Here is a 72,089-nt window from a genome sequence, read left to right as displayed (position 1 = left end):
TGAATGCAAGAACTTAGCAAAAGGAAAGCAAATAAACAAACAAGGACGATTAAAGAATTTTCTACGGCTTTCTAACCAATTTCGTTTTCAATTTTAGAAATTGTAGGTTTAGACTTAATTCCTAATTGCAATCAACTAGTTAAAAAATAACCGGGGATTAGTGGATGCATCCCCAGCAGAGTCGCCAATCTGTTTTCGCACCGCCCCCGCGCGATCCGAAAAACGTTCAACTTCGTTTTGATTGTGGAAAAGTGAGTTTATTTAGAATAATGGTGACAAAACACTTTATTGGATACGGTGCCGATAGATCGGCCTTATAAAACATTTTTGAGTCGCCACCCATTTTTTTGGCAATGGGACCGTTTCCAATTTTATTTTAAAAAGTGACTCCATTTTAAACCCAATTTTATTCAAGGCTAAATTATTTAGAAAACTGGTCAGGCGCACCAAGGCGATTCTGGGCAAGGGAATTGGGTACGTCGGCCCGTTGGAAGCCGACGCCCAAAAAAACCGGCCTCTTTTAACCTACGATTTCTAATTTATTTTAGTTAGAAAAGCCAATTTATTTATTTAAACCCAACCCGAATGAATCGAACCGAGTTCTTATATGGAAAATTATTTAATCGTCCCAATCAAATCTAATTATCACATTCATACTCATCCAAATCATCCAAATCATCCAAACCAAAATAATTAAACCAAATAAATAAAAGACCCGCTCTTGCCTTATGGTTAAAGGCGGGCCACAAACCGAACCTAAAAATACATTCTACCCGAATAAAAATTTTAACCCTAAAACCCAAAATCATGCATAATTACATTTTAATATTCTAAACTTAATTAAATTATAATCTGTTCACAACTGGTCGTCTTTGGACTTATTAGAAAAATTAAATTTTATTTTGTACAAAATTCGTTAATTTTTTGAAAGAACAAAAAATGTTTTCTGGAACCCTAGAACAGTCGCGTCCCACCGCTGTTCTTTAGAAGAATAGTTGAGTGATGGATCTAATAGTCGCGTGACCTAACTGTTCTTAAAACTCCAGATTCATCAACTGTATATTTTAGATCCACAATTAAAAATAGAATATTAAAAATAAAATAAAATCGTGAATATGAACAGTTCCGTGACGCAACCATCAGATCCGTTACGGATCTAATAGCTGTGTGACGCAACTGGTCTGGGTACAGAAACAATATTTTGGACATGAACAGCTCCGTCACGCATTTGCCAGGTCTGTTACGGATCTACTGGCTGCGTGACACAACTGCTCTGGTCCGTGCTTACTTTTCAAACAGCTTATTTAAATCATTCTTTTAATTAAACACACTTCAATAAAATCTAAAAACGACCAATAATGAACAGAATATCGTTTAACTAAGATTGAGCTATTAAAACAATAACAAAATAAATAACAATAAATAAAAATACAAACAAGGGTTTAAGGGAATTACCTAACCCTCAAACTGAGGATTGTAAACTGTAATGCCACATTTTTCTGTGTCTGAAATAGTAAGTTTACCGGTGTGTAAATAGTACCACCAGTCCGGAAGTCCGTATTATTTTGGTCCAGAAAAATTACTATCTATGTGTCATATTTTATTTAATCTTTTTGGAGTATGCATACATGATTTTTTTGGGTAGAAAATAAGTAATGAATATTTTTTGGAGGAATTAGATATTAGTGAATAGTGAATTATGGTGTTATAGTAAGTAAGGAAATTTGAGGAATTATTTTTAAGGATTAAATTTGAGAATTTTATGGAGACAAATAATATTTTGAAGGAATTTAATTGGAGATTATTTGTGGCCATTAGATGAGATTCCTTTTGACTTAATCTTAGCCATCCAATTGGGGAAAAGACTAAACTACCCTTTAGTTGCTTTATAAGTCAACTCCAATTATTCAGCAGCCACTTTCTCTTCTTCTTCTCCTCTATTTCCAACGCCAACTTCCTCTCTTCTTCTCTTCTTTGTTTTTTCTTCACTTCTACTCCCTAAATCCACCAAATTTAATTGGGAGTTTAATTGGGAGTATTTTGTATTCACATGTTTGGCGAGCTCAGTTTTTAAAGGGATATTTTTATAGTATTTCTGTAGGATTTTTCCCAATCATTATAAAAAAAATTATTACTTGCTAAACTTCTGAATACTCAATTACTTCTAATTTATAATCTACTTTTATGATTTATATGATAAGTCAAGACGGTGTCTCTGGCACCGAATGTGGCATCTGCTGTTGGGTCTCTCGGGACTGGGCGGTGGGTGTTACAACACGACTGAAATCTAGCATATATACAAACACTAAAGTGTATGTCATGTCTACTTGCCGTTAGATATAGGAAAGAACCAATCATACTTCTAAACAATTTGATGTCCACATCCTTACCTTTTTCATCTTTTTCTAATTTTGAGGATGGACTCATTGGTGAAATACATACCATGGCATTTTTCATTTTGAATCGTTTCAACAATTCTCTCGTATATTTTCCTTGGTTTATGAAAATTCCACTTTCACATTATTTGATTTGAAGTCCTAGGAAGAAATTTAATTCTCCCATCATGCTCATTTCAAACTCACCCTGTATAATCTTAGAAAATTCCTTACAAAGAAGATCATTAGTAGAACCAAAGATTATGTCATCAACGTAGATTTGTACAACTAGAATATCATGCACTTTATTTCTAATAAATAGTGTTGTATCAACCTTTCCTCTAGAAAAACCATTTTCTAATAAAAACTTACTTAATCTTTCATACCAAGCTCTAGGAGCTTGTTTCAAACCATAAAGAGCTTTAGTAAGTTTGTAAACATGATTTGGTTTATCATATACCTCAAAACCAGGAGATTGTTCTACATACACTTCTTCATTTAGAAAACCATTTAGAAAAGCACTTTTCACATCCATTTGATATAACATGAAGTTTTTAAAACATGCAAATGCACAAAGCATTCTAATGGCCTCAAGTCTAGCAACCGGGGCAAAGGTTTCATCAAAATCAATGCCTTCCTCTTGGTTGTACCCTTGAGCCACTAACCTTGTTTTGTTTCTCACAACATTGCCTTGTTCATCAAGCTTATTTCTAAACACCCATTTTATTCCAATAACAGAATGGTTTTTAGGTCTAGAAACAAGTTTTCAAACTTGGTTTATCTCAAATTGATTTAGCTCTTCTTACATAGTAAGGATCCGATTTTCATCATTTTGAGCATCTTCTAAATTTTTACGTTCTATTTGAGAAACGAAAGCAACATTACCAAAATATCTTTTATATTGAGCTCTAATCATCATCCTTTTTGAAGGATTATCCATGATGTCCTCTTATGGTTGATACCTGTGAAATCGCCATTCTTTTGGTAATTGAGAATTTTCATTTTCTGTCTATGGCTTTTGACTTTCAATTGCATTCTGATCTTCATGTTCATCTTCTAGTTCAGCCTGATTATCAACGTTTTGCTCATTTTCTAGCTGTTCTAGTTGTTCTAATTATTCATTCTGCTTTTCTTGATTAGAATCTACAACATCATCATTTTCTAAACTTCTAGAAGTAGAGTTAGATTCATCAAACACAACATGAATAGATTCTTCTACAACTAGAGTTTTCTTATTAAACACCTTATATGCTTTACAATTACTAGAATATCCTAGAAAAATTCCTTCATAAGATTTAGCATCAAATTTAGCAAGATGATTTTTCTTGTTATCTAGAATAAAGCATTTACACCCAAAAATATGAAAGTAACCAATATTTGGTTTTCTACCTTTGTATAGCTCATATGGAGTCTTTTTAAGTTTAGATCTTACCAAAGCCCTGTTTAGAATATAACATGTAGTGTTAACGGCTTCTGCTTAGAAATACTTTGGTAATTTAGAATCACTTAGCATGGTTCTGGCCATTTCTTGAAGTGTTCTATTCTTGCATTCCACTACTCCATTTTGTTGATGTGTTCTAGGTACTGAGAAGTTATGGAAGATTCCTGATTCGTTGCAAAAAGCATTGAATTTCTGATTTTCAAATTCTCCTCCATGATCACTTCTAATTGCAAAGATGTTGTGTCCTTTCTCATTTTGTATTCTCTTGCATAGATGAACAAACATGTCATATGACTCCTCCTTATTTCTAAGGAAAAGTGTCAAGGTGAATCTAGAATAATCATCTATAATAACAAATGCATAGAATTTTCCTCCAAGACTAGAAGGAGTAATAGTCCGAATAGATCAAGGTGTAGTAATTCTAAAGGTCTAGAAGTAGAAACCATGCCCTTAGATTTGAAAGATGTTCTGGTTGGTTTGCCCAATTGACAAGCATCACAAATGTGATCTTTTTCAAATTTTAGTTTTGGCAAACCTCGAACTAGGTCTTTCTTAGATAGTTTAGAAATAAGGTGCATGCTTGCATGTCCAAGTCTTCTATGCCATAACCAACTAGAATTATCAACAGAAACTAAGCATATGTCTAAGTTATGCATATCAGAGAGATCTACTAGGTATATATTCTCAAACCTTTTTCCAACAAATAAAGTTTTGTTATCATGCATGTTCTGAACCTCACAATAAGAGGGTTCAAAGATCACTCTTCTATTTTTATCACAAATCTAACTTACACTTAACAAGTTATAATGTAATCCTTCTACTAAGCAAACATCTTCTATTGAAGGATTAGAACCTACCACACCAATACTAATAATTTTTCCTTTTGCTTTGTCCCCAAAGCTTACTGGACCTCCCTTTTTCTTTTCTAATCTGGTGAATTTCTTTCTATCACCAGTCATATGCCTAGAGCAAGTGCTGTCCATGTACCACATTTCTATTTCAGCTCACTCCTTAAGCACACCTGAAAAAGATCAAGTAGATTTAGGTACCCAACTCATATTGGGTCCTGAAGGGTTAGTGGTAACAGGTGTATTTAGCTTACTATGATTTTTCTTTCTATTGAGACTGTCAGATTTCTGATGTTCAAAAGTCACAACATTAGAAACAACATTTTTCTTATTAGAAACATGATTCTGTTTAGAAATGCCAGCATAGCTAGAACTTGTCTTTTCTTTAGAAAATGATTCTGTAATTGATTTAGAACTCGAATCTCAGTTTTTAAATATTCATTTTCAGAATTCAGGTTCTTACATTTTTCTTCAAAGTGTTTCAGATTTTCAGAAAATGTATTATTACAATCTTTAAGATCTTTGATCTCTATGATAAGATATGTAACTTTTTGATAAAAAGCATCTTTCAAATGATTACATTCAGTTTTTAATTTTCTGAAATCCTTCTTTAGAACTTTATGCTTTCTAACAAGTTTTTCAAATTTATTGCAAAGGTTATTATAAGTATCTAAAAGATCATTTTCAGATTCAAGTTCAGAAATACTTACATTGCTCTCTTCACACTTTTGGACCGTTGCATCTGTTTCATTTTTTTCAACTTTCTTTGTTGAAGTTAGAGTGATGATTTTCTTGGAGTTAGAATTGATAGTGGCCATTAGACAAATATTTGCAATTTCTTCTGGTCACTTTGGCTTTCAAAATTAGAATCATCTGAATCACTTCAAGCGGCCACGAATGCCTGCTTCAACTTTTCCTTCTTTGACTTCTTTTTCAATTTAGGATAGTTGGACTTGATATGGCCGGGTTTGTTGCATTCATAACAAACCACTTCAGAAGGTTCTTTCTTAGGTAAGTTGCTATTTTTATGTGGAAAGTTCATTTTGATAAACTTTTTCTGTGGCCTTCCACTCTTTCTATAGAACTTTTTGAATCTTTTAGTAACAAGTACTAAATCATCACTATCAAGATCAGAAGAATTTTCTTCATTAGAAACTACTTTCAAAGTCAGTCCTTTCTTTTTCTTATCTTCCACAGTCAAAGAAGATTTCATTTCTTTTGAAACAAGAGCTCCTATAAGATAATCATAAGTAACGGGAGTCTCTTTGTAATTTATAACAGTTCCTATAGAATCCCATTTTTTAGGTAGAATCCTAAGGATTTTCTTAACAAGCTCATCTTCTGAAATTTCCTTTCCGAGAGTTCTCAAAGGATTAACTATATTAGTAAATCTAGAATTTAGTTCAGCAATAGTTTCTCCTTCTCTCATACTAAACATTTCATATTCTCTCCAAAGGATATTTATTCTAGATTCTTTCACTCTATCTGTACCCTTATAGGTAACTCTAAGTTTTTCCCAGACTTCCGTTGCAGACTTGCATCCAGACACTTTGTTGTATTCTGCTGGATCTAATGCACAGTGAAGAATATTAATAGCTTTTGCATTTATAGAAATATCATTTCAGTCAGCATCATTATATTCTTCTTCTGATTTTCTAACTCTCTCATTTTCTACAATTTTCATAGGAATGCGAGGACCAGTAATGACATTCCTCCATCACTTTATATCAACTGATTTTATGAAATTTTCCATTCTGGTTTTCCAATAAGAGTAATTAGAACCATTGAACAAAGGAGGTGTAGAAACAGATTGACCTTTTAAAGATGTAAGAGGAAGTGAAGCTGCCATTGGATCTTATCTCTTAAGCTGTTAAGCTTTGGTAAGTCAAGAACCAAAGCTCTGATATCAGATTGTGGGTCTCGAATATGTATGGCACAACCCAAGAGTGGGGTGAATTGAGTTGTCTAAAAATAAAATTTTAACTTTAAAAAACAAACTCAGAATTCTATAGCAGCGGAAAAGTAATGCACTTGTGAGAATAAGTTATTGATTAGAACTTCCTCACAATGCTTTATGCAGAAAATAGAAAGACTTTGCAAAGTACAATTATTGATTAAATCTGCTTCACAATAACTTATATAATATCAAAAACTGCTTTATGAAGGAAAGCTATTGAGTTTAAAACTTCCTCATAAAGTTTAGATAAATAAAAAAAATGTGAGAGACAGTTAATGAAATATGAACTGTTTCACAGAACTTTAACCAAGATTAGAAAACGGATTAGAGACCCAAATAGTGAAATATACTAAATATAGAAGAACAGTTTAGAATTTGGTACATTCACTGAGCAGAAGTCTAGAGTTCTAATGTTCAGAAAAATAAAGCTTATTTCAGTTTTAGAACATCAAAACTTAACAACTTTAACATTTCTAAAATATAAACAGAAGTGTGAGTAAAAGAGTATCAAGCAGAACTTCAGAAAATAAAAAGATCAACACAGTGATTTATAGTGGGTCGGCACTAACTCGCCTACATCCTCTCCCCAAGACTCATCTTGAGATCCTAAACTATGTTATCTCTTTTCAAGGGTAAGAGACAAACCAACAGTACAAGGCAATAGAATAGCTCCTAGATCTACCCTTTATCCCACTAGATTTTTCAAAAGTTCTAGTTAACTTCAACCCTTTCTGTTTTTGGCAGAGTATAGAAACTCAGTTCAAGACATTAGAATCTCTCTCACGGAGAAGGTTGCTTGATAACCTATTTCACAATAGCTTTTCACCTAAGCTATGACACAAATGTTTATCAAATAAAAACCTGTCTGCTAAAGATTATAGAATCTAAATAGATAGACAGAAATGCACGTATAAGCACAGGAAAAATAGTATTTAAGGTTAGAAATTGTGGGTCCCGTTTATATATGGCACAATCCAAGAGGGGGGGTGAATTGGGTTTTCTAAAAATTTAACTTTCAAAAACAAAAATCAGAATTCTATTGCAGCGGAATTAGAAAACATTTGTGAGAGTTAGTTATCAAGTTTAGAACTTCCTCACAAAGCTTATTGCACGATTAGAAAGACTCTGTGAAGAACAATTATTGCATTTAGAACTGTTTCACAAAGCTTAAGCAATTTTAGAATAACTCTGTGAAGGACAGCTATTGCGATTAGAACAGCTTCACAAAGTTTATTGCTATTTTAGAAAGACTCTGTGAAGAACAACTATTGCGATTAGAACAGCTTCACAAAGCTTAAGCAATTTTAGAAAGACTCTGTAAACAACAGTTATTGCATTTTAGAACTGGTTCACAAAGCTTTAAGCAAGATTAGAAAACTGATTATAATTCATATTGTGAATTACACTGAATATAGAAGGACAGATTAGAACTTGGTAAAATCACAATACAAAAATCCAGAGTTCTAATGTTCCACAGAGACAAAGCTTATTCACGATTAGAATCAGAAACTCATTAACAACATCGCATTTCTAAACAGATTAACAGTTGCGTAAATAGAATATAATCAAGCAGAACTTCAGAAAGTAAAAGAAGATAAACACAGAGATTTATAGTGGTTCGGCACTAACTCGCCTACATCCACTATCTCTTTTCAAGGGTAAGAGACAAACCAACAATACAAGGAAATAGATCAACACCTAGATCTAACCTTTATCCCACTAGATTTTCCAAAGGTTCTAGTTAACCTCAACCCTTTCTGATTTTGCAGAGATCAGAAACTCAAATCAAGATATTAGAATCTCACACAAGGAGAAGGTCGCTTGATAACCTATAACACCATAGCTTTTCACCTAAGCTATTACACAAAAGTTTTCAAATAAAGAGCCTATCTACAACAAATTACAGAATCTATATAGACAGAGAGAAATGCAAATATAAGCACAGGAAGAACAGAAAACGAATTTAGAAAACAGATTTAAAGATTAGAACTGTTCTTCAGAAAAAGTTGTTAATAAATTTTCTTTTCTCTTAAAAATTTTTCTTGAAGCAAAGAGACGAAAAGAAATAGGGGGATTAAAGAGAGAACTTTGAGAGATTTAAGCTTTAAACAATAGACTCATACTCTTTTGCAAAACCCCATTCTTTTTAAGAGAGGAAAGAGTTTTTATATGAAAAGATGATTTTCTCTTAAAAGTTAACGTTGAGATTTTTAATGAGCAATAAAGTTTCTGATGTTTTTTTTTTTTTAAAACTAACGAGGCAATGCATGGGTTGCAATTAAAAGGGCTGTTTGACCACATTTAATATTCACACATGCAAGGTTTGAAGGTGAAAGGTTCAGTTTAGAAAACAGTGTAACATTTATATCAGAAACAGCCAGCTGTATTAGAAACAGACAGCTGTATTAAATCAGAAACTGCTTTTTAGATCAAAAAATGCTTTTTGCAGAATTTCATTTAATAGCTACCAAGAATATTTACTCCAAAGATATTTTAAATGGAAAAACGTGAAGAGTAAAGATTTTGGCTATATCCTCTTAATAATTTTATTCAAAAACATTTCAAAACAATTTTGAGAGAGATAAAATAGATTTGTGATTATAATATCATTTACTCTTTATCCTACAATAATTTCCTAAGACTTATTATAATACTAACCAATAGAAAATATCTTCATTAATCTTCATGGTCTTCAAATAAAAATCTTGGGATGTAGGAACTTCATTTCTTCAATAATTTTCAACAATAATTTTTGCATAAAATAATATTAGCACATACAAGAATATTAAATTTATTTGTTTTGTATAATCATCAAAATCTCAAGATAAAATTGACCCTTGAGCCAACAATCTCCCCCTTTTTGATGATGACAAAACCAATAAATTTATCAAACATAAAATCATGTGCTCCCCCTAAATTTATGCATGTCAACAAAATACAAGTTCTAAACATAACAGATTTATCATGAAGCAAGATTAGAACTTATATAAAATTCCCCCTGAATAAGTACAATATAATATCTGTGGGGATTAGAACAGAATACAGATTTAGAAACTGACATTAGAATTAAAACTGAGTTCTAAGCCTTTTAATCAGAGCATACTTAGAATTGAAACTAAGTTTTAAGATCTAACAATCAGAGCATGTAAAGCATATTCTGTTCACATAGAAACAAAACATTAGAACAAAAATATCACAGATTAGAACATTATAAGCAAAGTGATTAAGTACTTAAATAAATATACTATGTGCTCCTCCAAGTACTCAAACATCAAGTGTACTGTGTTCTCCCACATTATAATAAAAATATCACAGATTAGAACATGATAAGCAAAGAGATTAAGTACTTAAATAAATATATTATGTTCTCCTCCAAGTACTCAAGCATCCAGTGTACTGTGTTCTCCCCCTTTTTGTCATCAGAGAAAAGGGTTAGTAAATCAGAGCAAAATAGAAATAAAAAATAAACAAAGTGAGATAATTCTAACTAACACAAATAAAAATCAGAGCAAATAACAGAAAATTGTTCACAAAACAAAATAGAAACACAATCAGAGAGTAGATTAGAATGAAATCAAATAGGTTTAGAATCAGTTTTGAGTCTTTTAGAAGTCCTGAGATTTTGAACAGGTGAAGTTTCAGTTGGATTCTCAAATTGTTTAGAAAAGGGATGCAGAGGAGGTTTTCTTCTGTGAACGCTATTTTCCCCTTTCTTCTTCTTACTATCAGCTTCTTCTTCTTCTAAACTTAATGTTTTCTTTTCTGTTTTGTCTTTCTCAGCTTTTTCTTTTTCTGAAGAATCTTCTTTTTCTTTTTCTAAACTTGATTCCATTACCAATTTAAAGAGAAAACTAAGAAAAAGAATAAAATAAAAGAAATAACACAAAAAAAATAAAGACATCGCCAAAAGTAAATAAAATAAAACAAAATAAGAAAAAAAATAACATAAAAAAATGAATTTTTTTTTTAAAAAAAAAAAATTAGAATCTGATGTAGATGAAGACATTAGAAATTGATGACATTAGAAATCCACATCAGAACCTTATATAGCTCTTCTAAACATGAAAACATTTTTCAAAGTCACACATGATAGAATTTTAGAACATAACACAGAACAGGTTTTTCAATATCAAATATAGAAAGGATTTTTAGAACATACTCACAGAGTTCTAAAATTAAGAGTTTAGAACTAACATACCCAGTTCTCTTCTAATCAAGCAGAATTGGCTTTCATTTAAAAGTTTTGTAAAAATATCTGCCAATTGCTTTTCTGTAGGAATGAACTCGATCGCTATATCACCTTTTTGAACATGATCACGTATGAAGTGATGTCTGAGTTCTATATGCTTGGTTCTAGAGTGCTGGACTGGATTCTTAGATAAGTTGATAGCGCTTATGTTGTCACATTTGATTGGAACAGTTTCTAATTTCAGACCATAGTCTGCCAATTGTTGTTTGATCCACAGAACTTGTGCAACACAGCTTCCAGCAGCAATATATTCTGCTTCTGCAGTAGAAAGAGCAACAGAAGTCTGTTTCTTGCTAAACCACGATACAAGGGCGCTACCTAGAAACTGGCAAGTTCCAGACGTGCTTTTTCTATCTATTCTACTTCCTGCAAAATCAGAATCACTATACCCAACAAGATCAAATGTATCATCTTTAGAATACCACAGACCTAAATTAGAAGATCCATAAAGATATCTTAGAATTCTTTTTACAGCAATTAAATGAGATTCTTTAGGACATGATTGAAATCTAGCACATAAACACTAAAGTGAATCTCAGGTCTGCTTGCAGTTAGATATAGTGAAGAACCAATCATACTTCTAAACATCTTAATATCCACATCCTTTCCATTTTCATCTTTTTCTAATTTTGAGGATGGACTCATTGGTGTACTACATACCTTGGCATTCTCTATTTTGAACCTTTTTAACAATTCTCGAGTGTACTTGCCTTGGTTTATGAAGATTCCATCGTCGCATTGTTTGATTTGAAGCCCAAGGAAGAAGTTTAATTCTCCCATCATACTCATTTCAAACTCACCCTGCATAATCTTAGAAAATTCCTTACAAAGAAGGTCGTTAGTAGAACCAAAGATTATGTCATCAACATAGATTTGCACAACTAGAATATCAGGTGCTTTATTCTTAATAAATAGTGTAGTATCAACCTTACCTCTAGAAAAACCATTTTCTAACAAGAACTTACTTAATCTATCATACCAAGCTCTAGGAACTTGTTTTAAACCATAAAGTGCTTTAGTAAGTTTATAAACATGATTTGGTTTATCATAAACTTCAAAACCGGGTGGTTGTTCTACATACACTTCTTCATTTAGAACACCATTTAGAAAAGCACTTTTCACATCCATTTGATATAACATGAAGTTTTTAAAACATGCAAATGCACAAAGCATTCTAATGAAGTCTAGCAACCGGAGCAAAAGTCTCATCAAAATCGATGCCCTCTTCTTGGTTGTAACCTTGAGCCACTAACCTTGCTTTGTTTCTCACAACATTACCTTGTTCATTAAGCTTATTTCTAAACACACATTTAGTACCAATAACAGAATGATTTTTAGGTCTAGAAACAAGTTTCCAAACTTGGTTTATTTCAAACTGATTTAGTTCTTCTTGCATGGCGATAACCCAATTTTCATCATTTTGAGCATCTTCTAAATTTTTAGGTTCTAATTGAGAAACGAAAGCAACATTACCAAAATATCTTCTAAGTTGAGCTCTAATCATCATCCTTTCTGAAGGGTTGTCAATGATATTCACTTGAGGATGATACTTGTGGAATCGCCACTCTTTTGGTAAATCAAAATTCTCATTTTCTGTTTCTGGCATTTGACTTTCTGTTGCGTTCTGACCTTCATGTTCTGTTTCTGGTTCAGCCTGATTTTCAGCATTCTACTCACTTTCTGGATGTTCTAGTTGTTCTGATTGTTCATTCTGCTTTTCTTGATTGAAATCTACAACATCATCATCATTTTCTAATATTCTAGAAGTAGAATCAGATTCATCAAACACAACATGGATCGATTCTTCTACAACTAGAGTTTTCTTATTAAACACCCTATATGCTTTACTATTACTAGAATATCCTAGAAAAATTCCTTCATAAGATTTAGCATCAAATTTAGCAAGATGATTTTTCTTATTATCTAGAATAAAACATTTACACCCAAAGATGTGAAAATAACCAATGTTTGGTTTTCTACCTTTGTATAGCTCATATGGAGTCTTTTTCAGTTTAGATCTTACCAATGCCCTGTTTAGAATATAACAGGCACTGTTAACTGCTTCTGCCCAGAAATACTTTGGTAAATTAGAATCACTCAGCATTGTTCTGGCCATTTCCTGGAGTGTTCTATTCTTGCGCTCTACAACTCCATTCTACTGGGGTGTTCTAGGTGCAGAGAAGTTATGGAAGATTCCTGATTCTTTGCAAAAAGCATCGAATTTCTGATTTTCAAATTCTCTTCCATGGTCACTTCTAATCGCAGAGATGTTGTATCCTTTCTCATTCTGTATTCTCTTGCAAAGATGAACAAACATGTCATACGACTCATCCTTATTTCTAAGGAAGAGTGTCCAAGTGAATCTAGAGTAATCATCAATAATAACAAATGCATAAGATTTACCTCCAAGACTAGAAGGAGTAACAGGTCCAAATAAATCAAGGTGTAGCAATTCTAAAGGTCTAGAAGTAGAAACCATGCCCTTAGATTTGAAAGATGTTCTAATTTGTTTGCCCAATTGACAAGCATCACAAATGTGATCTTTTTCAAACTTTAGCTTTGGTAAACCACGAACCAAGTCTTTCTTAGACAGTTTAGAAATAAGGTGCATGCTTGCATGTCCAAGTCTTCTATGCCATAACCAACTAGAATTCTCAACAGAAACTAAGCAAATGTCTAGGTTATGCATATCAGAAAGATCAACTAGGTATATGTTCCCAAACCTTTTTCCAACAAATAAAGTTTTGTTATCATGCATGTTTTGAACTTCACAATAAGAGGGTTCAAAGATCACTCTTCTATTTTTATCACAAATCTGACTAACACTTAGCAAGTTATAATGTAATCCTTCTACTAAGCATACATCTTCTATTGAAGGATTAGAACCTACCACACCAATACCAACGATTTTACCTTTAGCTTTATCTTCAAAGCTCACTGTACCTCCCTTTTTCTTTTCTAATCTGGTGAATTTCTTTCTATCACCAGTCATATGCCTAGAGCAAGCGCTGTCCATGTACCACATTTCTGTTTTCAGCTCACTCCTTAGGCACACCTGAAAAAATCACGCAGATTTAGGTACCCAACTCGTATTGGGTCTTGGAGGGTTAGTGGTAACAAGTGTATTCAACTTACTATGATTTTTCTTTTTGTTGAGACTAACAGATTTTTCAAATTGCTTCACTACTTTCAGCTTTCTGTGTTGAAGTCGAAGTTCTGATTTCCTTGGAGTCAGAATCGATAGTGGCCATTAGACAAATATTCGCAGTTTCCTCCTGGTCACTTTGACTTTCAGAATTAGAATCGCCTGAGTCACTCCAAGTAGCTACAAATGCTTGCTTCAGCTTTTCTTTCTTTGATTTCTTTTTCAGCTTAGGACAATTAGGCTTGATATGGCCGGGCTTATTGCACTCATAACAAACCACTTTAGAAGGTTCTTTCTTAGGCAAGTTGCTATTTTTAGGTGAAAAGTTCTTTTTGATAAACTTTTTCTGTGGCCTTCCACCTTTTTTATAGAACTTCTTGAATCTCTTAGCAACAAGTGCTAAATCATCAGTATCAAGATCAAAAGAACTTTCTTCACTAGAAACTACTTTCAAAGCCAGTCCTTTCTTTTTCTTATCTTCTACAGACAAAGAAGATTTCATCTCTTCTGAAACAAGAGCTCCTATCAAATAATCATACGTTACAGGAGTTTCTTTATAGTTCATTACAGTTCCTATAGAATCCCATTTTTTAGGTAGAATTCTAAGGATTTTCTTAACAAGCTCATCTTCTAAAATTTCCTTTCCAAGAGTTCTCAAAGGATTAACTATATTTGTAAATCTGGAATTTAGTTCATCTATAGTCTCTCCCTCTTTCATACTAAACATTTCATATTCTCTCCAAAGGATATTGATTTTGGATTCCTTCACTCGGTCAGTACCCTCATAGGTAACTCTAAGTTTTTCCCAAACTTTCGTTGCAGACTTACATCCAAAAACTTTGTTATATTCTGTTGGATCTAATGCACAATGAAGAATATTAATGGCTTTTGCATTTATAGATATGTAATTCCAATCGGCATCATTATATTCTTCTTCTGTTTTTGGAACTCTTTCATTGTCAACAGTTTTCATAGGAATACGAGGACCAGTTATAACATTCCTCCAGCAATTTATATCAACTGATTTTATAAAGTTTTCCATTCTGGTTTTCCAATAAGAGTAATTAGAGCCATTGAACAGAGGTGGTCTAGAAACAGATTGACCTTCTAAAGATGTAAGAGGAAGTGGGGCTGCCATGGGATCTTTTCTCTCAAGCGGTTAAGCTTTGGTAAGTCAAGAGCCAAGAGCTCTGATACCAGATTGTGGGTCCCGTTTATATATGGCACAACCCAAGAGGGGGGGTGAATTGGGTTTTCTAAAAATTTAACTTTCAAAAACAAAAATCAGAATTCTATTACAGCGGAATTAGAAAACATTTGTGAGAGTTAGTTATCAAGTTTAGAACTTCCTCACAAAGCTTATTGCACGATTAGAAAGACTCTGTGAAGAATAATTATTGCATTTAGAACTGTTTCACAAAGCTTAAGCAATTTTAGAATAACTCTGTGAAGGACAGCTATTGCGATTAGAACAGCTTCACAAAGTTTATTGCTATTTTAGAAAGACTCTGTGAAGAACAGCTATTGCGATTAGAGCAGCTTCACAGAGCTTAAGCAATTTTAGAAAGACTCTGTAAACAACAGTTATTGCATTTTAGAACTGGTTCACAAAGCTTTAAGCAAGATTAGAAAACTGATTATAATTCATATTGTGAATTACACTGAATATAGAAGGACAGATTAGAACTTGGTAAAATCACAATACAGAAATCCAGAGTTCTAATGTTCCATAGAGACAAAGCTTATTCACGATTAGAATTAGAAACTCATTAACAACATTGCATTTCTAAACAGATTAACAGTTGCGTAAATAGAATATAATCAAGCAGAACTTCAGAAAGTAAAAGAAGATAAACACAGAGATTTATAGTGGTTCGGCACTAACTCGCCTACATCCACTCCCCAAGACGCATCTTGAGATCCTCCACTATGTTATCTCTTTTCAAGGGTAAGAGACAAACCAACAATAGAAGGAAATAGATCAACACCTAGATCTAACCTTTATCCCACTAGATTTTCTAAAGGTTCTAGTTAACCTCAACCCTTTCTGATTTTGCAGAGATCAGAAACTCAAATCAAGACATTAGAATCTCACACAAGGAGAAGGTCGCTTGATAACCTATAACACCATAGCTTTTCACCTAAGTTATTACACAAAAGTTTTCAAATAAAGAGCCTGTCTACAACAGATTACAGAATCTATATAGACAGAGAGAAACGCAAATATAAGCATAGGAAGAACAGAAAACGAATTTAGAAAATAGATTTAAAGATTAGAACTGTTCTTCAGAAAATGTTATTAATAAATTTTCTTTTCTCTTAAAAATTTTTCTTGAAGCAAAGAGACGAAAAGAAAAGGGGGATTAAAGAGAGAGCTTTGAGAGATTTAAGCTTTAAACAATAGACTCATACTCTTTTGCAAAACCCCATTCTTTTTAAGAGAGGAAAGAGTTTTTATATGAAAAGATGATTTTCTCTTAAAAGTTAACGTTGAGATTTTTAATGAGCAATAAAGTTTCTGATGTTTTTTTTTTTTTTAAACTAACGAGGCAATGCATGGGTTACAATTAGAAGGGCTATTTGACCACATTTAATATTCACACATGCAAGGTTTGAAGGTGAAAGGTTCAGTTTAGAAAACAGTGTAACATTTATATCAGAAACAGCCAGCTGTATTAGAAATAGACAGCTGTATTAAATCAGAAACTGCTTTTTAGATCAGAAAATGCTTTTTGCAGAATTTCATTTAATAGCTACCAAGAATATTTACTCCAAAGATATTTTAAATGGAAAAACGTGAAGAGTAAAGATTTTGGCTATATCCTCTTAATAAATTTATTCAAAAACATTTCAAAACAATTTTGAGAGAGATAAAATAGATTTGTGCTTATAATATCATTTACTCTCTATCCTACAATAATTTCCTAAGACTTATTATAATACTAACCAATAGAAAATATCTTCATTAATCTTCATGGTCTTCAAATAAAAATCTTGGGATGTAGGACCTTCATTTCTTCAATAATTTTCAACAATAATTTCTGCATAAAATAATATTAGCACATACAAGAATATTAAATTTATTTGTTTTGTATAATCATCAAAATCTCAAGATAAAATTGACCCTTGAGCCAACAGAAATCATTTTAGCATACAGAACAATTTTTCAAAAGAAATTATTATAAAATTTCTTTTCTCTTTTAAAGATAAAACGTAAAGTATTAAGATGAAAAGAAATAAAGGGGGTTGAGAATAAGTTTTGAGAGATTAAAAATATGATCAATGGACGAACACTCTTAAAAAAACTTTTCTTCCTACGTCTTTTAAAGAAAAGACGCCTTTTATAGAGAGGCATAATAATCCCATTTTTAGAAAGTAAAATCTCTTTTTCAAATCAGAATATTGACTTTCCATTTTTAGAAGATACGGAAATCTTTGTTACCAAATCTTTTGAATCAATATTCTTTCTTTTTAGTAAGCGAATAAAAGAAAATCTAACTTTCCGTTAAAAACAAGATTTTTGAAAATAAGAAAAAAAAATCTTTTTCGAAATAAATATTTACCAAAAACGATTTGAGATAGAATCTCTTTTGTTTAGATAAGAAGACATTTTGGATCTCTTTAAAAAATTTGTTTCCGAAAATGAAGAGCATAAAAATCTTATTCGATTTATTATTATTACCAAAATCGTTTGAGACAAAGTCTCTTTAATTTAGGTAAGCGAATAAATTTTGAACCTTTACGAAAATGATTTTCAAAAAAAAATAAAACAGGCTTTTTCTAAGATATTTATTACCAAAAATGATTGAGACAAAATCTCCTCCATTTTAGGTAAGATAATCAAGGAACGAAAAAAGCTTTTGATTTTTAAAGAGTTATTTTCGAAAAATCCTTTTGATAAAGAGAGAAGAAATTAATGTTGTGCTTATAAATGGATGTTCTCTCTATCCTACAATGAATCATAAAAATCTAACCACTAAGGTCTTCAATAGTCTTCATGATCCTTGAAATTGTAGGACTTCTGCCTTGTTTATTTATTACCTTCCATATATAATCTGCATAAAACTATTATTAGCACAAATAATATAATTTAAATTTATTTGTTTTGTTTCAATCATCAAAATCTTGATATAAATAATTGACATTTGAGCCAACACTTTTTAAGGACTACGACTTCACCATTTATGACCATCCGAGTAAAGCTAATGTGGTTGCAAATAGATGCATTTAGTAGAAAGTCCTTGGTTGCTTTACGTGTTATGAATACTCGATTATCTGTGGCTAGTAATGGTGCACTTGTTGCAGAGCTTATGGTTAGACCTAGCCTACTTCAGTAGATTCAAGATGCACAGAGAAATGATAAGATGATTGCTTTGTGGAAAGGCCTAGTTAGAGATGGTAAGAAAAAGAGGTTTGTGATTAGAGAATGACTGCTTGTACTTTGAGGATCGGATTTGTGTGCCTAAGATTTCAGAGTTGAGTAAGAGTATCTTAGAGGAAGCTCATAGTAGTCCTTATTTTATGCATCCTGGTAGTAATAAGATGTATCAGGATTTGAAGTCATAGTATTGGTGGCCAGCTATGATGAGGGATATCACAGATTATGTGTCGAGATGTTTGACATGTCAGCAAGTTAAAGTAGAGCATCAGTTTCCTTCTAGTTTGCTACACCCTACTTATATTCCAGAGTGGAAATGGGATGAGGTTACTATGGATTTTATGACTGGATTGCCTTTGACTCCTAAAAAGAAAGATGCTATATGGGTGCTAGTTGATGGATTAACTAAATCAGTGCACGTTCTTCCTGTTAGGACTGACTTCACCATGGAGCAGTATGTAGAGCTTTATATAGATGAGATAGTGAGATGCATGGGGTTCCCTCTTCCATCATTTCAGATAGAGATCCGAGATTTACTTCTAGATTTTGGAAGAAGCTACATGAGGCCCTGGGTATTAAGTTGAATTTCAGCACAGCTTTTCATCCTCAAACAGATAGTCAGTCAGAGCGAGTTATCCAAATTCTGGAGGATATGTTGTGAGCTTATGTCAATGAGTTTGATGGTAGTTGGGAGAAGTACATTCGACTTGTGGAATTCGCATACAATAATAGTTATCAATCGAGCATTCAAATGGCTCCTTTTGAAGCACTGTATGGTAGGAGATATAGGACTCCACTATGTTGGACAGAGTTGAGTGAGGGCAAGATTGTATGTTTAGATTTGATTCGGGATATAGAGGATAAAGTCAGAATTATTAGAGATAGATTGAAAGCTGCTTCAGATCATCAGAAGTCTTATGCAGACTTGAAGAGGAGAGATATAGAGTATGCAGTGGGAGATAAGATTTTTTATCCTCGTGGAAGAAGGTATTGATATTTGGAAGAAAGGGTAAGCTTAGTCTTAGGTTCATTGGTCCATACGAGATCATTGAGCATGTGGGTCTGTTGGCCTATAGACTAGCTTTACCACCAGACCTGGATAGGATACATAATGTCTTCCACGTGTTTATGTTGAGGAAGTATCGATCCGACCCATCGCATGTGATATCAGTTGAGTCTGTGACTACAGAGCTAGATTTGACTTATGAGGAGGAACCAGTGAAGATACTTGTTAGAGAGATTAAGGAACTAAGGAATAAGAGAATTCCTCTAGTAAAAGTTCTTTGGAGAAATCATAAGACCGAGGAAGCTACTTGGGAAAGTGAAGACATCATGAGACAGTAGCATCCTCAGTTGTTTACTTCAGGTGAAATTCAAGGAAAAAATTCTTTAGGGTGGAAAACTGTAACGCCCTATTTTTTGTGTCTGAAATAGAAGTTTTACTTGTCTGTGAATAGTAATATTAGTCCGAAAATCGATACTATTTTGGTTCGAAAAAATTACTATTTATTTTTTATATTTTATTTAATATTTTTGGAGCATGCATACATGATTTTCATGGGTAGAAAATAAGTAATGAATTTATTTGGAGAATTTAGATAATTACTGAATAGTGAATTATGGTGTTTTATTAATTAAGGAAATTTGGAAAATCATTTTTATGGAGAAAATTTAAGAATTTTGTAGAGATAAATAATATTTTGAAGGGATTTAATTGAAGAATACTTTTAGACATTAGATTAGAGTACCATTGACTTAATCTTAGCCTTCCATTTACAACTTCTTAAGGATGTAGTTGTAAAAGACTAAAATTCCCTTATTGACTTATAAAAGTCAATTCTTATCGTTGAGCAACCTTTCTTTTTCTTTTTCTTCTTCTTCTTTTTCTCCTCTTAGGCGTCACCTTCTTCCTCTCCTTCTCTTTGTTTTTCTTCAATTCCTACTTACTAAACACTCCATTTTCACTCCATTAAACCTTAAATAAGTAATTAATCTTGGAGATTTAAGCTTGGGTAGTGATTTTTGGTGATTATTTTCAAGAAAATTTGGAGATTCTCTACTTAAGCCAAGTAAGTGTTTTGATGATTTTCATTCTTATCTTTGGGTTTAGATTCTTCTTTTATTTGTCTTCTTGGTTTTGATTTTTGATTTTCATTTATGTAGAGGTTGGGGAACCTTCTACCAAGGAGAAAGGCAAAGCTAAAGCTTAGAGAGCTTTAATCTAAGCTTGCCAAAGCTTGTTTTAAGGTTAGTGTTCATAGATACACTTCCTCTCTTCTAATTTTTGATTTTTAAGATTTATGCTATTATGTGAAAAATTGGAGATTTTGTATAAATTGCTTGAATTGTTGAACCTTGATTGAATAATTATGCTCTTGGGTGTATTTGAACATTGTTAGTATGATTAGTTGGTTGAGAGAAACTTAACCCCTTGTTCTCCCATTTTGGTCGAACCATGTATAAAGTAGGAGTTTGAGTTTTCTCTTCAGTTAATGTATTAATTAGCCTCTAAATGTGTTGTTATGGACATAACTTATGGATAGTAAAGTTAGATTGTACATCTGTTATGTTTTAGTAATTTTTCCTATGATTAAAATTATTAGAAATTTAGGGGAAAATGTGGAATTGTTTTAATTGGTGCCTGCTAAGGATTTAAATGGTTACTTGGGTGCATAAGAATAATGCTAGCATGCTTGATTGAAGGAGGAAACCTCCTCCCCTTGATCATCATAAAGAGGTCGAACCACCCTAGGGTGGTAAGCCTTACTTTATTTCTTTTTATTTGATGCTTGGACCTTCTAAGTTATACTAAATATATGTTTGAGTAATGGTAACTTGATTTACATAGGTATGATAATTTGATAATTTTTGTATGTTTAAAGTTTATGAGAAATGGGTATTTAAAGTATGTGTGTCTTGAATTGCACAAGGAAAGTATGACTTGTATGATAAGATTTTATTTACGATAAATCTTGTTATTACTTTAAGAAAGTTTAAAAAACATGAGTTTAATGAGAAATTTCCAATGTTAAGTAATTGTGCTTAAGTATGAAATTTTCATGAATTATTTAAATTTTAAATTAAGCTTCCATTATAATTTCAAGAAGACTAAAAAAAAATAAGTATTATGAGAAATGTTATGAATTAAGAAATCAAGTTATGTTTTTGGGCTCTAATATACTTTGTATGAATTTGATGTGTGATTTGATTTATTATGTAAGATGAGCATGCTCAGCATTGATGCCATTATGATATGATCATATGCTAGGCACGTGTGTGCCTTTTGTTAGAGCGGACACGCCCCATATGTTATGATAGGCTCTTGAAGCCCCTATGATTATGTTGGCATGTAAGGCCATTATGAATAAGATTATAAAATCTTATCTACTTCATTTTCTCCTAAGTGTATGCGAGCCCCTTTAGAAAATATTTTTAAGGAAATTAAATTAATGAGATTATATTATTTTAGTAAATCTTAGTTTAGGAATAAATGATTATGTTATCAAATGAATTTCCAAAGCATGATAATTCGGTACATGGTTTTAAAATAAATAGTATGTTTATTGGTAAAATAAATATCTAAAGTAATGAACTTATGATATGAAAGGATTAAGTTATTTACGTTATCAAATTGTAAGTTTACTTTGATATTTCTTTTGCTATAAATGTATATGCATGTGACATCCTACTGAATCGAGTCGTTGTGTTTAGCGAGTCGAGTCGAGTCGGAATGAACCAGAACCCAGTTCGAGCCATAAAAATTAAATAAATCAAAGACTTAGACTTAATTGAATGAAACATAAAGATGTAGACTCAATTGAAATAAAAGTATAAGGATTAGGACCTAATTGAAATAAAGTATAAGGTTTAGGTATTAAATGGTAAAATATTGAAAATTTAGGTACTATTTGGTAATTTTTTTAACAAACTAGAAGATATATTTGGAGGTTACCCGAAAATTCCATTCATTTTATCTTCTCCATCTTCTCCTTTTTCTTCTTCCTTCACTTTACCTTCTCCATCTTCTCCTAAATCTTCCTCCATTTTCTACCTTAATATTCAACCTTTCAAGCATTAAATTCAACCTATAACTTTATCCAAGTAAGTTGAATTTCTTGAATTTCATAATTTAGTGAGATTTTAGATTATTAATAAGATATTATTATGTATAGGAGAGGTGAGCTCAAAGTAAGAAGAAAAAGGAAGCCAAGAAGAAGGTTTAAAGCTTTTTGGTTGAAGATTTGATATCTCTTGTAGTTTAACAAATTTTCTTGCATGAGAATATGTGTAGTGTGATGATAGTGATAAGATATGTTGCTGAATGTTGAGTAATAGGCTTGAGAATGTTGATTAAGCATGGGATGCATTGAATAAATGAATTGGATATTGATTTCATGCTGAAACAGGTTTGTTGGAAAACTGACCAGTAACTTCAACTTGAATTTGAACCTATTTACCGATGGAATTAGGAAGTGGTATAGAAGAGTTATTGGTTCCTTTATGTTTTAGCTGTCTATAAGCTTTGGAATCACCTAAATTGGACTTATAAATTGAAAGATATGCCCAAAATAGTACAAACTGTGCAGGCTGGAAATCAAAATCCGGGCGGACTGGAAGGTGCTAGTTTAGCTCAATATTTGACTACTTTACCAATATATTTCAGAGATGTCATAGAAGAAAGAGTTATGCTAGAATTTGTGAAACATGTATAGGCTACCCTGGCAGATTTTAAGGCTACATTAGAAATGCTGGTGGAATGCATATGTCGATTCATTTAGCCTAAGATTAGTACTTAAATTAAAATCAAAAATTTCCTTAATCTGAATGTTCTAAATTAAGATACATAAAGATTAGTAAGAGTTGCGTCACGGATGCAACAGTTAGAGTAATTTCATGCAAGGTCCTTTATAAGTTATCAATTGTTTGCATTGTTACTCATTTGATATTACTTGTAGTTGTCTATGAAATCCTTTTAAAGCATGAAACAAGTTAGTGACGTATAGAATGAGACAGCATATAGGTAAACAATATGGTTTATGTATTTTATGAATAATACAGATAATATGCTCCACTGAGGTTAGGTAGAAACCACGTAGATAAGGCTATGTCGCGACATAAGATAGCAGATTTGCGTCCCATACAATTTGGTACTCAGGCTACAGGTCGTTGAGTGGATATGAGTTATATACAGGTCAGATCACGATGGGTTTTGTTACCGGATTACCTCAGATGCAGCGGAAGCATGATGTAGTATGGGTAATTATAAATAGATTAACCAAGTCCACGCACTTTCTACCAGTCATGATGGACTATTCTCTGGACAAGTTAGCAGAAATTTATGTTAGAGAAATAGTTCAACTACATGGAGTTCCATCATCCATTATATCTGATCGTGATCCAAGGTTTACATCGAAGTTCTAGGGTAAACTGTAGGAAGCATTAGGAACAAAATTGCATTTCAGCACTACATTTCATCCTCAGACAGATGGCCAGCCAGAGAGAGTAATTCAAATCCTGGAAGACATGATGAGATCATGTGTTACAGAATTTGAAGGCAGATAGGATAGATATGTACATCTCATGGAATTTGCCTACAACAACAACTATCAATCGAGCATTAAGATGGCACCATATGAAGCATTGTATGGCAGACAATGCAGGACACTTGTGTGTTGGACAGAACTTAGTGAGAAGAAGATTCTAGGTCCAGAATTGGTTAGGGAAATAGAAGAGAAAGTGGAAATCATCAGAAAATGGCTGAAAGAAGCAAGTGATCAACAAAAGTCCTATGTTGATTTAAAGAGAAAGGACATTGAGAATACGGTCGGTGATAAAGTATTTCTAAAAGTTTCACCATGGAAAAAGATCCTAAGGTTTGGAAGAAAGGGTAAGCTTAGTCAAAGAGATATGGCCTTAGAAATATTTCTTCTATAACATCTCTGAAATATGTTGGTAAACTAGTCAAATATTGAGCTAAAGTAGCACCTTCCAGTCCGCCCGGATTTTGATTTCCAGGCTGCACAGTTTATACTATTTTGGGCATATCTTTCAATTTATAAGTCCAATTTAGGTGATTCCAAAGCTCATAGACAGCTAAAACATAAAGGAACAAATAACTCTTCTATACCACTTAAATTAAAATCAAAAATTTCCTTAATCCGAATGTTCTAAATTAAGATACATAAAGATTAGTAAGAGTTGCGTCGCGGGTGCAACAGTTAGAGTAATTTCATGCAAGGTCCTTTATAAGTTATCATTTGTTTGCATTGTTACTCATTTGATATTACTTGTAATTGTCTATGAAATCCTTTTAAAGCAGGAAACAGGTTAGCGACGTATAGAATGAGACAGCATACAGGTAAACAGTATGGTTTATGCATTTTATGAATAATACAGATAATATGCTCCACTGAGGTTAGGTAGAAACCACGTAGATAAGCCTATGTCGCGACATAGGATAGTAGATTTGCGTCCCATATAGTTTGGTACTCAGGCTACAGGCCGTTGAGTGGATATGAGTTATATACGGGTCATAGCGGCCCAGCCATACAGTATTCATCCAGTTTCATACAGTCGTTCTTATCACTTCGGTTTCACTGTAACCTTATGGAGCCATACAGTTATGAAATTGTGTTATTTATAAATTATACGATGTTTAATAAAAATTGCATAATTCATACAGCATAATGAACAGCAGGTAAGACCATGAAAGTATAATGATATGTGTGCTTACATGCTTATTTATTTAATTCTTACTAAGTTGAGATATCCACTGAGCTTTATTTGCTCAGCGAGTTACCTGTTTTAACTCGCAGGTTTTGGGTCTGGACCGTAGAGAGTCTCATCTTTATAACTGCTACCGTTCATCTTTTGAAGCCCCAGTCTTCAGGGTAACTACTCATTTTGATATTTTGGTTTTGTGGCATGTACAGGGCACATAGTTGGGCCCATTTCATTTTGGAAAATAGTGTAATGTCTTGTATATATTAAATAAATATCTGTATATAAATGATGTATAAAGCAACAGCATGACATAATATTTAGCATACTGGATGATATCAGCATGACAGGACATAGGTTCAACCAGATTGTAGCGTCTCGGCTCGGTTCATTCGAGTTCACGGGTGGACCGGGAAGGGATGTTACAAATTTTGGTATCAGAGCCTAGTTTAGTTCCCCTGGCTTGAATGCATATGTCATTATAGTGTACATGCCATGACTACCCTGATGAACTAAGCAGTTGTTATTCTTCTAGGAGGATGTCACAGGAAGGTGAGAGCGAGTCACACGCCTCCAGGGCAGTGCAGGGTGAGGCTCTAGTAGCACCAGAGCAGGAGGTGTTGTTAAAACAACTTGTGAATACCTTTAGACAGATTGCAGGGGTGGTACCTCAAGCACCAGTGGTAGTAGACAGAGAAAGAAAGCCGCCACTAGAAAAGATTAGAAAATACAGTGCGAAAGAATTCAGAGCTAGTAAGGATGATAGTCCAGAGACAGCTGAGTATTGGTTAGATGGTACTTTGAGAGTCCTGGAGCAGTTACAGTGTACACCAGAGGACCGTTTGATTTGTGCCACGTTATTGTTGATAGACGAGGCATACACATGGTTGAATACTGTTCAGCAGAGAGTACCAGCAGAGCAGCGTACCTGGCAATTCTTTTTGGATGAATTCAAGAAAAAGTTCATCACAGAGGCTTACCTTGATGCTAGAAGGAAGGATTCTTATACCTTAGGCAGAACAAAATGTCAGTTGCAGAATATGAAAGAGAATTCACCAGACTCAGCAGGTATGGTGATCAGATAGTGGCTACAGAGGCAGAGAGGGGTAAAAAGTTCCAGGAAGGCCTAAACGATGAGATTGCAGTCGTCGGGAAACGGCGCGATTTTTTGGGTAATGTGATATCAGCCATGGCAGCAAAGAGATTAATTCAAAAGGGTTGTGAAGCATACTTTGTATGTGCACTGAAAGTAGAGAAAGAAAAGTCAAAAGTGCAAGACAGACTAACAATGTGTGATTATCCAGATGTGTTTCCAGATGATTTACTAGGGTTACCACTAAGGAGAGAAGTGGAGTTTACAATAGATGTCTATCCCAGAGCAGCACCAGTATCAATTGCACCTTACAGAATGGCACCAGCAGAGTTAAAAGAGTTGAAGATTCAGCTGCAGCAGTTATTGGATAAAGGCTTCATTCGACCCAGTGTATCACCTTGGGGAGCACCGGTGTTATTCGTAAAGAAGAAAGATGGATCACTCAGACCATGCATTGACTACAGACAGCTGAACAAGCTGACAATCAAGAATAAGTATCCGTTGCCTCGAATCGACGATTTGTTTGATCAGCTAAAGGGTGCAGGCGTGTTTTCTAAGATCGATCTCAGGTCAGGATACCATCAGCTGCGGATAAAGGAAGAAGATATCGCCAAGACTGCTTTCAGGACTCGATATGGTCACTATGAATTTTTAGTAGTGCCATTCGGTCTCACAAATGCACCGGCGGTTTTCATGGATCTCATGAACCGCGTGTTTCATCCCTATCTGGATCAGTTCGTGGTGGTGTTTATAGACGACATTTTGGTCTACTCCAGAGATAGGGTTGAACATGATAAACATTTACGGATTGTACTTCACACACTGAGGGATAAACAGCTATATGCCAAGCTCAGTAAGTGTGAGTTTTGGCTGGAAGAAGTTTCTTTCTTAGGACATGTGGTATCATCGGAGGGTATCAGAGTGGATCCTAAGAAGATTGAAGCTATTGTTGATTGGAGACCACCCAGGAATGTCATAGAAGTCTAAGTTTTCTGGGTTTAGTCGGCTATTACATAAGGTTCGTAAAGGGATTCTCCATCATTGCATCACCATTAACAAGATTGTTGAAGAAAGAGGTTGTATTTCAATGGGATGATAGGTATCAGCAGAGTTTTGACAATTTGAAGAAAAAGTTGACTGAAGCACCAGTGTTGACCCAGCCAGTGTCAAGTAAAGAATTTGAGATTTATAGTGATGCCTCTCATACTGGGTTAGGATGTGTACTCATGCAAGACAGGAAAGTGGTGGCCTATGCATCTAGATAGTTGAAGCCACATGAATTGAATTATCCAACCTATGATTTAGAACTGACAGCCATTGTTCTAGCATTCAAAGTATGGCGGCATTATCTGTACGGTGAAAAGTGTTACGTTTACACAGATCATCAGAGTTTAAAGTATTTATCGACACAAAAAGACTTGAATTCAAGACAACAGAAGTGGATGCAAATTCTTGCTAATTATGATTATGTCATTAATTACCATCCGGGCAAAGCTAATGTGGTAGCTGATGCCCTTAGCCGGAAATCATTGTATGCTTTGAGATCAATGAGAATCAGCATGAAGTTGCAACAGCAGGGAGCTATTCTAGAACAGATGCAAGTACAGCCATCTTGGGTTCAGGAAGTTGCAGAAGCACAAAAGAAAGATAAGCAAATAGCAATATGGGTTAAACAATTACAAGAAGACCATGGTGGGAAATTTAGATTGGATAGCAGTGGAGTATTGTTTTATGAAGACAGAGTTGTTGTACCATAGACAGGGGAGATCAGACAGAAGATTCTACATGAAGCTCACAACAGTCCATATACAATGCATCCAGGCAGTACTAAGATGTATTAGGATTTGAAGAAAGATTATTGGTGGTCGGGCATGAAGAAAGACATCAGAAATTTTGTAATAAGATGTCTGACATGTCAACAAGTAAAAGCAGAACATCAATTGCCAACTGGGTTGCTTCATCCAATAACAGTGCCAACATGGAAATGGGATCAGATCGCGATGGATTTTGTTACCGGATTACCTCAGACGCAGCGGAAGCATGATGCAGTATGGGTAATTATAGATAGATTAACCAAGTCCACGCACTTTCTACCAGTCATGATGGACTATTCTCTGGACAAGTTAGCAGAAATTTATGTTAGAGAAATAGTTCAACTACATGGAGTTCCATCATCCATTATATCTGATCGTGATCCAAGGTTTACATCGAAGTTCTAGGGTAAACTGTAGGAAGCATTAGGAACAAAACTGCATTTCAGCACTGCATTTCATCCTCAGACAGATGGCCAGCCAGAGAGAGTAATTCAAATCCTAGAAGACATGATGAGATCATGTGTTATAGAATTTGAAGGCAGCTAGGACAGATATGTACATCTCATGGAATTTGCCTACAACAACAGCTATCAATCGAGCATTAAGATGGCACCATATGAAGCGTTGTATGGCAGACAATGCAGGACACTTGTGTGTTGGACAGAACTTAGTGAGAAGAAGATTCTGGGTCCAGAATTGGTTAGGGAAACAGAAGAGAAAGTGGAAATCATCAGAAAATGGCTGAAAGAAGCAAGTGATCGACAGAAGTCCTATGCTGATTTAAAGAGAAAGGACATTGAGTATACGGTAGGTGATAAAGTATTTCTAAAAGTTTCACCATGGAAAAAGATCCTAAGGTTTGGAAGAAAGGGTAAGCTTAGTCAAAGAGATATGGCCTTAGAAATATTTCTTCTATAACATCTCTGAAATATGTTGGTAAACTAGTCAAATATTGAGCTAAAGTAGCACCTTCCAGTCCGCCCAGATTTTGATTTCCAAGCTGCACAGTTTGTACTATTTTGGGCATATCTTTCAATTTATAAGTCCAATTTAGGTGATTCCAAAGCTCATAGACAGCTAAAACATAAAGGAACAAATAACTCTTCTATACCACTTATATTAAAATCAAAAATTTCCTTAATCCAAATGTTCTAAATTAAGATACATAAAGATTAGTAAGAGTTGCGTCGCGGGTGCAACAATTAGAGTAATTTCATGCAAGGTCCTTTATAAGTTATCAATTGTTTGCATTGTTACTCATTTGATATTACTTGTAGTTGTCTATGAAATCCTTTTAAAGCAGGAAACAGGTTAGCGACGTATAGAATGAGACAGCATACAGGTAAACAGTATGGTTTATGCATTTAATGAATAATACAGATAATATGCTCCACTGAGGTTAGGTAGAAACCACGTAGATAAGCCTATGTCGCGACATAGGATAGCAGATTTGCGTCCCATACAGTTTGGTACTCAGGCTACTGGCCATTGAGTGGATATGAGTTATATACGGGTCATAGCAGCCTAGCCATACAGTATCCATCCAATTTCATACAGTCGTTCTTATCACTTTGGTTTCACTGTAACCTTATGGAGCCATACAGTTATGAAATTGTTTTATTTATAAATTATACGATGTTTAATAAAAATTGCATAATTCATACAGCATAATGAACAGTAGTTTAGACCATGAAAGTATAATGATATGTGTGCTTACATGCTTATTTATTTAATTCTTATTAAGTTGAGATATCCACTGAGCTTTATTTGCTCAGCGAGTTACCTGTTTAACTCGCAGGTTTTGGGTCTGGACCGTAGAGAGTCATCTTTACAACTACTGTCGTTCATCTTTTGAAGACCCAGTCTTCAGGGTAACTACGCATTTTGATATTTTAGTTTTGTGGCATGTACAGGGCACATAGTTGGGCCCATTTCATTTTGAAAAATAGTGTAATGTCTTGTATATATTAAATAAATGTTTGTATATAAATGATGTATAAAGCAACAACATGACATAATATTTAGCATACTGGATGATATCAGCATGACAGGACATAGGTTCAACCAGATTGTAGCGTCTCAACTCGGTTCATTCGGGTTCACGGGTGGACCGGGAAAAGATGTTACAATGCATCTTAAATATTCAATGATTTTATGATTTTGAACCTTATTATGAAATTTATGTTTTAAGTATGTTGTCACTGTAACGTTTGTAAGTATGTGATTTATGAGCACCACTGAGTTTTATACTCAGCGCGTTGATTTTATCACGCGTAGGTTGAAGAACGTGGTTGCTGCTCGAAGACCAAAAGAGTAGCATTAGAGTAGAAGAGACCATTTTGGTCGTAGTAGAACTAGTTTTATACAATTAAGAATTATGGCATGTATGATTATTATCTATTTGGAGATTATATTATTTGAGTTATATAACTTAAGCATGTTATTATAAATTATTTTAGTGTATATATTTGGAGATAAGCATGAGACTTATTTAATGATTGGATATAAAATATTTTTTAAGTTAGTTGGCATGATTGGATCATTAAGACTTGATATATAATGAATGTATTTTATTTGATGATTATCATGATGCTTATTAGAGATCACATAGTTATGAAGTTATAGAAGTGTTGCTGTGTTGTGTTGATGATTTGGAGTTGTTGGGGTTTGGAGTTTGAATATTGGAGATGCTGCTGTGTTGTGTTGATGATTTGGAGTTGTTGGGGTTTGAAGTTTGAATATTGGAGATGCTTTGTATTCACATGTTTGGCGAGTTCAATTTTTAGGGAAAACTCTTGCAGTTCTTCTATAGGATTTTCCCAAATCATTTTCAAAAAAAAAAAAAAAATTATTTCTTGCTAAACTTATGAATACTAAATTACTTATAATTCATAACCTGATAATCCGATTTATATGTTACTTAGAACGGTGCCTCCGCACCAAATGTGGCATCTACCGATTGGTCTCTCGGGACTGGCGGTGGGTGTTACAACAATGGCAAGTTATTTAGAAATTTTTGCCAAAAATATAAAGGCCAAATTTATCGGCATTGAAAAAAAGAAAAAAAAATTGGTCAACAAAAACTTTTAAAAAAATTCAGGATAAAAAGCAAACTAATAAAATTTGAAAGCACCAACCCCTCCCATGTTTTTTATATACCACTTGACTGAACATATTTTCAATAGTAGGTAAAACAACATTTGATGTTGATGCCTCTAAAATGGTACTTGATTGAGTATATAGATGTGAAATTCTAACCTTATCAAAAAAAGCTACCAACCTAAGTAAATAAGCATTTATTTGATAGGATTTTTTTTTTTTTCATTATTGTAAAACTATAAAATTTGTTTCATAAACATTAAATCATACATTAAAAATCAACAATAAAAAAAAAAAGCACAAACAAAAATTACATAATGCATTTAACCACAAATAACAAAGATATATCGTTAGGCATAATTTCCAACTCAAAAAATACATAAAATACAAAAACATAAAATTGCAAGAATTTGTAATATAACAGCAAAACTTATGTGAAGGAATAAATCTATACAAATTTGTAAAAGCACATAGTATAAGCTTGAGTACGCTGCTGAATTAATTAATGAAACACACATAAGCTCCAATACTCTGCACAAATTATCCAAAAAAATAAATCTAATTATTAAAAATGAGATTGATTATTTCATTTCAATTACAAAAGAAACACTAATAAATTACTATTCACACAATAGATTATCAAAGTTTGCTTTCTAATTCTATTATGGTTACTAATTTTATTATTTTTCTCAGGAATTAGACCATGAGTTATTTAATCATATAAAGCAATTTGGTGTAAATAGAATTAAATCAAAGAACAAAACAAAAGATCACTGAAATCACAAACAACTAAAATTATAAAGAACTAAAATTTTTTCATCAAGAAGAAAAGTTAAAAGCAACTAAATAGGTAGGAATTACACATAACACTTGAAAAAATAAAGAAACAAATGAAGAAGCAAAACACAAATCAAACTTTAACTTTTCAAAAGGCCAATTTACAATACATTCACTTTTCATTCTTACATTGATATAAAAAAAATTTTAAATATCTCCTCATGTCTTGTATGTCTTATTTCTCTCTTTGTGGTTTTAGACTTGAATTCATACAAATCATAATTTAAATTGAATTTGGGCTCCAGATCAGTTTGTTTTAGTTCTTCTAATCCTAATATTAGTTTCTATCCATTAATAATACTAAAATATTAAATAAAATCACTTGGCACAGTTTACTGTCTAATTCCTTTTATTCTAACAAATCATTCCAACCAACAATGGATTTCTTTTTTTTTTCTTTTTACCACAAAAATGGACAGCACTAAGCTTTATAAATCCAAACTCATTTTATTTGCAATTTAGGACTCAAAGTGAATCCCTACATCAATCATTCGCAAAAAATTTATATAATGACAGCAATACAGAAAATCAATTACACAAATACAGAAATTCATATTTCTTAAACTAATTTAATTCCTATTTCCTAAACTTTACACTTGCATGCAACACATAAAAAGTAAATATGTCAGGAAAAGAAAAAGGAATTTAACAAAATCTATAGAGCATTTTTTTTCAAAATTAGATAGAGCACATAGAGCATTTCAGTACATATAAAATTAAATAAAAAATAAATTAAAAGAGCATTTCACTTCCTAACAATGGCTACTGTTAGGTCCTCTTTTTGCCTAACAACTATTTCAATCTTCTTTTCCTCTTGTAATTTCAAATGAGAACATTGAAAAAAAAAAGAGAAACAGAAAGAAATATTTGAAAAAGCAAATTTCTAACTTTAAAGCAACTAAAATAGACAGAAATCACATATAACACTTGAAAAAATAACCAAACAAACAAAAACACAAAACACCAACTAAAATAGCCTTGAATCGTATATATAGCACTTGAATAAAAAAACAAAAAAAGAAGCAAAATCCAAATAAAACTTTAACTCTTAAAAAAACCAATCTACTATACATTTCCTTTTCATCTTAGATTTATATAAAAAAAAATTTTAAATATTTCCTCATGTTTTATAAGTCTAATTTCTCTCTTTGTGGTTTTAGAACTGAATTAATACAAAACAAAACTTGGATTGAATTTGAGCTGAGAATCAGCTTATTTTAGTTCTTGCAATCCTAATATTAGTTTCTAATAAAAAAATAATAATAAAACTGAAGCCAATAAAAAAAAAGCTTCAAAATCCTACCAAATCATAATAGAAGCAAAGTTTACTATATAGTTAGTGAGACAATACATTAAAAATATTACAATAATAAAAAATAAAGATATTAAAACTGAAGCTCAATAAAAAAAAAAAAAAAAAAAAAAAAAAAAAAAAAAAAACCTATGCAGTGAAATTTCATATCATAAATTAGGATAGCCATTAATCGTTATCATCTTATCTCAAGACAATATGATTACTGTCGTGACTACCATTTACACCATTAAATCAAACAGATATAAGCATTTTACCTGATGAATCAGTAAAGAAATTAATGTATAATCTTTCACTCTATAATCTCTTAAACCATAAACTAAACACATAGAGTATAAGCAAACTTCAAGCTTGAATAAGGGGATGTTGAGAATCTGGCCTAGGAGTAAATTAATCAAATTCAAGTAGTATTAGTAATATATTTAATATTGGATTTATAATGAGTTGGGCTTACCTTTAACATAAAATAATCTAAATCATTTTAGTTGGTTCACCCTTCTCATTATATGCCACTTAGTACTAGAGTATTTATCCAATGTGGGATTACCCACACACTTCAATAGTGGACAACTTATCATTGTCATTGGTCTATTAGCATCATTCCAATGAAAGAAAACTTAAAGCAACCTTACAATAAAACCAAAGAATTCAACCAATGAATAAGAAAGTAGCACATTTCTACTTTAAAGATAGGAATTCAACACTAATTAACTTCCATCTCAATTGCCAAACAGCATTCACACAGAACAGAATATTGAATGTCAATACCATAATAAATCACAACTTTTATTCAACCAACAAAATCATTCAATGTCAATGTGAACAAAATCACTTTAGTGGAGTATTAAAGTTTATTTTCTAATCCCTTTTATTCTAATAAATTACTCCAATCAATAATGAATATCATTTGCAAAAAAATTATACACGAGAACAGCACAGAAAATCTATTACAAAAATATAGAAATTTCTATTTTCTAAATTAATTAAATTCCTATTTCCTAAACCTTACACTTGCATGCAACACATAAAAATTATATATGTTAGAAAAAAAAAAAGATTTAACAAAACATATAGGGCAAAAAATCAATTACACAAATTCAAAAATTTGTATTTTCGACACTAATTAAATTCCTATTTCATAAGCTCTACACTTGAATGCAAGACATAAAAGGAAAATAAAAACTGAAAAATATGTCAGAAAAAGAAAGAAAAAATCTTAATATTAGTTTGTACCTATTAATAATACTGAAATTCTGAACCAAATCACTTTAAAAGTGGAGTATTAAAGTTTATTTTCTAATCCCTTTTATTCTAATAAATCACTCCAACCAACAATGCATGTCATTTTTTTTCCAACCACAAAAACGGACACAATAAAACTTCATAGATCCAGCTATTTCTTTCGCAATTCAGGACTCAAAGTGAATCCCCATACCAATCATTCGCAACAAAACTATACAACAACAAAAACGATTACACAAATGCAGAAATTCCTATTGTGAAACTAATTAAATTCCTATTTCCTAAACCCTACACTTGCATGCAACACATAAAAGGTAAATATTCCTTAAGGACCAACTATTAAAGTGATTTTTGCTAATTCCACAAAAAGAGATTAACACAGCAGCACAAATTATATAATATGTATTTACATTAACAGGATAAACCCTTGGTTTTGCCATATTGTAAATTAATTCCTTCCAATTGAAGTTTAATGCCCAAAATAAAACAAATAAGAAAACGGATAAAAGAGGTACCTCCACTTTAACTAATCAAACATAGAAACAATTAATCTAAGGTGAAGTAGAGGCTCTATATTAAGAATCAAGTAGACATTAATCTTACCAATTCACATTCTGAAATCACAGAAGATAAGTTGGCACAAAATAGAACAATTGCATGCAACAAACTAAAAACCAAAAAGAGACAAGAATAAATTGAAATTCTACAACATAAAAAATGCATATTTGTGAAATTGATATGTATACTTCTAAATTATATTTTTCAAAAGAATTATTTCAGTGCAATCAAATTAGATGAACAAATAAATCCTATATTTTTGTTTAAGTTTTACCTATTTGAACTTCCAAAAATATAGTGAAATTATTAATTATTTCCGCTCAAAATATCAACCATAAAAAAGATTTAAAAAACAAAATGAAAGCAAATTAAATCATTTTTATTTTTATTTAAATCTTACACTTGCATGCAACACATAAAAAGCAAATAAAAACTAAATATGTCAGAAAAAGAAATTTAATAGAATATATAGAGCATTTTTTCAAAATTAGATAGAGCACAATAGAACATTGATGTAGTTACCAATACTTATAAAGGCGTACTAAATTGGAACTATTATTTTTATTTACCATTTGTTTATTTGTCAAGAAAAGTGATTATCAATGAGGGTCCAATTTACTTAATGGGCCATTAATGGATATGAATAGCATCATTCTCATCAAGGATTGCATCATAACTTAGTTTCTATCCTAACATTATATATCATAAACAAAAAGGTATATATGCATTCTCACATAGTAAATGCATTTATAGTTATGCATAAAAGATGACCAAATTTAATAAAGAAATTGACATATCAACAATAATGCATGTACAAGAAACTAAACAAATTGAAAATCCAAACGAAATTACCATATAGAGAAGGCACATTGGTAAAATAACAAAATAAAAATCAATAGATGTGGCAATTAGTTTGGTTGGTTGCATTTTAACACATATAAAATTAAATTAAAATCAAAACAAAAGAATATTTCACTCCTTAACAACGACTGCTATTAGGTCCTCTTTTTACCCAACAACTTCTCCAATCTCTTTTTCCTCTTCTAATTTGAAATCAGCATCAAGAAATCACTTAAATACTAATCAAAACATTAACAACATTCATGTCATTGTAATTAAAAGCAACTAAAATTGACAAGAATTACATACATCACTTAAAAAAGAAAGAAAATAGAAAGAAATACTTGAAAAAGCAAATTTCTAACTCACCTCTGCTATGAAATCTCACTCCCTATCCCTTGCCTTTCTCTGAAATCGAGCAAAGAAAAAAACGCATGGAACAAAAAAAAAATTAATAGAAAGAAGAAAGAAAAAAGAAAACAAAAAAAACGAAACAAAACAACAAAACAAAAAACAAACAAAAATAAAAAAACGCAAAGGAGTTCGTAACTCACCTAACCACGCTGAGCAAAAAAAAAGAAAGCAAATTCAGGAAAGAACAGAAAAAAAAATAAAAATAAAAAGAAATACTTGAAAAAGCAAATTTCTAACTTACCTCTACTATGAAATCCCGCTCCCTCTCTTTGCTCTTCTCTGAAATTGAGCAAAGAAAATACAGACAAAAGGGAAAAAATAATAAAAAGAAGAAAGAAAATAAAATAAAAAAAGAAACAAATAACAACAAAACAAACAAAAATAGGAAAACGCAAAGAAGAAGTTCGAAACTTACCTAACCAAGCCGAGCAGACAAGAAAGCAAACACATGAAAGAAAGCAAAACGAAAAAGAAAACCAATTGAGGAAAGAACAGAAAAATGAAAAAGAAAGAAATAACAAAATAAGAACATTTTTTTAAAAAATAAAATAAAATGTGGCAAGAGAAAAAACAGTTGGCTGACATGCAATCAACTAGCTGTTAAATGAGCCACCCATGCGTCGCACACACCAAAAACCAACAAAAAAAAAACCCAAAAATCTCATCACTCAACCTCAAAATCGCACCCGTCACTTACAAACACCGCGAACCAACATATCCTTAAACCACTTTGAACAAAAGTGTCAAAACACAACTACAAAAATCCGCATCGCTTGAGTGGCAGAAAAGTGAACAGTGGAGTGAACAATACTCACCACCCCCATTCTCTTTTAAGGTTTTATAATTTTTCCTAATATATTTCTTAGAAGGCTTTTACTAGTGTAAAGAAAAAAAAAATTTTTGCATCAATACCTCCTAAACTTACATATGGCAAGTTACCTGCAATACAAGTTACTTGGTCAAATATAAAGTATTACTTTTTTTTTATTAACATTACTTTTATATTTTTAATATTTTTAATTCCAAATAATTGATTTTGTTATTTTTTTTAATCATTAAATTGGTACTATAGATTTTATACGTTTAATATGGTTTGCGCCATATTATGGCCACATTTTTTTAAAAATTTATTAGAGATATAAATGTGAAAAAAAAAAAAAACAAAGAATTGAACATTATTACATTAAAATCAATGGAGTTGCACATTAAATAGACACATTCATAAAAACTAAAATGTAAGATTTATAAATGTTTACTTTTAATTATAAAAATTAATTACAATAGTTAAAGCGACCAAATTATTTTTAAAAAAATAATAGGTGAGAAAAATATACCGCAAGTATTTGAACCATAAAATTTTTCAAATTAGAAAATAAGAGAATGACAAGTGAAATATTGAATAAAAAAAATTTTAAATCAATATAAATAAAAAAACAAAATAATTAATAATATAATACTTGAATTTATATACAGTTAATAAATGTAGTTTAATTTTATTTTATTCAAGTGAAAAAAGTATTAGGATATCAGAATCAAAAGTTTATACATTTAAAGAGAATTAGATGTGTATTTAATGAGTTAATTTAATAATATTCATTTTTCTGTAAAAAAAAAGAAAATGAGAAGTATATAGTAATTTTGGAAAAGAGATAACGTTTTTAAATAAATATGAAAAAGATTTTTTTTTTCTTAATAAACTAGACAAAATAGTTTATTTATAGAATAGATAACTAGTTGTCTATTTGTTATCTAATCGATAAATTTTATATATCAAAATTTAATGGCTTTAAATAGTTATTTATCAATACTTATTAATACTGTATACCACAGTTGTACCCTTCTTAGAAAAGCAATAATAAATAAATAAACAATGCACTTCACTCCGGGCATCTCATCCAGAAACGGATAAGACGTAATAAGAGTAAGACCGGAAGTCCCAACCCAAACTCCTCTCTCTCTCTATCTCTCAGAGATGGCAACTGCATCAGTAACACCGGTCTCTCCAGTATTTTCGACCTCCAAAGCTCCAAAATCTCACCTTAAAGCTTCAACAACTACCACAACCACATTGTGGAACCAAAACCGAAACCATCTAACTCTGAGGAGACAAATTTTGAAAGGAATAGCATTGTCTCCTTTCGTTTTGATAAAAGAAACTCCAATTTCAGAGGCCAGAGAGGTCGAGGTTGGCTCTTACTTGCCGACTTCCCCTTCAGATCCTTCCTTTGTGCTCTTCAAAGCCACTCCCAAGGATACCCCTGCTCTTCGCGCAGGTTCTTGTCTATAAATTCTATTACAGTACAACGTCTCCAATTTTCTCTCTTTCTTTCTCTTTTACGATTTTGGGTTTTGTTTGAGATTGGAAATATGAAAAATGAAATGCAAGCATATAGCTGGGATTCAATTTATTTTGGGAATTTTGTATTTGAATAAATTGAATTTAAGTCCCATTATAATGCATTTCATATATTATGTTGCATTATGATAGGACTCGTTAATTCACAGTAATATGTTAAAAGTCGATGAAAATCGAAGTATTATTGGGATCATAAAATTACAGGGTAAGCATAATTTCTACTCCATTTACAAAGTAAACCAAATATGCACTAATGGCACTTGAAATTTAGTTTCTTGCAGGAAATGTGCAGCCTTACCAGTTTATCCTCCCGCCAACTTGGAAGCAAGCGCGTGTAGCAAATATATTGTCTGGGAACTACTGCCAACCAAAATGTGCAGAGCCATGGGTTGAGGTAAAATTTGAGGATGAAAAGCAGGGAAAAGTTCAGGTTGTGGCTTCTCCTCTGATACGGTTGACCAACAAACCTAATGCATCAATTGAAGACATTGGAAGCCCTGAGAAGCTTATTGCTTCACTTGGCCCATTTGTGACTGGAAACTCTTATGATCCAGATGAACTCTTGGAAACGTCAATTGAGAAGCTTGGTGATCAGACGGTATTATCTTGTTATAAGCTCTTCCTGCCTATTCTCACTATACTTTTCCCTTCTAGTTTTACAGGTTCCCGTGTTCCTTTCTTTAACAAATTAAAATATTCAGATATGATAATTGATTAGTTGGGCAATGCTATAAATGTTCATTGTTGGATGTTTTAATACCTATTTCAAATACATTTTTCTTCAGACTCCTCTTGGCTAAAATTCTGAAAACAATTTTACTTTATATCCATGGTCTATTTACTTCTATTGCCGTTGAGCTCCATTTTTTTAGGGTGTTTGGTCTTAGATGTTATTGTCATTGCAAACTTCTCTAAATGAGGATAAAGTATTCCTTACTTGGAGTTCATAGACATTTTCAGAAAGAATTGTATATTCAACTTTGCAATTGCTTTTCAATATTACTAGTCTGTGTAAAGGAAACGGGCCATACATAATTTGTGCCAGAGTACAGAGCTTACTGTTAGCTCAGAATCCACATAATGGCACACACATAGTTTGGCAATGTTCCAATGTCCATAGATACCTACCTCTGATTTTCACTTTCGGAAGTATAGCAGTTACAAGTTACAACACTATAGAGAGATAGTAGTTTCTTATACAAAAGGAAAAACATAAGCAGCTGCCATATTAACAACCATATATGGCTACTCTTCTCCCTTTTGCACTGGTCCCTTCTGTGCTTAATACTTCTACATTGTCCTTTAAAGGTTATCTCACGACATGAAAAATTTCCTTTTGGGTGGTTGCAATAGTACCCTCAGCTTTTTTTTTTTTTTTTTTTTTTTTTGTTCGCATGAAAGAATGAGAAGCAACATTGTTTTTGTTTGTAATTACATTTTTCTTTTGTTCTGATCTATTCCTTATACTTGGTCTGTATGCACCGCTGAGTTCTTGTAGTTGGACTAACTAAAAGCATTTTGGAATTCAGATGCTTCTAGTTAACATACAAAATCTCTCTTAAAAGTGAAAAAAGGGATTTGGCAACTTTTACTTGCATATACTTTATTTACCAAACTAGTAGCCTAATGCTGAATAAGATTCTGTGTATAGTCATAACAGGCTTATTATGTTGTTTACAGTATTACAAATATGTGCTCGAGACACCGTACGCTCTTACCGGCACTCACAACCTTGCAAAGGCAACAGCAAAAGGAAGCACAGTTGTGTTGTTTGTGGCCAGTGCAAATGATAAACAGTGGCAAGCATCTGAGAGAACCCTGAAAACCATTCTTGATTCCTTTCAAGTATAGTTATTTAACAAGTGAAGGAAAGGGAGGTTCCATTTGATTTATTGAAGTTAATCCTACATTAAGATACTAAACGAGTTGATAAGCTAGCACTGCAAAATTTCTATATTCCTGGCTACGTACAGTATTCTGCAATTTTCTCCTGCAAGGAAGATATAAATATGACAACTGTTGATAGTAAAGAAGTTAGTTAATATATGTGAGAACTGCTGAATATGAATTTTTGAATTGGAATGATTTTTTCTTTTCTTTTTTTTTTTTTAACTGTGGCAGGAATATTAAACCTCCTGCACAGTCAATCACTGGATTTCTAGCCGGTGGCTTTGCTTTATCGAGTCACATAAACAATAGTACTGCTTTTCATTAGAAGCAAACAGAGATTTTAAACAGTCCCATAAAATGTGTAAAAAGATTTTCAGTACTTGGCAACCTTTTGCATTTAGTTTATTCTTGTCATCTTCAAGCACTCAAAGGAACAGTGCTGATGAAATGAGGAAAATAATACTCCCTCCGTTCTATTTTATTTGTTTGCTATTTTTTTTTTAAATGTTCTAAAATATTTGCAAGATTTTAAAATTTAGATATATAAATAATATTTTTTCTATAGTAATCTTTATAGTTCTTAATTAAATGAAAGACTTTTAATTAATATTTTAATGAGTTAATAGTAAAAAAAAAAAGATAAAATAACTTTTATTAATTAAATTCTTAATATGCGTATTTTATTAAACCATATAAATAAAATAAGACGGAGAGAGTATTAAGATGTTGAATTGATCCCTCCATCAATTTTGAGGATGTGATGACGATTCACATCCACCGTAGGTAAAAAGTACATTCTAGTAGTAAAGTTTGATATCTTTATCAATAGTTTGTAGGTTGGAATTCTACCATAGGTGTGCATTTCATTTAATGGGAAGAAAGGAAAAACAAAACACCAGAATCTCTTTATATTGCTAGTTAATCGGATGAACTTAAATGAATATTATTGTACTTTGCTCTTATTTGAATAAATTTAATAAAGGAATAATAGTCCATCTAGTATAAAATTTTCTATTTTAGCTTTTTCCTTTTCAATATACAGGACTCGCTCAACCAATTTGAATTCTGTTAGTTGGTTTTAATTTCAATTAACTTTGATTGAACACGCATGTGTTGAAAGTGTTATTCGCGGATGGTATACATTATATTGAATTATACAAAAAATTATATACTGTGAAATAAATGTGGAGAGTAAAAAATGTTTTCGAGTCCTTTTGACGACCACATCGCATAAAGACCATTTTTATTGCTATTCTGTCAAACTTTTGTCGAATTGCATTTTTATGAAATTCACGAGTTCAAATTTTCCTTCGAAAGAGCATTCACACTGAACAAATCTACAACCCTCAACAGTAAGAACATTAACTATTTGAATTCAATTCTACCTGTAAAGTTAAATTTAATTCTATTACAACAGTTACTGGAAACAAACTAACAACGAACAGTATAGAACCTACTTCCCCTTACTGATACACCGGCAATCCTCTCCCCTTCAGAATTCCATATCAATATATTTTGCATCCATAACATGCAAGATTATGGACACCATTCCAAACCCCCCAACAATATGTTAAGAACATTAAAACTTATAAAATTTTATAGTGAGTCAACTCTCACAGGTATTGATTAGGAAAGTTGGAAGTAGATCAGGAGGTTACATTACTATTAGAGTTGCTAGTTGTTCTGTTATATACAAAACTGGGAAGCTGAAGTTGGGAAGAGTTTGACAGTCCACAACTCCAGCCGCTCTCCATCCTTTCAGGTCGTCACTAGATGTAGACCAGAACGTGGGAGGACGCATGAATAAGTAACATACTTCACCCTGTCCAAAAGCACGACCACAAAAATCCGAGAAATGGACTTTGGTTTGATCATGCCATCAACTTCACTATCGCCAGCCTCTCTGGGATCGACAAGCACAGAGACAACCAAGGAAGAGACTGATTTATTACTTTGAAAGTTGTCTTTCTGAGAACTCCCAACAGGTTCTCTTGTGATATTATTTACGTCAGATCCTGGAAGGGGAATTGGAAGACCATGAAGAATTCTTCTATTTTTCCCCTTGTGACGAGTAGCATTCTGCTGGCGCTCTGTGGTGATATTAGCAACTGATGAAGCAGGAACAATAGCTCCTGGAGCTGGCGAGGCATCAAACTGGAACACTTCATTGCACATGCCAGAACTCAACAATGGCCCTGCAAAAGAGAACAAAAATAACCAGAACCTGTTAGCAAAGCTACAAGGCACAAAAGTTAGTGAGCAGTATAAATTGCCAGTTCCTCAAGACCCACTCAAAGAAACACAGAAAGAAGGGAATCAAAATAACATGAAGCAACTACTTGCTGTCCTAAGGCATAAGCCAAAATAATTGTTAAGAACCAAATAAAAAAGCCAAAATAATCGTGTAGAACTGTTTGACAGGCAATTTTTAAAAAGCTTATCACTCATACAAGCAAGTTTATATTCTATACTTGAAGTTTCATGATTTCTCATTCATGCATACATCATGTATAATAAAATGAACAAATATGATTATGTATATTGGAATTCTTCTAAATTAAATCTTTTTTTTTTCCCTTCAAATCAATATGCGAAAACCTCATTTACTAGGAACTTTTGTAGAAAAGGCCCCCTAACTAAACAATGTTGCCAGACTTCTTTCACTTGACAAATGAGTGTGGTTACAACTCATTTGAGGATAACCTCATAAATGAGCATGAAAATGCCGAGGCTCAAATTTTTTACTAGAACTGCTCCAAACAATAGTGCTAGTGCATTAAAAGAAGAAAAAAACTTTTGCACAAAAATATAAATATATATAATGTCAAATTTCATGGAGGAAACTTTTTATACCTGAACTAGAAAGTATAAAAGCATATCAAAAGTACATGAAATGTATAAAGAAAAAATGTTAGTATAATTACCAGCAAGGCCTTCATGGAACCACTGCTGCAGTTTACCATCAGCTGCAGATGACTTTAAATGGTCCTTCAAAGTATCAGAAGACCTAGAAGCAAGGGCCTTCTTCCGTTCACTGGCAGTCCGATACAAGTGAGAATGTATCCCTCTACCGCTTCCAACATCAGGGATAGCAAGCGCTGGAAAAGAACCTCTGGGGATTGCCAAACCTGTCTCCTTGTTTTTGTTCATCTCAGTATCCTCATGAGAGGCCCCAGCTCTCTCGCTAGCCAGAACAGAATGAATTATCAAGTTACCATCAATCTTCACAAGCTTATCATTCCTTGGCACATATAAAGATGCAGCAAGCGGCTTAGTAGCATTACTGAGATGAACAACTTCATCAGAGTCTGGTAAATGTGTTGATCCTCCCTTTGTCTCAACATCATATGCCAAACACCCATTCCTGCCTCTCCCACAGTTTCTTCTACTACCAATATCCAAATTGCCACTAGAAATTCGAACACCCATATTCTCATGAGACCCATTTGAATGCCCATCAACCCTCAAGATCCTGCCTCTGTGCTGATCATAAAACTTCTCACTGAAAAAACCCAGACCGTTATTACCATTCTCCCTGATCCCTCCAAACTTAACATTCACGATTGGCACCAATCCACCAAAAAGCAAAACAAAAAATAACAAACCCAAAAAACTAACGCTAGCAACCTTCTTAGTCTTACCTTCTGCTTTCTTAGCCTCAACCTTTTTAGCTTTTGCAGCAGAAACGGGCTGCTGTGGTTTTAATCTAGGAATTGGAACCAAGGGCACCTGAGACCCTTGCGGTTTAACAACATAAGGGGCACAGGGCATCCATGGATATGGCATGGGTGCCATTGGAGGATACATAGGGGGCGGACACATACCATTGCCACCCAACTGTTGTCTTAAACTGGCATTTTCAGACATAAAAAATGAAATTTTACTATTCAATTCTGCAATTGTTGAATGCATTGTTCTCACCTTGTCCTCTAGCTCCTCCACGTAATGCTTCTTTCTCTGCCTGGACAACTGTGCGCTCTCTCGGTTTCTCATAAGCCTTGCCTTCCGTTTCTCCTCTTCTTCACTCAAAGAAACAAAACTACCACATTGAGAATTTTCATTGCTTGCATTCATATTTGGGTTGGCGTTCTCTGATCTCCGGTACTTTTGATTTCTTGTTTCACCGTTGGTATCATCACTAGTCGTCTCTTTCTTCCTCTTTGGCAAGCTGCCATTTTTGGCATTTATTTCTTCAAGCTTGATCTTCTGATCAACCACAAAAGCACCCGAATCAGGTGAAGGAGCATTCATGGCTTCCGATACACCCGAACCACCATTCCCAGAGCCCTGGGAAGAAACAGGGGAGGGAAAATTCAATTCCTTAACTGAATCAGAAGTCTGATCACCCGAATTACAACTCCTAGACTGTGAAGGCGAGCAATTCAAATACTTAGCAACATCAGAACCATGATCGCCTGAAATCCCAGAGCTACCCGACTCCGTAGATGCAGAATTCACCAGCTGAGCAGTGCAATCAGCAACATAGGCTTGGGGAAAATCAGATTGGCTAGAATCAAAGGCAGAATTGGGGATAAAGAAATGCTCGTTCTCGGAAGGAAGATAGAAGTTCTCGAGATCGTCGAAGGTGATGTCAAAATCGTAATTATCGTCAAGTGAAAAGGGCAGATCTGAAATGAAGTCATCTCCAGCAGTAATGCTTGCGGATGAGGAACCTTGTGCGGACAGGAACATTGAATCGAGAGGAGGGATTGGAAGAGAATCGAAATCCTCCCCGGAAGGATCAGAATCCACCGGTGGCGGAGGCGGATGATCAGTGATGATCGCCTCACTCATCTTGCAGGTTAGGGTTTGTGAGAGAGGGAGAGGGTTTTGGAAAGGAAGACTTTAAAGGGATCTTCCATATGGTCATAGTTATTTCGGGGACGGGATAAACGCAGCATTTGTAATTTGAAAGTACTCAAGAGATTGGGAGTGAGAACACGCGCCAACATTTTCTCTTATTATAAATATTATATTATATATATTTTTGAAATTGAAAGCTACAAGTAAACTTGCATGTTAGACCTATATTTTGGATAAAAATAAACATAAAAAAATAGGAGAAGCAATAAAATAACTAAACCAAATAAAACTATAAGGATTAAATATCCTCTTTTTTTCCTAAAAAAAAAATACCCTTCTTTATATTCAAAAAACAAAATGATAAGGAAATGCTGTTATTCTGTTTTGTTTCAAAATAAGAATTATTTTCTTTTGAAAATTTATTTAAAATCACAAAAAAATAAAAAATGATAATGATAATACTATGGAGGAAAAAGATTTAATCTTCTCCTATAATTTATTATAAGGAAAGTTTTTTTTTGTTCCTTATTTTCTCTCCCAACTAGGCATTGAAGTAATTCAATATTTTCTTGAATTAGAAATTATAATTTTATAATGTTTTTAAAAATTAAATAATAAGAAGAATAAATATTGGTTACAAATTAATATAAATCTTTGAAATAGTATGATATCATCGCCTGCGAAGGAATATCTACAAATAGAGAGAGTGGGAGCGAAGCTGCAGGCGCGTCCGGTGGAAGAGTCAAAGAGCAAAATGTACGACACAATGGTTATTTGCTAGGTAACCTAGTCCATATATCCTTTTGCAAAAACGCGTGTCCAGAAACTTCTTTGTAATTGAGTGGACCATCACTTTGGTTTGGCCTTGCGTTTCGGTTCCGCCACGCTACGTATGCTGGTTTTTCTTGTACTCCTGTAGCCTTTTTTATTTTTTCTTTTCATTTTTGGGACAAATATTATATTTGGTGGTCTAACTTTTAAAATTTTCTACCTTAGTGTTTAAATGAAAAATACTAACAATTGCCTGGTTAATTAAATCCATGGTTCAAAAATTTTAAAATATTAAATCTAAATCGATTTTTAAACCGTCAATTTAAATTCAATATCGATATCAGTATCGGTTCCAATGTAGTTCTGATTAATCAACTATATGTGTATTATTTTTTTGAAAAAAAGTAATAGAAATTAGTTTCTAGGTTATGTTTCTTTTTTCCCAAAAAATTTAATGAGAATTTAAAAATATTAATAAATTTTATTTTAAATACTTTAGAATGCTAATACTTGCATAAGAAATAGAATTCATTGACTTTACAAATAAATTATGATTTTATTTTATCTAAATATTATTAATTAAATAAATTGTTAGAAAATTTGAAAATATTTTAATTAATATAATTTTGGACTAAGTAAAAAATTTAGAAGGAAAAAACATTGTTAAACTCCCATTTGAATCAAACAATATAATTTTAGACTAAATATTTCATTTTTTTATTGTCATTTTTACTTTTTGTAGATTTTAACTTTTAAGTCAAGTGTATCATGGAATGACAAATTTGAGATGCATAGAATAGACTAAATGATTATAAATTTTTCAAAATAAAAATAGAATTTTTTATTCGAACCGGATCGAATCTATCATTAACCGCCAATTCCAAGTCAATTCAGGTTTATTTTTTAATATTAACATGAATCTTCGTTGACAGTGAATTGCGGTTCCGATTCAAAATTTTGAACCAATAGTCTTGGTCCAATTGTACAATACAGTTTGCTGAATTGGCGTTGAAATCATTTTACATTATGATCATACGTGAATCTGCTAATTAAAATGATTTGTTATCCTTCATTAATTGAAGCCTTTATATCAAACAAAATATGGAGTGATGAAAACACAAATACACAAAGCTATTAAAATTTTCCTTCACTTTCTTGGCATCCAAACAAAGCTACAAATCCAAACAGACTTAGATGAATTTATATGCAAGTATTTCATTCAACTATGCAAGTATTTCATCAAGAAAATGATATACAACCAACATGATATATTTCACACTAACACTTAACAAATATGTAAAACAAAAAGCTTAACACTCTGTTTGGATGCAGTTATTTTTTTGAAGGAATCAAAATTGCTGAGGAAGCAATTTTATTTTGTTTGGAAAATGAAGGGAAAATAATGAAGAAAGGAAAAATTATTATTTTCCTCTCTATCTTACACAGATAAAATCTCTCCGTTTAAAAGAGAAAATAACTATAGAATGTTGGAATTTCTTCAATTTTTATGCAATTATTCAAATACCCCAACTTGACAGCCAAGAGCCCAAACTTACCCTCTTTAATTTTTTTCAGCAATTAATTTATTTTCTTGCTTTATTTTGGCAGAAGTTTATATGTACTTCTGGGATATGGGAAAAGATGGAAAAAACTCAATTAAGTGCTAGGCGACGTGGGATAAAGTAACTTGTATAATTAAATTGCACGTAAATGGTAATATTATATATAATATAATATTGCACGCAACTTGTACATTATATATAAATTAAATTAACTTGAGGTTAAAAGAATAATATTGAAGATTATATATAATATTATATTTAGCAGTTATATAATCATCAAAATTCTCTGTAAGAATAAGTGAGATTAAAATGGTAAGATATTAATATCAAAAAATTTTTCCTCTGAAATTTACCTTTTCCAAATAAAGGAAAATAAATTTATTTTCTTTCCTTTATTATTTTCCTTCATTATCCAAAGTGGAAAATAACAATGGAAAGAAAATTAATAATTCATCAATACTTTTCCTTATTATTTTGATTCCTCTTCTTTCCAAACAAATAAGTCTTCCCTTTTTGAGTATTAAGATTTGAAGAGTCAAATAGATTAGTTTATTGTTTTAGATTAACAACATCTTTAATTTTCAATTTTTTTTACAGTTGTTGTTACATAAAATTGGATCATTTCCTTGTTGTCGTTTACTTGTTGTCACTGATCACTTAAAAATTTTCTTTGTTGTCCATCACAAAAATTTTTATTATCATATACAATTGCCTTCTTCTAAAAACCCGTCACAATTGAGTAATGATATTTTTTTTAATGGTTGCATGAATATAGTTTATCTATAATGTCAAATATAAAATAAAAATTGCATATAGATACTTAAAATAATCACATAATTGGTTTTTAATTGGTGATATAAAGAATTATATTGGAAATTATTGTACTTAACCTTTTCGTCAAAGAAAATATATAAGTACTCATAAAATCTCTACTATTATTGAAAGAGATATCTCATAATGTGATACCTTGACTTTTATTTTTAATCATCTCTAATTGTATCCAAATTTTCGAATAGATCATATTTTCATTTGCCTTTGACTTTTAAAAAAGGACATATTTTAAACAAAATAGGTAAAAATCAAATTAATGAAAAAAAAATTTAAAATATGAATAAAAACTACTAAACCTATTGGAGACAGCATATATTTCAAATATAGATATTTCTAAACTTTTAAAGAAAATATTGTGTATTTAGATGATTATAACAATACACCTTCTCATATAGCATTTCTTAAGGTTACTAAGAGTTTGAAAATGTTTATTTAGTTATTTGTAAAATTTTGAAAATTTACATTACCAATAACAAATTGTTGTCGTTTAACCATTCGGTCATTTATCAATTATGTGAAATATTAATAAATTGTTAATATTTGAAAATTTTTGAGTGATCAAATTGTCATATCAAATTTGACAATCATTTCTGACTTGGTAAATTTTCATTTGAACGGATTACATAAAAAATGACATCTACCTTTTTCTTTTATTCTTTTTAATTATATGAATGTATATACATGTCAAAAAATCAACATTTTCACTAAAAAGATGTATATGGACAATATAATTTTGCTATTGAGTACCTAATTGGGTTAGTAACAATAAGGACTTCTCAGCAGTATTTTAGTCAAATGTTTGTTTTATGATTGTGAATAATTAAAACATTTAAATTTATTTTTCTAATCTATCATAATTACGAGGATTTGTTTTTTGAAAAGACACTGAGGAGTTTTATTTTGCTAATTTATCACAGTTACAAGGAGTTTTATTATGCTTAAAACTTATCATGCAATACTATAAGTAAATACCAGAATAGCAACGGGTTTTTAGAAACGGATGGAGTCTTGCCAAATAACGATCAGAAACGGATTGGCAACAAAAGAAACTAACATCTCATATTAAAACTAGCAACAGTTTAGCAATGGATTCAAAACGGATATTTTAGAAACGGATATTTCCGTTACCAAATCATTCAGGAAGTGGTGGCACGAAATATAGTAACGTACAAGCAACCGATTAGCAATGGAATTTGAAACGGATATTCTAATCCATTTCTGGAGTTCATAGTAGATCCATATATGACACAGCAAAGGACGTAGCAGCGGATTAGCAAAGATTTTAGAAACTGATATGAAATTCCGTTTCTAACGCCATTTATTATACTTTTCCTTCATTTTTTGTCTTAGAAAAGAATATTTTTGAGAAATATTATTTTTTGAATAAAATAATATTTTTATTAATTAGTCAAAGAATTTTCAGAAAGGCAATAATTATTTTTATTTTTGAGTAAATAAAAATACTTTAATTAAATTTATGAATAAATTTATTTAATTATTTTTATTATTTAATTAACTATTTGTTAACTTATGTAGTCATATTTAAAAAATTATTAACCTTTACTTATAAAATTAAAGTTTCGATTTTGGTAACTAACGGTGTAAGGCTGGGTTTAGAGTTTAGAGTTTATTTATATTTTTTCTTTTTTATTAATTTTATTTATATTCCCTCTTAGCTGAAAAAAAATGTATAATTATTAAATTTTTGAATAAAGCAATGATAATAAATTTATTTAGAAATTAGAATTATTTAAATATTCAAAATAATTAAAATGAAAAGAAAATTATTTATGAAAAGAAAATAAAGATATTTTTATTCTTCAACTATTTTTAGAAAATTTATTTAGAATTAGAATTATTTAAATATTTCAAACTAATTAAAATGAATAGAAAATAAAGATATTTTTATTATTCGACAATTTTTAGAAAGAAGATAATAAATTTATGGATAATTCTAGTAGATGTCATAATTTGAACTTATGTTTAGAGATTGTTAGTTTGACTTTTCAGTTTAAATTATTGTCTATTTTAGTTTGTTTTTATTTTTATGCCCTTTTTTTATTTTGTTAGGCGTTAGTGTTTTAATTGCTTAGTGTTTTCTTTTTTTATTAATTTTCTATTTTAATTATCAGCTTCTTTAATTGCTTAGTGTTTTCTTTTTTATTAATTTTTTATTTTAATTATTGTTTCTTTTTGTAAGTTTCTTGTCTTTTTCTGCTACTGTCTTTTTGTAGCCTCCACTATTTTCGGCGTTGTTCTTTTTCATTTTGTTGCTGTCTATTATTTTCTTATCGTTATTTTTTCTTTTGCTCTTGTTATTTTCAGCCGTTAGTTGTTCTTATCATTATTGGCGTTGTTCTACGTTTTTTTTTTGGATTCTATTTCACTTCTGCAATTTTATTTTTGTATGAGTGTATCAGTGATTTAATGTCACCACCATGGATGTTGTTTATGCTCGTAGAGACAAGGTAAGACTCTCAATTCTGTTTGGATTGAAACTGATACAATATATATATATATATATATATATATATATATATATATATATATATATAGTTGGAGGTGATTTTCGCTAAAGGAAAATTGAAAGGGCTTGGTTGATTTTATTTGAGACATTTGATTTTCGTATTAGACCCATTCATTGATCATCAGAAAAAGGATCTTATTTGGTAAGTGTTTTATTTTTAGAGTTGTCATCCTTTTTAGGGAAAATTCTTGAATTAGTCAATTCTTTGTAATCGACTAGCTCGATTTTAAACCAAAGACTGGGTAAGGGAGTTAGGTACGGTATCGGGAGGTGTTAGTCACCCGAACTGCCCGGTTTAGACCGGCCTCCTAGTTGTCTATTAATTCACAATGATTAATAATAGAATTAACTCTAATTGAGATGTAAAATTAATTTTAATGCAATTTTGGAAATCATGGCAATCATGCATATAATCTCATAGAAAACATGCAATAAATCATCCAAAGAAGGGGGTGAAGAGAAAAGATTACAAACCATCTCCTATAATACAATCTACCTTTTAGATCCTCCAAATTTCCCAAATCTCCTTAATTTGTTACATAAGCAATCATAGGACCCATTAAGGTCCTTGTGGGTCCCATTTATGTATGGCACAACCCAACAGGGAGGATGAATTGGGTTTTCTAAAAATTTAACTTTCAAAAACAAAAATCAGAATTCTGTTGCAGCGGAATTAGAAAGCATTTGTGAGAGTTAGTTATTAAGTTTAGAACTTCCTCACAAAGCTTACTGCAACATTAGAAAGACTCTGTGAAGAACAATTATTGCATTTAGAACTGCTTCACAAAGCTTAAGCAATTTTAGAATAACCCTGTGAAGGATAGTTATTGCATTTAGAACTACTTCACCAAGCTTCAGCAAGTTTAGAAAGACTCTGTGAAGAACAACTATTACGATTAGAACAGCTTCACAAAGCTTAAGCAATTTTAGAAAGACTCTGTGAAGAACATCTATTGCGATTAGAACAACTTCACAAAGCTTTAAACAAGATTAGAAAATTGATTGTAATTCATATTGTGAATTACACTGAATATAGAAGGACAGATTAGAACTTGGTATAATCACAATACAGAAATCCAGAGTTCTAGTGTTCTACTGAGATAAAGCTTATTCACGATTAGAATCAGAAACTCATTAACAACTATGCATTTCTAAACAGATTAACAGTTGTGTAAATAGAATATAATCAAGCAGAACTTCAGAAAGTAAAAGAAGATAAACACAGAGATTTATAGTGGTTTGGTACTAACTCGCATACATCCACTCCCTAAGACGCATCTTGAGATCCTCCACTATGTTATCTCTTTTCAAAGGTAAGAGACAAACCAACGGTATAAGGAAATAGATCAACACCTAAATCTAACTTTTATCCCACTAGATTTTCCAAAGGTTCTAGTCAACCTCAACCCTTTCTGTTTTTGCTGAGAACAGAAACTCAAATCAAGACATTAGAATTACTTCCCCGGGCTAAGAATCAGTTTGCTGATGCACTGGCTACTCTTGCCTCCACGGTTGATGCTAGTCCTGACATGGTCATCAAGCCTCTGAATATTCAGATTCATCAATAGCCAGCCTATTGCTATAATCTCTAGCTTGCCGATGGCAAACCATGGTTTTGGAATATTTAGACCTGGCTAGAAAAGGAAGAATACCCTGAAGGTGCCTCTAAGTCTGACAAAAGGACTCTCTGGGAACTATCGAAGGGCTATCTCGACAAGGATGGCATTTTGTATAAACGAACATGGAATCAGGCACATCTCAAGTGCATAACTGAAGGAGAAGCTCAGCAGATAATCGAGTGGGAACACGACGGAGAAGAAGGCCTGTCATAGCCCTGACCTGGTTAGTATTGTCCGCTTTAGGCTTTGCAACCCTCACGGATTTGTCCTTCAGGCAGGCTTTGCAACCCGCCCAAAAGCGCGCTAACCAAGTTAGAGACTACCCCTCTTATGTATAGATCGTTCACCCTGTCCTTAGCCGATGTGGGATTTGCCTAAGGTGTGCTGGCCTTGCCACATACACCCCCCTTGGGGACTCAGCGTCCTCGCTGAGGTTTGCCCCACCACCGGCCAGAGGGCACAGGGCTTGGCTCTGATACCAATTTTCATAGCCCTGACCTGGTTAGTATTGTCCGCTTTAGGCTTTGCAACCCTCACAGATGTTCCATCTACCTATGTGGCAAGGCCAGCACACCTTAGGCAAATCCCACATCGGTTAAGGACAGGGTGAACGATCTATACATAGGAGGGGTAGTCTCTAACTTGGTTAGCGCGCTTTTGGGCGGGTTGCACAGCCTGCCTGAAGGACAAATCCGTGAGGGTTGCAAAGCCTAAAGCAGACAATCCTAACCAGGTCAAGGCTATGACAATTGGTATCAGAGCCGAGCCCTGTGCCCTCTGGCCGGTGGTGGGGCAAACCTCAGCGAGGACGCTGAGTCCCCAAGGGGGGGTGTATGTGGCAAGGCCAGCACACCTTAGGCAAATCCCACATCGGCTAAGGACAGGTGAACGATCTATACATAAGAGGGGTAGTCTCTAACTTGGTTAGCGCGCTTTTGGGCGGGTTGCACAGCCTGCCTGAAGGACAAATCCGTGAGGGTTGCAAAGCCTAAAGCGGACAATACTAACCAGGTCAGGGCTATGACAAGGCCCCCACATGAACAGAATTACTTTGACCTATAAGATCACCAATCAGGGGCTATGACAAGGCCCCCACATGAACAGAATTACTCTGACCTATAAGATCACCAATCAGGGTTATTATTGGCTCGCCATGCAATTAGAATGAACCACGTTTGTTCAGAGATGTCATAAGTGCCAGATCTATGCCAAGCTACAGAAAATGCCCCTAGTAGCACTTCACCCCGTTACTATGCCTTGGCCCTTCGCAACTTGGGGATCAATGTAATTGGCAGAGTCACTCCTAAGTCTTCCAATCAGCATGAATACATCCTGGTAGCCATCGACTACTTCACTAAATGGGTAGAAGCTGCCTCGTATCATGTCCTGAATTCCAAGAAAATAGCTCAGTTCATCTAAACAAACATCATCTGCAGATACAAAATTCCTTTTGAGATTATATCAGATAATGGGTCTCACTTCTGAAAAGAGGTTCTTCACTCTAATGGCAAAGTATAAAATTCAGCACCATCGATCTTCACCATATAGGCCCTAGACCAATGGAGCAGTTGAAGCAGCAAATAAGTCCATCAAGAATATCCTTTCGAAGATGATTCACAATCATAGAAATTGGCACGAGCATCTGCCATTTGCCTTATGGGGATACAGAAACTCCATCTAAACACCAACCGGGGCAACACCATATTCACTAGTATATGGGATGGAAGTAGTCCTCCCTATTGAAGTTCAAATCAGATCAGTCAGAGCCATACGAGAAAGCTGACTCCACGAAGCAGAGTGGGCCCAGAATTATCACAATCGATTGAATGTTATTGATGAGAGAAGACTAGAGGCTTTTAATCAGATTCAAAGCTACCAGCAGAAAATAGCCATACACTTCAATAGAAGAATCCAGGATCGGAAACTAGAAGAAGGTTGTCTTGTGCTCAAGGATATCACAGCTCCTGTGCAAGACTCTCAGGGTGAATTCAGGCCAAACTGGGTGGGCCCCTACATACTGAAGAAGATCCTCTCCGGAGGCACTGTTATCTTGTGAGATGTAGATGGCAACAAATTCACCCATCCATGCAATTTGGATCAACTCAAAAGATACTTTGTGTGAATGCATTCAGGCATTAGCACTAGAAATATTACCCTTTTTCATGTCGCTGTAAAGCAGAACTACGGTGACTTGACTCCCGAAAATATGTCCTAAAAGTACACGATACGTATGTAGCCCAGTCTGTGGGATCACAACAATAATAAAAATATATTTTCGCCCCATTCTCTTATAAAAATTCTAGATTTTCTGTGCCAATTAATGAAAAAAATCAAAATAAAAACATAAGAAAGACTAATCAATAAGCTAAGTTGAAAACCTGCAAGGGTAGGCGGCTTAGACAAAATCAGTATTAGCCCACTAAGTCGAAAACTTGAAAGAGCGGCTTAGGCAAAAGTTAGGGTAGTCTGCTAATTCGAAAACCCGTAAGGGCGGCTTAGGCAAAAATTAAGGCTTAGAAGCATCAATCTCATGAAGGATAAGACTGTATTTCCTTTTCAAAAAGTATCAACATGATTCCCTTTTTACATATCCCAAATCAGTACAAGTTATGTAAAAAGAAAATCACAAAAATCCTATTACACAAACATCGGTCTCTTTCATCTATCTATCTCTGCCATCTACCTATCTGTGTCAACCATGTCCATAGTTTAAAGTGTCAAAATATGTGTCAACTAAACCCTTTATACATCATGGGTCAATGTCCCATCTCAAAGCCCTCACCAAAAATACGGGCCAAGTCAAAAATTAAAAGAACAAAAATCCTATCCTATCAAGATAAGGTCGGCCTGCAATGAGGGACTAGTCAAACCATCTACGCCGCCTTAGAGGCATCCCCCTAGAGTCGTCAAAATCCTCTGGGTTAGCCTGTCAGGTAGAGTCTAGGGTCGTCGTTGGAGTCCAGCGTCCGTCTCCCGAGTCAGAGTCGCTCCATGCTCCCTCTCTTGGTCACCATGCTGAATAGTCCACCAAGCATCATAGGTAGCAGTCCTACCCCCTGAAGCTCTAATCTCAACCACATGAGCTCCTCTCCACCAACTACCCAGTATGGCCACAGTAGCCCGGGGAGAAATCCGTATATCCACGAAAAGAGCTCCAACTAGTGGCAACCCCTAAACATGCCCCATCTATCTAATCAGTCTGGAACCAGGATAAATTGTGATGCTATCCATACCAAGCAAATAAGCCATATGGAACCCAATTGACCGGACCAACCTCCTGATCTCATACCAGTTGCACCTCCACAGAATCTTATCAGGCCTCAGCGCCAACAACCACTATAACCACTCGTCCTCTGACCCGAGTCTCACCACGACACATCTAGATCGATACTGCGATGGCTCATACGGGCGACATCGTGGTGGCTCTGTAACTCTTAGCTGATCTCTTAACCAGACCTACAAGATCAGACATTGCACTAAGACGCAAAGATGAAATAGGCTTTCAGATGCAAATATCCTCTTCCCTTCAAATTCAACCATACCTTAACTTAAACACGCAAGCCTTTCCCTAAAACCAAACCTATCCAGATTTTGCCTCCTCCACTATCCCAGTTTAAATAGACATTCATATGCAAAACCCCTTACCTAAACAAATTCAGCTGGATCCTAACTTAAATACTCAAGCCTTTCCTAGTGTTTTCGTACCGCCCCCGAGCGACCCAAAAAACGTCACTTTTTTGCTTTTGATGGAAAGTGATCTTATTTTGAACAGTGGTGACAAAACATTTTATTGGATACGATGCCGATAAATCGGTCTTTGTAAAACATTTTGAGTCGCCACCCATTATTTCGGCAATGGGACCGTTTCCAATTTTATAAAAAAGTGACTCCATTTTAAACCCAATTTTATTTAAGGCCAAATCATTTAAAAGACTGGTCAGGCACATCAATGCGATTCTGGGTAAGGGAATTGGGTACGCTGGCCCGTTGGAAGCCGACGCCGGGAAAAATCAGCCTCTTTTAACCTACGATTTCTAATTTGTTTTAATTAGAAAAGCCAAATTATTTATTTATTTAAACCCAACCCGAATGAATCGAACCGAGTTCTTATATGGAAAATTAATTAATCGTCCCAATCAAATTCAATCATCGCATCCATAATCATCCAAATCATCCAAACCAAAGTAATTAAATCAAATAAATAAAAGACCCGCTCTTGCCTTATGGTTCAAGGCGGGCTACAAACCGAACCTAAAAATACATTCTACCCAATTCAAAATTTAAACCCAAAAACCAAAAACCCAAAATCATGCATAATTACATTTTAATATTCTAAACTTAATTAAATTGCAATCTGTTCATAATTGGTCATTTTCAGATTTATTGGAAAAATTAAACTTTATTTTGTACAAAATTTATTATTTTTTGAAAGAATAAAAATTGTTTTCGGAACCTTAGAACAGTCGCGTCAAGCTGCTATTCTTTGGAAGAACAGTTGGGTGACGGATCCGATAGCTGCGTGACGCAGTTGTTCATAATTCGGAAAACGGAGTACTGGGCATGAAAAACAACATTTTTGGACATGAACAGTTCCGTCATGCATCTGCCAGATCCGTTACGGATCCAGTAGTTGCGTGATGCAACTGTTCTGGATAACGAAACAAAATTTTGGACATGAACAGTTCCATCACGCATCTGCCAAATCCGTTACGGATCTACGGGCTGCGTGACGCAACTACTCTGGTCTGAGCTCTGTTTTAAATTATTTGTTTAGAGCGTTTTTTATTCAAACATATTTTAAGAGAACCTCGAATGACCAAAAATGAATAGAATACAGTTTAATTAAGATTAAACTAGTAAAACAATAATAAAATAAATAATCAATGAACAAAAACACAAAAAGTGTAAAGGAATTACCTAATCCTCAGATTGAGGATTGTATATGTCTTTAATGCCTTAACCAACGATGGTTAAGACGCTCCAGAAACTTCGTCAACAAAGATTTAAATGTTCACTCTTTTTCTCTCTTGATTTTCTCTCTTTTTCGATTTTTGTTTTCACTCTAATTGATATCTAATGGCTGTTTTTCTTCAAAGGAACTCAAAGGAGTCTCTGGAGAAAAACCTAGCCAAAAGTGTGTTTTTTTTAGACGCTCTAAAAACCCCCTTTTTTTTTCGCCACTGAGAACAAAATGAATTTATAGAAGTAGGGCAACAGAGCATAGCTGCGTCACACAACTCTCGGCTGCGTGACGGACCCGATAGCTGCGTGACGCAGCTGTCTTTCTGGACCACAGCCATGTGTGGCATACAAATCGGAGTTGTGTGACGCAGCTGACGGTGTCGTCACGCACCTGATAGCTGCGTGACGCAGCTCTGATGTAACCAGACACTCAAAATCAATTTAATTTATATCCTTGGATTAAAAGACTTTTAGATAGCATTAACCTTTCATTTTGCATCCTCGTTTCCCCATCGGATCAGGTGGGGGCCTAAAGGCACGCGTCAATAGTTTGACCCCCCACTTTATCATTAGTTGTATAAACAATTAATGTTAAAGTGGTCTACTGATGTGCCTTCAATCTTGGGTTGAATGAAGGTCTTGATCATCTCCAAAGCTCGGTCTGATTGGCTTTGAAGTCACCTCCGAAGCTCAATTTGATTGGCTTGAAGGATTTTGTTGTGTCGCCTTGAAGGCTCCAGTCGGACTACATCAGCGTTCTGAGCCTCAGCGGTCATCTGGTCACGTCCAAGGTTCCTTTGAGATCATCTTGATCATTTGGTCATGAACAAAGCTCAGTTTAATCGGCTTTGTTGGCTCCAGTCGGATCTGTGATCATCTTCAAAGCTTGGTCTGATTGGCTTTGAAGTCACCTCCGAAGCTCGGTCTAATTGGCTTGAAGGATTTGAATTGACCTGAAGGCTCCAGTCGGACTAGATCAGCGTTCTAAGCATCGGCAGTCATCTGGCCAAGTCCAAGGTTCTGTTGAGATCATCTGGCCATGAACAAAGCTCAGTCTAATTGGCTTTGTTGGCTCCAGTCGAATCTGTGATCATCTTCAAAGCTCTGTCTAATTGGCTTTGAAGTCACCTCCGAAGCTCGGTCTAATTGGCTCGAAGGATTTGAATTGACCTGAAGGCTCCAGTCGGACTACATCAGCGTTCTAAGCATCGGCAGTCATCTGGCCACGTCCAAGGTTCTGTTGAGATCATCTGGCCACGAACAAAGCTCAGTCTAATCGGCTTTGTTGGCTCCAGTCAGATTTGTGATCATCTTCAAAGCTCGGTCTGATTGGCTTTGAAGTCACCTCCGAAGCTCGGTCTATTTGGCTTGAAGATTTGAATTGACTTGAAGGCTCCAGTCGGACTACATCAGCGTTCTAAGCATCGGTAGTCATCTGGCCACATCCAAGGTTCTGTTGAGATCATCTGGCCACGAACAAAGCTCAGTCTAATCAGCTTTGTTGGCTCCAGTCAGATCCGTGATCATCTTCAAAGCTCAGTTTAATCAGCTTTGTTGTTCACCTCCTCAGCTCAGTTTAATCGGCTCCAGAGGGTTTGGTATAGAGATTGTCTTGATCAGCTTCGCAATGCACCATCACTAAATCAAGAAAAGGGTCCAAACAGCTTCGCAATACACCATCACTACTTGGGGTGACCTAATGGCTTCGAGAAATCATCACCGGTTGACCTGAAAAATATTTTCAAGAGAAAAGAGCAATTTCTATGTACAAACAGATCTTGCCTTTATTAAATGTTGGACCATCACAGGCCCCTATGCATTAATAACCATAAACTTTGAAATTTGAAATTTTTGCATCAGGGCAAAAGATTTTATTTTTGCCCCTAGTCTGGAATTCCATCCCAAGACCAAAAATATTATCTTTTAAGCAAACCTTGAAAATTTTCATTATCTCATCCATTGTAGAAAAATTTTTGAAATTTTAGCAAAAATTTTGCTGGCAAAAATTTTGCTAAATTTTCTAGTCCCTAAATTTTCAAGTATACTTTTCCTGATGCAGTGTTGAAAGAAAAACTTAACTGAGGGTAATTTGGTGAATTTGATGATTTTGCCCCCTGTGTGGCAAGTAGATGGAATTATTGAAGTATACGAGCCGCACACCGACTCCAAATTGCCTAAATAAGCCGACTTGGGCTTTGATGGGTTCTTGATGGGCCTGGGCCCATTAACCCTTTTCCTTTATAAGTAACCCTTTTACCTTTCATTCTTCGAGGACGATCGGATTCCTGCACCGCCCTTACTTTCGATACGCGGCCTCTTCAATTTCTTTCGGCACCGGGCTCCAATTTTTCGAGTCGATACAATACTGAAGCGATGCGCGGTTTCCAGAGTGAGGTAAGTGAATTACGCTTGAATTTCTTGCTTTCTGTGTGATTCTGGGTGATTTTTGAATGAATATTTGCGTTCTTCATGCTTTTTGTGTCGACAGTGGCGTCATGCAGGAGAGAGTTGCGTGCGCAGCTGTTCTCTTGTGAACAGTAGCGTGACGCAGCTGTTCAAAACTGCGCGACCCCTCTAGTTCTGAACTTTGATTTTGATCCTTTTGCGCATCTTGATACCTTATTTGCTGCCTTGGAACGTGATGCCATGTTGAATCCGGCTTGTTTAGACCCTGTAAACTCATAGAAAAACACAGGAATGGGTAGATTAATGTTAGGTTTTCCCTCTTACCTTTCGATAGATGCGTCGCGTAGCTGTTCTTTGGAAGAACAGTTCCGTGACGCAGCCGTGAGCCAGGGGACGTAGCTCCTTGGTAAGCTGCGTGGCGCAACACTGTAGTTGCGTGACGCGACTGTGTCTGACCAGAAACTTGAATGCTTTATTTCTTGCAATTAAAAACAAATAACTGTTAGCCTAACCTTTTTTATTTAAATCTCTTACCTAGGTCGATCTGAGCAAGGCCCGAGCTGGCGGATCTTCTACTGATGCCCCTGCCTCCAGGGCTTTCAGAAATCAAGTCTCATCCATTATTCAATCACTTCCCGATGACCTGAGGGGGATCCACCCCATGAATCAACTAGATTGTCTGAAATACTTCAAAGACTTGAAGCCTGATCATGGTTTCTTATCCTGGCTCATAAGACACTTTAACCCCAACACTATGGTTTTTCGATTTGAAGATTTTGAAGTGACTCCGACCTATGAGGAGATGTGCACCGTAATGGGTCACCACCCTGAACAGGATGAAAGTCCAGCTTTGCCCCCAGGCCCAAGATATGATCTGACTGAGGTTGTTGCTCTATGTCCGGTTTACCTTCCTGGTGGAATAGATTCGGATCAAGGTCTTCCCTTAGAGCCTTTCCTGAATTGGGTTCTGTCCATGGATGTGAACCCTTCTTGGATTCAGGCTTGTTGTTTCCTATTGCTGAACATGTATGTCATGAAAAATCGCCGACCTGGAATTGGAGATTTTTGACTATTGACCGTCGTCCGAGACATGCAGGTGTATCGTCGCACTGTCTTCATGATGATCATGGGAGAGACCATGTGCTGGGTTAGGGACATTGCCCTTCAGGTCACCAACTTCAATGTTCACCATCGGGGTTGCCCGATGTTACTGTAAGCCTGGGCTTTAGACAAACTGAGCTTAATTTCTCCGGTCCCAGCTCGTTCAATCCCGACTTATGGTCCTGCCAATTTTTGCACTTGCTCCCGAGGACACTTTGATTTTGAAGATAACCCCGTGATTCGGTGGACTTGCCCTTGGTGGAGGATTGGACGGGTCACTGCCGGGAGCATGAACCTCAATTATGTGCTATATGCCAGTCTTAATCGCTCCATGGCCTACTTTCCAGATAGAATCAACCGCCAGTATGGTGTCGTTCAGCGCGTTCCCAGAGCCCATAACTTCGAAAGCGGTCCCATGACGCAGAGTCTGTTGACCAACTTAGCTGATCGTTGGCGGAATCGGAACACCTGGTACATGGGTCAGGGGGTGATGCATGACACCGTGACACCCGAGTATGCTGACTGGTTTTATTCCCAATGATGAAACTGGGTCTTGGAGCGGTCGGTGTTTGATGGTCTAACCAGTGTGATGACTACTGTTGCTGCCCTTTTTTTTTTTTTTTTTCTTTTCTTTTTTTTCAATTTCCTGTGTTTTGGAGGGCCATGAACTTCTAATCATTGTATCCTTTTGTTTCAATGAGCAAGCCTCTTCATTCCTTTCCTCAAATTGTATTCCTATAATCACTTTAAAACAAAAACAACAAGAGCAAACGTAAAATGTATAAAAATAACATGCAGTCATGCAAATTATATGAAAATAACATAACAAAACTTGCCCGCTTTGCGAGGCTATCAATTCGCCAACACTTAGCTCTTTGCTTGTCCCTATGCCAAACATTCATCTTTGTTTATTTTTACTCGTTGATTTAGACTTCTTAAGTAATCTACCAAAGATAAGAGATTTGATGTGTTTTATGAACTAAGTAGTATAATGAATATGACGTTTAAAATTTTCAATATAGCAAATAAAAATTTAAAGTATACAAAATCTAGTCATTCAAAATATGAGATAAGCAATCCTCCTGCCCTAAAATGCAAAATAGGAAGTACTTGGGACAATTCTAGCACACATGTATTGTTTCTTATCTCAAGGAATTTTTAGGTAACCTATTTCTTTTTCACAAAGTGGTTGCATTTTATGCTCCATACCACTTTTTCTTTCTTTTTTTTTTTATATTTTTTTTATGGAGAGATGTGGGAATGTAAATAGTAAGTGGTTGCATTTTATGCTCCGTACCACTTTGTTTTAGAATGGATTTCCGTTATTCCCTCTATCGTATTTTGTTTTTCTCTTAAAATACCCTCATCCTTTATTGACCTGAAACATACAAGTGTTATGGCTTTAGTTTCCCTTTTCTTCCCATTCTTCATTTAAGTTAGGATTCATGCTTCTTCCTCTAAGCCAAAAATAATGTCTAGATAGTTAACTAAAGATTAATATTTGCTAAAGAAAAATTTCATATGTCATATGTAATATCTTAATACTTAAGTTCATATCAGCATTTTAATCACTTAATCATGGTATATTATTCAAGACTTCTATCTCAACAAGCAAAATATAAACCAATCAACATGTAGAGACTAAAACATTGAACTAAGGTAAAGAAGTTGACCCCCTTTTTCTTTTTTTTTTACACACATTTTTACACACATTTTTTTTATAAGTGAAATGAAAATATAGGCTTCCTCTACACTAAAGACACAATGTCCTCATTGTGGGAGGATACATACATAAAACACAAAATGCAGATGCATAAAACACACAAGAAATTACAAAAAAATGAAAAACAAAGGACAAAAAGACCTTAGGCCTCCTGAGAACCTGGAAATATTTCATCCATTTCCATTCCATACGTGCTTGGTTTGCCTGGATCGTGTGCATTTGCTGTCTCATGTCAAAAACTGTGACCTGCAAATTCTCCTGTGATTGCTATAAGGCATCCACTTTACTCAAAATTTACTTCCATCTAGCGACTCATCTTCTTCTTCTTCTTCTGTTTAAGAAGACGATGTGACTGATGCTTTTTGTTTTTCCTCTGTCTTTGCATTTGCGCATGAGAGGTTCCTTCATGTGATGCATGAATGTCACAGCATACGAACAGTTTATAATACGCAGGGAACGGGAGTTGGGAAATGCATGCCTTCCAACCTTATCTCTCCCACACACGAATTTCGTTGGTACAAATTCTGACATCTGTTTCCTCGGATTTGGTCTAATCTCGACAACCAGTAGGGGTTTTGAGATTGGCGAAACAAACTCTCGGAATGAATGTGACAGAACAACAGCAAACAGACTCAGGTTTTCCTTGTGGGGAAGTGACTAGAGCTTTCAACTACATGCATGGGCTTTGGTCCATTGGGCTTACAAAGTTCGGGTTCCGCAAAAAGGATTCGGGCTTTCACGTGGGCCTACTCCTTTTGACGCACCTTTAAAGGTACTAGGCTTGCGGTTGGCAAAATTGCTAATTCTCGGGTGAATGTGCCTAAAACGCAAGGTTTAGGCTGGATCCACCTTCAAAGTTAACAATGATACCAAGAGATAATTTGGGTAGAAAGTGGTGAGAAGAAAGAAATGCAGTATGGATGCAAGAACTTAGAAAAATAAAGGAAAGCAAATAAACAAACAAGGACGATTAAAGAATTTCTTGACGGCTTTCTAACCAATTTTATTTCCACTTGTAGAAAACGTAGGTTTAGAGTTAATTCCTAATTACAACCGACTAGTTATTAAAAATAACCGGGGATTAATGGATGCATTCCCCAGTGGAGTCGCCAATCTATTTTCGTACCGCCCTCGAGCGACCCGAAAAACGTCACTTTTTTGCTTTTGATGGAAAGTGATCTTATTTTGAATAGTGGTGACAAAACATTTTATTGGATACGATGCCGATAAATCAGTCTTTATAAAACATTTGAGTCGCCACCCATTATTTCGGCAATGGGACCGTTTCCAATTTTATAAAAAGTGACTCCATTTTAAACCCAATTTTATTTAAGGCCAAATCATTTAAAAGACTAGTCAGGCGCATCAATGCGATTCTGGGTAAGGGAATTGGGTACGCCGGCCCGTTGGAAGCCGATACCCGAAAAAACTGGCCTCTTTTAACCTACGATTTCTAATTTGTTTTAATTAGAAAAGCCAAATTATTTATTTATTTAAACCCAACCCGAATGAATCGAACCGAGTTCTTATATGGAAAATTAATTAATCGTCCCAATCAAATTCAATTATCGCATCCATAATCATCCAAATCATCCAAACCAAAGTAATTAAATCAAATAAATAAAAGACCCGCTCTTGCCTTATGGTTCAAGGTGGGCTATAAACTGAACCTAAAAATACATTCTACCCGATTCAAAATTTAAACCCAAAAACCAAAAACCCAAAATCATGCATAATTACATTTTAATATTCTAAACTTAATTAAATTGCAATCTGTTCAAAATTGGTCATTTTCGGATTTATTGGAAAAATTAAATTTTATTTTGTACAAAATTTATTATTTTTTGAAAGAATAAAAATTGTTTTCGGAACCCTAGAACAGTCGCGTCACGCAGCTGTTCTTTGGAAGAACGGTTGGGTGACGGATCCGATAGCTGCGTGACGCAGCTGTTCATAATTCAGAAAACAGAGTACTGGGCATGAAAAACAACATTTTTGGACATGAACAGTTCCGTCACGCATCTGCCAGATCCGTTACGGATCCAGTAGTTGCGTGACGCAACTGTTCTGGGTAACGAAACAAAATTTTGGACATGAACAGTTCCATCACGCATCTACCAGATCCGTTACGGATCTACGGGTTGCGTGATGCAGCTACTCTGGTCCGAGCTCTGTTTTAAATTATTTGTTTAGAGCATTTTTTATTCAAACATATTTTAAGAGAACCTCGAATGACAAAAAATGAATAGAATACAGTTTAATTAAGATTAAACTACTAAAACAATAATAAAATAAATAATCAATGAATAAAAACACAAAAAGTGTAAAGGAATTACCTAATCCTCAGATTGAGGATTGTATATGGGTTTAATGCCTTAACCAACGATGGTTAAGACACTCCAGAAACTTCGTCAACAAGGATTTAAATGTTCACTCTTTTTCTCTTTTGATTTTCTCTCTTTTTCGATTTTTGTTTTTACTCTAATTGATATCTAATCGCTGTTTTTCTTCAAAGTAACTCAAAGGAGTATTTGGAGAAAAACCTAGCCGAAAGTGTGTTTTTTTTAGACGCCCTAAAAACCCTTTTTTTTTCGCCACTGAGAAGAAGATGAATTTATAGAAGTAGGGCAACAGAGCATAGCTGCATCACGCAACTCTCGGCTGCGTGATGGACCCGATAGTGTTGACGCGTGTCTTTAGGCCCCCGTCTGATCCAATGATGATACGAGGATGTGGAATGAATGGGTTAATGTTATCTAGAAGTCTTTAATGCAAGGATTTAAATTAAATTGATTTTAAGTGTCTGACTGGGTCAGAGCTGCATCACGCAGCTATGAAGGTGCGTGATGGCACTATGGCTGCGTCACGCAGCTCTAATGAAACTCAGATTTGCATGTCGTCGTCAAGAATGACGACATGCCGTTTTTATGTTAAACGACATGAAGCTCTGGTACAACAAGTAAGTTGCGGCACGCAGCTATAGATGCGTCACGCAGCTATGCTCTGTGACCTACTTCTATAAATAGATCTTTTTCTCACATTTGAGACAATTGGGACGATTTTTGAGAAACCCTAAAAACACATTGTGCGCCTACATTTTCCTCCAGAAACTCTTGTGAGTTGATTTGAAGGGAAATTGCCATTAGATATCAATTTTAGGAGAACCAAACCATAAAAAGAGAGAAAATAACAAAAGATAAACAAAGAACACTTGAATCCTTGGAAACTAAGCTTCCGGGAGATCTTAACTATCACTTGTTAAGATGTTTGATCCATTCACAATCCTCAATCTGAGGATTAGGTAATTTCTTTAACATTTTTTGTATTTTTTACATACTTTTGTGGTTTTAGTAATTTAAGCTTCTTTAAATTGTATTATATTCGTATTTGGCCATTTTATATGTCCTTAAATCACATTTAAATAAAAAATGATCTAAATAAAGCGTTTGAAAACGAGCTTGGGCCAGAACAGCTGTGTCACGTAACTGTTCATCCAAGAACAGCTGCATCACGCTGCTGTTCATCCAGGAACAGCTGGGTGACGCAACTGTTAGTTGTGTGACACAACTGTTCTAAGCTTCCAGAGTTAATTTTTCCAATAAATTCGAAAAAATGCCCAATTATGAATAGGTCACAGTTTAATTAAGCTTAGAATGCTAAAATGTGATTGTATGTGTTTATTTGTATGAATTTTACAATTTCTGCTTAAATTAAAAATGAAATTAAATTTGTTGATTTATTAATAATTTGCATGTTTAGAATTAAATAGAAAATAATAATAAAAATGTGATTTTTAGTGTTAAATAATAAATATGCATGATTTTTGGGTTTTTGGGTTTATAGGTTTAATTTTAAATCGGGTAGAATGTATTTTTAGGTTCGGTTTGTAACCCGCCTTGAACCATAAGGCAAGAGCGGGTCTTTTATTTATTTGATTTAACTGCTTTGGTTTGGATGATTTGGATGATTATGGATGCAATGATTGGGTTTGATTGGGACGATTAATTAATTTTCCATATAAGAACTTGGTTCGATTCATTCGGGTTGGGTTTAAATAAATAATTTGGCTTTTCTAACTAAAAACAAATTAGAAATCGTAGGTTAAAAGAGGCCGGATTTTCCCGGCGTCGGCTTCCAACGGGCCGGCGTACCCAATTCCCTTACCCAGAATCACATTGTTGCGCCTGACGAGTCTTTTAAAATGATTTGGCCTTAAATAAAATTGGGTTTAAAATGGAGTCATTTTTAAAATAAAATTGGAAACGGTCCCATTGCCGAAATAATGGGTGGCGACTCAAAAATGTTTTATAAGACCGATTTATCGGCATCGTGTCCAATAAAATGTTTTGTCACTAATGTTCAAAGTAAGATCATTTTCCATCAAAAACAAAAAAGAGACGTTTTTCGGGTCGCTTGGGGGCGGTACGAAAACAGATTGGCGACTCCGCTGGGGATGCATCCACTAATCCCCGATTATTTTTTTAAATAACTAGTCGGATGCAATTAGGAATTAGCTCTAAACCTACGTTTTCTAAAATTGAAAATAAAATTGGTTAGAAAGCCGTCGAAAAATTCTTTAATCGTCCTTGTTTGTTTATTTGCTTTCCTTTATTTTTTCTAAATTCTTGCATTCATACTGCATTTCTCTCTTCTCACTACTTTCTACCGAAATTATCCCACGGTGTCATTGTTAACTTTAAAGGTGGATCTAGCCTAAACCTTGCGTTTTAGGCACATCCACCCGAGAATTAGCAATTTTACCGACCGCAAGCCCAGTACCTTAAAAGGTGCGTCAAAAGGAGTAGGTCCATGTGAAAGCCCGAATTCTGTTTGCAGAACTCAGACTTTGTAAGCCCAATGGACCAAAGCTCATGCATGTAGTTGAAAGCCTTAGTCACTTCCCCATAAGGAAAACCTGAGTCTATTTGCTATTGTTCTGTCGCATTCATTTCGAGAATTTGTTTCGCCAATCTCAAAACCCCTGCTGGTTGTCGAGATTAGACCAAATCCTAGGAAACAGATGTCGAAATTTCTACCAACAGAACTCGTGTGTGGGAGAGATAAGGTTGGAAGGCATGCATTTCCCAACTCCCGTTCCCCTGCGTGTTATAAACTGTTCATATGCTGTGACATTCATGCATCACGTGATACTTTTCGTTTCAACCATTCATTAATAAAGGCTAATTTTCGGTATGGACGTTTGATCTTGCTTTTGAGAGTGGACCTCTAATTCGTTTTGAATAACATAATGCAATCATTTATAGTGAATTGATACCCAAAAGAAAAGGGAGTTAGGTTGCTATTCCTTTGTATTTTCACATTTCTCGCATTATCTGAACGTAAGCGTGAGATTGCAAAAAAAAAAAAAAAAAATTTTGTAATTAATCGCAATAAGATCCTGCTTGGGACCATCTGTTCCAAGGCAAAAAGTAAGGACACATAAAAAAATAATAAGAAATATCCCGCTTGGAAATTCTTTCATTCCAAGGCAAAAATTAGGGACTCGAGAGAAAATAGCCAACTGTAAAATCCAAAAGGAACGGTCGACGACGGATAATGCCGAAAATGTTTAAGTACAAAGTAAATTATTGCTATGTTATTCATGCCAAATTTTAGGTCCAGTCGTCGAAAACGAGATCTTATTTCCATACTAGTTATTAGCACATTAGACTCGCATTCCTCATCCTATGTGCCTATATTCTTCATGCATACATACAGAACCTCCTTTAACTCAGGTCCTTTTATCTGTTAGCCAAAATTGATCCATCTCGGAAAATTACTTCTAGAGTTTGGCGCCGACAGCCTGGTCAACGTCTGGTCAGAGTGTCCCCAATCCCCGAGCGTGCTCCGGTTAGTGCTGTGGTCAGTTCAAGTTCATCTGATTCGGTTCCTGATCTAGATCCGGTTATAGTTGAGATGGCTGACAATACCGCGAATGAGACTGGTTTTTCTCCGGCCCAGTTAAGGGCCATATCTGATATAATAGCCACTGCTTTGGCTCAAGAGAGGGCACAAAATCAGGTTCCCCCTTCTTCAAGTAATCAAACATTTTCCCCTGTAGTTGAGGAAAGAGAGGCTCCAGAACCCACTTCGGGTAACCAAGCATCAGCTGGTAATGCTGCTCCGGTTGAGAACAATCTGATTAAGCAGTTAGCAGAACTAAAGGATAAGGTGGAGAAAATGTCTGTTTCGAAAGAAAAAGATCCAGTCACCAATTTTCACGTGACTGAATATGTCTTGAAGCCCACAAGTTCTACTTCTGCCAAGACCTTTAAGCATACCTTATTCGAAGGGGATAACGACCCAAGGTCTCATTTGTCTGAGTTCATTCGCGTTGCCCAGATGAACCAGTATGATGAAGAGGATGTGTTACGTGTATTTCCTCAGACATTGCACAAAACCTATAGAAGATGGTATGACGGTTTGGATGTGGAGACACAGAGAGATTGGGTCAAGCTTCAGACTGCTTTTCTCAAGCACTTTAAAACAGATGATAGTGATGAGTTTGGTCTTCGTGATTTGGAAAGCCTAAAGCAGGGGAAGGATGAAAGCTTCTCCGATTATTACAGAAGATGGAGGATAAAGCTGTTTATGGTACAGACAAGGCCAAAGGATCAAGAGTTGATCCGGATTTTTAGTCGAAGCTTATTGCCTTACTTTAAGGAGAGGATGTTGGCTCAACCTCTCACTGACTTTTCTTTGGCACAAAGGGCTGGACTAAATATTGAAGAGCTCTACAATGAAGAGAAGAAGAAAATCCGGGGGTTTGGTAATTACCGGTCTTCCTACGGTGACTATAATAGAAGTGTTGGCAATGTAGCTACAAACCAATCGGGGAGTAGCAATACAGTTGGAGCTGTTAATGAGAGAATGAGAAGGGAATTCACTGATTTGGGTAGACCATTAAGCACAATTATGAGATCTTGCATCAGGAATGGTGTATTGTCAAAGTTACCAATTAATCCATCTAGGCCTATTCAGGGCAAGTTTGTTGATCAAGACTGTGAATACCATTAGTGCAAAGGTCATTCTATTAATAATTGCTTCAGACTCAAACATGATATACAAGATTTGATAGATAGTGGGAAGATCACTAAGCCCTCTGAGCGTAATAAGCTGAGCACATGGAATAATCCTCTGCCGCAGTACCCGTATAACTATCCACCTCATGAGTCTCCAACAGATGGATCAATTAATGCAATTGGAAGCGGTTTGCCTAAAGAGCTGATATTGGCAAAGGCAGAGTTGGAAGAGAAGATGTGTGCTATACATTCGGGATGACTACAACAGAAGATACGGAGGAAGCCGAGACGAAGATGCTGGAGATGTCAAAGCGTACAAAGATGAAAGAAAAAGCTGCCCCAAAGACCGAGGATGCTCCTGGTGCCGATGAAATAATACAAACCGTTAAAGATAATTGTGATGGATGTATTGAACAAGCTCTTAATCCTGTTTTTTGTTTTTCTGAATGTTGCTTTGAGAACAATATGGATGGATTTCCTTTACTATTTCAATCAATGGGAGTGAATTTTGATTACTTATTTTCTTGTTTCTCCTGATCGTTATGTTCATGGCATTGATTATACCACACGCATATTTGGCATAAATGCATTGCATCATTTTTCATTTAACCTAAGCACCGCCGAAAATCCCAAAATAATCAAAATCGGATCAGACTTTAAGCTTGAGCTCAGAAATGATCTCCAAGAATGTCTCGAGAGGAATTCAGAAGTTTTCGCCTGGAGTTATGCTAATATACCGGGGGTCAATAAGTCAATTACAGAGCATTTCATCCCTACCGATCTGAATATCAAGCCAGTAAAGCAGAAAAGAAGACGGGTCAGACCAAGAGTGGCAAGACAAGATGAAGGCTGAGGTTCAGAAGCAGCTAGATGCAGGTTTCTTGGAGGTAATGCATTACCCTGAACGGTTAGCAAACATAGTCCCTGTGCTTAAGAAGGATAGGAGACTAAGAGTCTGTGTCGACTACAGAGATTTAAACAAAGTCTCGCGCAAAGACGACTTCCCTCTTCCACATATAGATGTTCTGATCGACAGTGCTGCAAGAATGAGTTGTAATTCCATTATGGACAAAAAAAATAAATAAAAAATAAAAAAAAGGCCGAAAGTGAGCTTTTCAAAAAGTCTGTTTTGTTTATTCACTTCCAAGCAGACGTCATCCTGGAGGGAATTCAGACCCAACTGACATGGACCGTTAAGAATTCAGAAGCTATTGGCCAAAGGTGTCGCTGAGTTGGTCACTACGGAAGGGAAGCCTTTTAATCGGATCGTTAACCAAGACCAAATGAAAAGATTCTATGTCTGAGATGATGATTTCGATCAAAAAAAATAAAAAATAAAATAATAATAATAAAAAAATAATAATAACAAGAAAAAAGAAAGAAGAAAAAAAAGGGGCTAGGTTGAAAACCCGAAAGGGCGACCTAGGTAAGAAATGAGCTCGTTAGGTTGAAAACTCGTAAAGGGCGGCCTAGGCAAAAGTTAGAGTTAAAAAAAAAATTTTTGAGATTAACGCATGATGCCTAGTTTAGATGCGAAATCTATGCCATGCATTTTTGACATACTTGTGACTGGTTGCTCGATGCCATCAACCTGACTAGAAGGAAAATAGGCGAATGAGTAGTTAGAATGGACAACTATTGTATTAAAGTAGTTTCTCTTTACTTCTATATGATATTGAAAGAAGTAAGATCAATAAAGAGCTTGATTTTCAAATTTTTCTTCCCTTTTGTTTCTAGGGTATGATCGTTGATTACAAGACCTTCCTCTCTGCCTATATGGTCAGCATTTGCTCATTTGTTTTGAAGATGTTTGGCTTTTGGTCCTGCCTGAGTGTTGGATTCTTTTAGACGGCGATCAGGAGGTCAACTGCTATTTTCTCGGTGGTTTCCTTGGAAGGATCGATAAAGGAAAACCATGCATAAAATCCCTAGCACTTAAATAGGTTCATGCATACATGAGGGAGTTGCATATTTTATCTGTTTGAATATTGCAGGTGATAAAATGATCACCCCATTGTTTGTCAATAATGTAAGTTTCCGCCCTTAGTTAAAAAAAAAAAAAAAATCCACTTTTATGTGCTTTCATTTCTTAATTCAAGGGCAGGAGGCCCAAGTGCTAATCCAGTAAATAATTTCGAAAGAAAAGATTTGTTGTTGTCTTTTGGTGTCTTTAACTGCAGCGAACAGGAATCAA

At 34.3% G+C, this 72,089-nt stretch overlaps 2 protein-coding genes and 1 long non-coding RNA gene across 3 annotated transcripts; 1 reads left to right on the top strand and 2 right to left on the bottom strand.

The window, feature by feature from the left end:
• Positions 1-31,421: 31,421 nt before the first annotated feature.
• LOC110010515 (uncharacterized) lies at positions 31,422-37,078 on the bottom strand. Its single transcript, XR_016319736.1, has 3 exons — positions 36,738-37,078; positions 36,278-36,601; positions 31,422-31,650 (listed from the first exon to the last, which is right to left on the bottom strand). It is a non-coding gene; the product is annotated as an uncharacterized LOC110010515 (long non-coding RNA).
• Positions 37,079-38,199: 1,121 nt separating this feature from the next.
• Positions 38,200-40,775, top strand: PPD6 (thylakoid lumenal protein (Mog1/PsbP/DUF1795-like photosystem II reaction center PsbP family protein)). The gene is made up of 3 exons (XM_012229117.4): positions 38,200-38,595; positions 38,960-39,276; positions 40,359-40,775. Exons 1-3 carry the CDS (start codon positions 38,295-38,297, stop codon positions 40,527-40,529), a joined length of 789 nt encoding a protein of 262 aa, XP_012084507.1. The 5' UTR covers positions 38,200-38,294; the 3' UTR covers positions 40,530-40,775.
• Positions 40,776-41,921: 1,146 nt separating this feature from the next.
• Positions 41,922-45,449, bottom strand: LOC105643878 (bZIP transcription factor 17). Its single transcript, XM_012229115.4, has 2 exons — positions 43,493-45,449; positions 41,922-42,763 (listed from the first exon to the last, which is right to left on the bottom strand). Exons 1-2 carry the CDS (start codon positions 45,360-45,362, stop codon positions 42,327-42,329), a joined length of 2,307 nt encoding a protein of 768 aa, XP_012084505.1. The 5' UTR covers positions 45,363-45,449; the 3' UTR covers positions 41,922-42,326.
• Positions 45,450-72,089: the final 26,640 nt, after the last annotated feature.

Source organism: Jatropha curcas, chromosome 2 (assembly GCF_041381405.1).
Source record: "Jatropha curcas cultivar XTBG-Jc1 chromosome 2, XTBG_Jcur_1.0, whole genome shotgun sequence".
In the NCBI taxonomy this organism is placed as follows: domain Eukaryota; kingdom Viridiplantae; phylum Streptophyta; class Magnoliopsida; order Malpighiales; family Euphorbiaceae; genus Jatropha; species Jatropha curcas.
This window is presented reverse-complemented; position numbering and strand designations above follow the sequence as displayed.

What these genes read in the sequence shown, in the direction of transcription:
- LOC105643878 (XM_012229115.4), bottom strand. Translation starts at nt 45,362, where the DNA reads ATGAGTGAGGCGATCATCACTGATCATCCGCCTCCGCCACCGGTGGAT. An exon ending in GTTCCATGAAGGCCTTGCTG is followed by an intron (nt 42,764 to 43,492) that starts GTAATTATACTA and finishes TCTCTTTTGCAG; the next exon opens with GGCCATTGTTGAGTTCTGGC.
- PPD6 (XM_012229117.4), top strand. Translation starts at nt 38,295, where the DNA reads ATGGCAACTGCATCAGTAACACCGGTCTCTCCAGTATTTTCGACCTCC. An exon ending in TACCCCTGCTCTTCGCGCAG is followed by an intron (nt 38,596 to 38,959) that starts GTTCTTGTCTAT and finishes AGTTTCTTGCAG; the next exon opens with GAAATGTGCAGCCTTACCAG. An exon ending in AGAAGCTTGGTGATCAGACG is followed by an intron (nt 39,277 to 40,358) that starts GTATTATCTTGT and finishes TGTTGTTTACAG; the next exon opens with TATTACAAATATGTGCTCGA.